Raw genomic sequence first — 72,089 nt, 5'->3', positions numbered from 1 at the left:
TGTGTTTCCAAAATTCACTCTATCCATCAAATGCGTCAACCATGTTAGGCCTGTGGCTCTAAAATCAGCTATATCCATGATTCAGGTGAGCTACGTGAGTAGAAAGAGTGTGCAGGTGTATGCTTGCGCTTCAATCTATTTCTTCTGATGTAGTCCACTTAATTCACGAATGGTCTTAATCACAGTAGCCTTGGGCATAATTTTTTGTGAGTCAGCTAATGGTTGAAGCCCTCATCAATAAACTTTTTTTTTATTGAAAAAAAAGGCTAATGATTGAAGTGGATTTCACATAATCATCACAATTGGACTGTAAAAAATCAAAGGTAGATATTTCCCTCACGACTTTTTCTTTGGCATGGCCCACTTGAATGACATGTTAACCTGATTTTGGGGAGATCCTTGCTCTTGCTCGGGTGGTAGACTCTCAGGAGTTTCAACACCCGGTCGAGGGTTCGAGTATCCATGGGTGGTGAAATTCCACTAGCGTGAGTGTGTGGGCTATGTAAAAAATAAAAAATAAAAAAATAAAAAAAAAACCTTGATTTTTGGGTACTAGGCCTAGTGGTGGATGAAAAAACTAATGGTCAGAGTAGATTTTACATAATCATTATGATGAGAACCAAAAAAATTAAGGGTGGGTGTCCCCTCCTAGCTATTTCCTTAGTGCAGCCCACCTGAATTGTCACGCTCCAAAATCCGGGTACAAAGTGTGTACCCTTGGACCCGAGTTTCGGTTCGTAACCCATACACAAAGTGTACTAACTTAATTCTTTAATCGATTTAATTGCATGTGGTAATTACATTCAATATAAGATCCACCATAATCTTAATCACACATACATAACATTTAACACCAATCAACCAAGCATATGTATATCTTGATGACCCTTAAAATAAAATAAACCTTGAAATCATTCATTTATTATACCATTATACTATAATGATGTTTATTTTATGTTAACATTGTTTCAAAGAAATAAATCTAAATAATTTTTTAAAGTCTCAAAATGCTAACGAATAAACTACATAATTAGAAATGATCTAATGCTGCCATTTCATCTTCAGATAAGTATAACTATATTTCACATGGGTCGTGTTCAGGTATGGTAGATCCTTCTGGTTCTTGCACTACATCAGCTGCTAATGGATCCTCTGAACGTTTTTTTCATCAATAAAAATGTAAGTTAGTCAGACTTAGTGATATAACCTAGCATGGTTCATAATCATATCAATTAAAATAATACAAAAATATATGTATAATGATATGGATGTAAAATGGTGTATAAATGCATCAGATGGGATGATCGTCCATCTGCTTGGGTTGGAGGTCGTCAACCCGCATCCACCCATTGGATAGGCTTCCACCTTTCAGTAGGCTTGGGCATAGCCTACATCTGGTAACGCTTTACCAGGATCGACATTTCTTCCAGGGAGGGCCCATAGGATCAACCATGCATTATGCAATGCAATGAATGATGGATGATATGTAAATACATATTTTTTATATTTGACATAGTAGTCTTGATCAGAATATTCACCTATGAATTTAGCATACAATTAACATATCAAAATACTTAAATCAGTAAATCAATCCAACAATCACAAAAAATTTATTTTAATTTTAATGAATTATGAGTTAAGTTGGGTTACTCACCTGAGTTTGGTAATATTGACTCTGCAATATTATTAGGTTGATTTAAATTTCGAAGTCCTATCAATTATATCAACGATATTATTATTCATTTATTTGTATTACATGGTGGGGCCCACCTTTGATTAACATCCTATGTGGCCAAATTCAAAATAATCAAATAATTAAAATTTCTATTCTATCTTTTATTTCCTTTTTAATATTATAAAATTGAATAGAAATTACTTGATTGGGGTGGCCCATTGGATGGTCAGATCATTCAGATTCTTGAGGTCTTGTCATGTTTTGCCTCTACGCATTGGATGAATGGTGTGGATCTACCCATATATACACCAATGACACATCTCGACCTTCTACGCCAAATGATACCAATACTTGCGCAAAATATCTAAGATTCCTTTATTAAACACTTCTAGATCTAACTAATGTGGCCCATCTGATGGTTAGATTGATTTAAATATTAGGGCCCTTGTATATTTTGGCCTCAGGGATTATATGATTCGTACAGATCTAATCTAATTTGATCAGATGCACACCAACTACAATGACATAATTTTAGATTCTCCTCACCTTTAAATGACATCTACCCATAATTCAATACAATGAACATGTGACCAATCCACACTGTTCATTGCATAAACCAAATCAAATTATATTAAATATATAAAAAATACTAAAAGGAAGACGATATACATACCTGATCTAAGCACTCCAAAATTCTCTTTCTCCCTTTCTCTGTTGTCGCAGGTAGCCTTTTTGTTATTATTTAAATTTGACTAGAACTCTTTTTACGATTGAGTGTTTGAATCTCAAGAGATGCGGGGAGGGTTAGAGGTATATTTAAAGTATACAGTTTAAAATAGGAGATAAGATTGATTTAAAATAAATACAAAATAAAAATAAGATAAAATATCATTTTTTTTATTATTAGTAAATTTTCACGGCCCTTGCATTAATCACGTCCCCTCCTAGCTATTTCCTTAGTGCAGTCCACCTTAATCACGAATCAGCTTAGATTGCCATAAGCCTAAAATGCAGTGATACACTTGGTTGCTAGGGATGGAATTATTCATCTGACACTTTTCTATTCGATTGTCTAGAATTATTTAGCTCAGCTTTGAGTTCATCTGCATATTGATTATCAGAATCATCAGTTCAGTGTACGTTTCCCATCGGTGGTCTATATAGGTACAGTCCAGAACATGGATGCTTCTGATCATCCACAACAAGATTGTTGTCACAATGGGACATGTGTCGCACGATCATATACATAAAAATAAGCAATCGACATATGCATACGTGGCAACAATATTTCAATTAAGACGATGATGAAAATCTTTATAGCCATTCAAACAACAAAACCAAACGTTAAAATAATTAAGTTTGTCATTAAAATATTAAAATGCCATCAACGACCAATGGCCAACATGGCCAGAGAAAGAAAGATTGTGGGAAGCCAAGATAGTTGTCATATTGGGACATGTGTTGCATGAGCATATAAAAATATAAGCAAGCAAGTAATATATGTACACGAGGTGGAACATGAAAAACCATAGTTTACCTAATGGCTTGAGATTGCATGCAATCACGTAATTCGCTAGCAATAATATGTTTTAACACACATGGTGAAATGTAATTGACTAGGCTTGTTTAATGGATGATTGATCTTACGAAGATCTGTTGAAAATCAGTGGTTTCTAAAAATAATAAAATGAAAATTTGAATTTTTCAAAATTTCGAGAATTTCCCGCCAAAACGTTTTTTGAATTTTTTGAATTAAAAAGTGCGGTGTGTGTGCTTTGTCCTACATTAGAAATGCAAAGAATGGTTTTGTGGTTTATATGAGATGTTGTGAAGAGTATTCTTACTTGGAGTTTTTGGAGGAGGTGATACTCGGGTTGCATGTTCCAGTGTGTAGGACTGGAACACACGCACGCACACGCGTGTGCGCTCGGGCTCGGGCACGGGTGAGGGCGTGGGTAGTGAGGCAGTGTGGCTGTAGTGGCGCTAGATGGCGCACTTTTCACTTCACACATGCGTTAAAACTGTTCCACAGTGGACCTATCGTGATTGCTGCACGCTGGATCCTGATAAGGCTTGTCTTATCCTGGAAGCAATTCTCCTGTAACCTATCAGTAGTTGTTAAGGGGGCAAATCACGCTTTAAGGACAACATATTTTATACGTGATTCAGCCTAGTGAAATATTTTTATTTTCAATTTATTTTTGATATTTTCGGTGTATCCAAACGTAAATTCTCAACAATCTTAAAGCGTGATTTATGGACACCGAAAGTGTTGCATCAGTCAAACTGATGAACCAAGATCTGATCCGATTAGACTGATTTGATGGTTTAAATTTCACTAGATGGCAGGACAAACTGAAATTCCTACTAACCGCTTTGAAGATCTTCTCTATCCTGGACCCGACTCTCTAGCCTCTGCCTGAAGCAAAGGACACTGACACTCCAGAACAGGTTGCTGCTGGAATCAAGCAACAAGAAGATGAACTGCTGTGTCGTGGCCACATCCTCAATGCTCTCTCTAATCGGTTGTACAATTTGTACACGGGGACCACATCAGCGAAAGAAATTTAAAGCGCGTTGGAATACAAATACAAGGCTGAAGAGGAAGGTACACAGAAATTTCTAATTGCCAGGTATTTCAAGTTCACGATGGTAGACAATCTATCGCTGCTTGCCCAATCCAAGAACTACAGCTTATTGTAAATAAAATAAAAACCATAAAAATTAATTTTCCTGAATCCTTTTAAGTCGGAGCTATAATCACAAAGTTGCCTCTAAGCTAGAAAGACTATAGGAAGAAACTACTGCATAAATATGAAAAATTCATCTTGGAACAAATCCAAAAGTATCTTCATATTAAAGAAGAATCCTGTAACCGAGACAAAAAAGATGACACTAATGGTGCATCCTCATCCAAGGTGAATGCAGTAAAAAGGCCATCCCAAAATAATACATATGAGAAAACTGATTCCCTTAAACCTAACAAAGATCAAGGGAAATTCAAGAAAATTCAAAAGAAGAAAAATAGTAAACCTAAGAGAGCTTGCCATGTCGGCGGTAAGACCGGGCATTTCGCCCGAGTCTATAGGGACTGAAAAAAGCCTAAGAAAGAAGCTAATGCAGTAGACGATGAAATCGTAACCATGATCATTGAAGTGAACGTAGTTTAAGAGAAAATTCCTGGTTGGTTGTATGATACAGGTGCCATAGTCCATGTATGCAATGATCGATCTGCCTTCAAAGCCTATGAAGATGAGACCAATGGTCAAGGGGTTAAAATGGGAAATGAAGGACAATCAAAAGTTGCAGGAAAAGGAACCGTGGAATTACTCTTTACCTCTAGAAAGAAGTTAATCCTGACCAATGTACTGCATGTCCTAGACATAAGGAGGAATCTTGTCTCAGGGGATCTCTTAAGCAAACCTGGGATTAGGGTTGTGTTTGAATCAGGCAAGCTGATCTTATTTAAGAATGGAAACTTTGTGGGTAAGGGTTATGCTTGTAATGGGATGATCAAACTTTCTTTAAATGAAAAGAATTCTTCCGCTTACATGATTGAGTATGTAACGCTATGGCATGAAAGACTAGCCCATATTGGCTACAGTACCATAAAACTCATGACTAAGAATGGTCTAATATCATACAATGATAGTGACAAAGATAAATGTGAAGTATGCATACGATCTAAAATAATCAAGAAACTATTCCCTAGCATTGAGAGATCATCTCAAATATTAGACCTAGTGTATACTAACAAATGTGAACTAAATGGTGTTCTTACCCGTGGAGGTAAAAGGTACTTTATAACATTTATAAATGATTGTTCAAGATATGTATATGTATATCTGTTAAAATCGAAAGATGAAGCATTTAATGCATTCAAGATCTATAAATCTGAAGTAGAAAATCAATTAGACAAAAATATTAAAATCCTTCGTAGTGACCGAGGAGGAGAATATTTCTCTAGTGACTTTTCTAACTATTATGAAGAATATGACATAATACATCAGTGCACAACACCTTATATACCACAACAAAATGGTGTAGCAGAGTGAAAAAATAGGACATTAGTAGAAATGGTCAACTCAATGCTAATACAAGCATAGTTGTCATTAAACTTATGGGGAGAAGCACTGTTAGCTGCATGTCATGTTTTAAACCGAATTTCATTTAAGAAAACTAAGACCTCTCCATACGAAATATGGAAAGGAAGAAAACCAAATATAGGATATCTTAGAGTGTGGGGGTGTCTTGCATACTGCAGAACTCCAAAACCTAAAAGAACTAAGTTATGACTAAGAGCTATCAAGTGCATCCTTGTAGGATATGCACAACATAGTAAGGCCTATAGACTTCTAGACTTAGACCCCAATGTAATTATATAGTCTAGAGATGTAGAGTTCTTTGAGAATTCTATATTCATGGAGAAAAAGAATGCTGAGATTCAATCTCCTAATGAAACTATAAAAGAAACACAAATAAAAGAGAAAACTCTTAATGAACCTCGTAGGAGTCAAAGAGTAAGAGTAGAAAAGAGTCTTGATCCTGAACAAATAGACTCTTAGTGATTCTCTTTTCATCTAGTTGAGGGTAATAGAGAGAAGGTGATTAAGAAAATACCTATGGTTTTAACTATAGAAGATAAACCTAAAACCTTCAGTGAAGATATGTCTTTAAGAGACTCCGCCTTTTGGAAAGAGGTTATTAATGATGAAATGAATTCTATAATATCTAACCAAACATGAGAATTAGTAAATCTACGTCCAGGTTCTAAACCAATAGGTTGTAAGTGGGTATTTAAGAAAAAATATCACACAGATGGTATAATTCAAACCTTTAAGGCAAGATTAGTTGCTAAGGGTTTCTAACAGAAAGAATGAATCGATTATTTTGACACTTATTCACCAGTAGCTTAATTAACATCGATTAGGATCTTATTCGCCCTAGCATCCATACATCATCTTCATATCCATCAAATGGACATGAAGATAGCATTCCTGAATGGTGATCTTAATGAGGAGGTTTACATAGAGTAACCAGAAGGATTTGGTCTCCCAGGAAATGAAAGAAAAGTATGTAGACTTGTTAAGTCTTTATATGGATTAAAGCAAGCACCAAAACAGTGGCATGATAAAATTGATTCTAAAGTTTTGACTTATAGTTTTGAACATAATATTGCTGATAAATGCATATATTGTAATCATATGCTTGTATGTAGATGATATGTTAATAATCAGTAATAAAACGGAAGGTGTAACTAAAACCAAAAAGTTTCTCTCTTCAGTTTTCAAAATGAAGGATCTTGGACAAGTGGATACCATATTAGGTATCAAAGTTAAAAAAACATAGTGGAAGTTTTGCATTATGCTAGTCTCATTATATTGAGAAAATAATAAAAAAATTTAATCACTTGAAAATTTAAGAGGCAAAGAACCCGTTTGGTCCAAGTATCAAGTTAAAAGAAAACAATGGAAGAGCAGTTGCACAACTAGAGAATGCTAGTGCTATAGGCAGTCTTATGTATGCAATACAATGCACAAGACCGGATATAGCATACGCTGTGAGTAAATTAAGCAGGTTTACGAGTAATCCAAGTGTTGAACACTGAAAAGCAGTAAGTAGAGTTCTAGGTTATCTTAAATAAACCAAAGAAGTAGGGCTATTTTACTCATAATTTTCAGCAGTATTGGAAGGATATACCGATGCAAGTTAGATATCAAGTGCAGGAGACAATAAGTCCACTACAGGATGGATATTTACCTTAGGAGGTGTAGCTGTATATTGGGGATCCAAGAAACAAACTTGCATAACGCACTCAACTATGGAATCTGAGTTCATAGCTTTGGCTGCTCAGGCAAAGAGGCTGAGTGGTTAAGGGATCTTCTATTAGAAATCTCATTTTATGCGATGCCTATACTAGCTGTTTCACTTCATTGTGATAGTGAAGCCACTCTAATGAGAGCCTATAGTGGTACTTATAATAGGAAGTCCAAATACATAAGTTTACGACATGACTATGTAAGACAATTGATTCAAAATGAAATTATTGCGATCTCATATGTAAAGTCAATTAATAACTTGGCTGATCATTTTACTAAACCTCTAACGAGAGAGGTAGTAAGGACAACATCTAGAGGGATAGGGTTGAAACTCTTTACTCAAAGTTTCACCAGTGAAAGAAACTCAACCCTAAATTAGAAAATCTCTAAATATTGGGTTTAATGGGTAACAACAATTCACTAATAAGTGAAAAGTTTCAGCTGTAAATAAATTAATAACCTCATCCAGGATGATAGTGCTGGCCGTTATAAAAGAGGGATGAGCATTAAACTCTTAATGAAGTCCAGTCAAACAGGACAAGTGTTTTAATGAAAATACTGGAAAGATTTCACCTATGTGAACGTAGAAGTGGTGCCACTTCTCATGAGAGTTAGAGTTATCTTGGGATCATTCATGAAAATAGGATAAGCACATGGCCATTAAAAGTGCTAAGCCAGATTATAAATGAATACGTAACGCATGAGCTATTATGTGTGTAGTATTTTCAGTTATATCATATAGAAATAACTGGTTCAATGCTGCGGCAACCAGAAATTTCGAGATAACTTTAAAATACTTACACTAACAAAAGATTCAAATCGCAAGATATCTTTCTTTATGTATAATAAATATTATTATTCTAGCAGAATTTTTATTATTTTAAAAAATCAGTGGGGGATTGTTAAAAATCAGTGGTTTTTAAAAATAATAAAATAAAATTTTAAATTTTTCAAAAATTTGAGAAATTTTCGCCAAAACGTTTTTTTAATTTTTTGAATTAAAAAGTGCGGTGTGTGTGCTTTGTCCCACATCGAAAATGCAAAGAATGGTTTTGTGGTTTATATGAGATGTTGTGAAGAGTATTCTTACTTAGAGTTTTTAGAGGAAGTTATACTCGTACGCACTGGAACACATGCATGCACTCACGCGCGCGCGCACTCGGGCTCGGGCACGAGTGTGGGTGAGGGTGTGGGTAGTAAGGCAGTGTAGCTGTAGTGGCGCTAGATGGAGCACTTTTCACTTCGCACGTGCACATCGTATCGCAGAGTAGTCGCTCCCTCGCGACCTTACGTGAACCGGCGCGAGACGGTGCGAGACGATGTGATAGGTTTATTCAGAGCCTTAGGGCGGTGGATCTGAAAATCCAAAATAAGCCTGGGTTTTTATAGGTGACTGAGAACGGTTGGATCTTAAATCCGAAATGCCTAGCCATTTTTAAAAATGGATAGCCACCTTCAAAGCCATAACCGTCCGAAAACGAACGGGCCAGGATGATCCAATGGTCAGATCTTTTGATCTGATTACCAGAAACGTCTGGGATTAATTGACAATGGCCAGAAACATTTTCAAACGTTCTGGACCATTGAATACCACACAACAACGGTGCTATACCTGATGCCTATATAAACTGGACCATTCCAGTCCGATATCATCATCTCAACACACCATCTCTCCCATCAAATCAAATACGATCCATATCTCTATCATAGAATACTTTGATCATCTCTACCGTCTAAGTCTGCCAAAAGAGATTTGCTGCATTAAAATTGTTCCACAGTGGACCTATCATGATTGCTGCACGCTGGATCCTAATAAGGTTTGTCTTATCCTGGAAGCAATTCGCCTGTAACCCATCAACAGTTTATAAGAAGGCAAATCATGCTTTAAGGACAGCGTATTTAATTTATACGTGATTCAACTTAGTGAAATATTTTATTTTCGATATTTTCGGTGTATCCAAACGTAAATTCCCAACAAGATCATAAAGAGAGATTACGAAGATAACTCTCCAGGCAATCTTCCCATGCATGCCTATAAATAAAGTTAAGAGCGAAGGTCTTCATGCCAATGCCAATACAATAAAACTCTACTCTATAGCACAATGCTATCTATGATTTGTTCCTCATGGATGCCTTTAGTTTAATTTTAGTCTAACTCCTCTGCTGTTAAGCAACAATGTTGTGGGAAATGGATCGATTAAATTACTTATCCCCTCCACTCTACATACATGAACACAATAATGGATCATTAGGAAGATTGCTCAATCTCAATTGAAAGGTTGCGGGTTTTCTTGTTAGGTGATTCCGTTTCTTGCCATAAAACCTCAATTCTCTCAACCGAAGTAATGAACGAGCAGTTGAAACACTAACTATCTCGCTATGTGCTTGATTCTCATCAAATCCATTTATAGGTAGTTGACCCTATCGACTTTTTCACTACGTGTCAGGTCTCACGGCCAAATCCTTGAATAGATTGTTGAAGATTCATCAGCCATCGGTCGTCTCACAATGAAGTTTGGTTGTTAACTAAGCGACGAACAGATGACCATCTCACACCTAATGGTCGTCTCGTCACAAAGTCCAATTTCTAGTCAAGCAATGGATAGATGATCATCCTGAATCATGACCATTTCACCACAAGGCTTGGTTTCTTATCGAACAATGATAGTCATGTTAGTCAAAGTTTTTTTTTTCTTTTCAAAAGGAGGGCCTTGCCCCTAAATCTTTGTTAATAAAAAAAAATGATGTACACTCTATACTTTCAGGCGGGCACCATAAAATCAGGCCTCACCTATCATATCAGTTAAATAGAAGAAACTGAAAATGAGAAAGAAACTGAGAATGAAACAAGGCATGTCTCGCAGCCATCTCACAAACCAACTACAAGGAGCCTATCCAGACTCCACCTTTACTCACTACCACCCCTCCTGCATTTACAGGACCCACCTATACAAACACCTGCAACCTCGACCTTGTCTGGCCAGCTAGCTCAACCCAACCGAATTCAATCTGCTGCTGCAAGTCCAAACAATTGAAGCAGAAAAGGAAAGAAGCTGAGGCTGATCAAGGGAAGCAGACGCAAAACAAAGAGATTTTGGGTGCCATGAGATCCCTGAAGCCCGCTCCTGGGGCTTTCACTCTTGCCTAAGACTCTCTAGCCCTACCTTTTGACAGATTTTGGTATATATCAAATTTTGTATATATTCAGAGTATCTCTTTACAAAGAAAAATAGAGTATTTAACAACATTGCAAGAGGCTATACATGGTTCTACAAAGATTACGCCTAAAAGGACTCAACCGAATGCTGACCCTATAATTAAGGGATTTCTATCCTACTATACCTCAATCAGAATCACTCACGCCAACACTCCCCCTCAAGTTGGTGTGTATAGGTTTCGGAGGCCCAACTTGTCAAGTGAGTTGTGGAAGTTCTTGCTGCACACTGCTTTTGTTAGTATATCTGCCAATTGGTCTTCGGACTTAATGAAAGGAAACCGGATTATCTTTGCTTCAAGGTTTTGTTTGATAAAATGTTGATCCACCTCCACATGCTTGGTTCAATCATGCTGGACAGGATTATGAGAGATCTCTATAGCTGCTTTGTTGTCACAAAAGAAATTCATCTCACAATCCTATCCAGCATGATCGAACCAAGCATGTGGAGGTGGATCGACATTTTATCAAACAAAACCTTGAAGCGAAGATAATCCGGTTTCCTTTCATTAAGTCTGAAGACCAATTGGCAGATATACTAACAAAAGTAGTGTGTAGCAAGAACTTCCACAACTCACTTGACAAGTTGGGCCTCCGAAACCTATACGCACCAACTTGAGGGGGAGTGTTGGCGTGAGTGATTCTGATTGAGGTATAGCAAGATAAAAATCCCTTAATTATAGGGTCAGCATTCCACTATTATTTATCCTTCAGTTAGAGGCACGAGAATCCATGTCTCATTCTTCAGTAATGCTTCCATCTCTTCCTTCATGGCTTGAATCGACCTAAGGTCTTACAGAGCTTCATCAACACTAGTGGGAATATGGCATGAGGAAAGTTCATTCACAAAGGTCTTGAGAGGTTCTAATAGTTTCTTTGTAGATACATAGTTGGCAATTGGATACCTCGACCTCCGTTCCTTGACTTCTGGAGAGTATCTGTTAGGTGGTTTTCCACGATTGTGCCTGAAAGGGAGCTCATAGCCAACTGAAGTATCCACATTGTTAGAAATCTGAGATATGGGTGGAGTGCTTACCTCAGCGATATTCTCAGGAGATGGGTCGTTGGATACAGGAGAGTGGGGGGTTATCATTTCGTCTTCAATATCCGAAGATGCTGTTGTCTCAATATTTACAGTAGAAGATGTCGTTGGCTCAGTATTTGCAGTATTTGATGCCATTGGCTCAGTATTTGCAGTATTTGATTCTTCGAGGGCTGGTTGAGAAGGAACTAAAGATCCTCAAGTAGTGTGATTGAGTAGCCAATTCATCTCTTCACCACTGGTCTCCCCCTGAAGGGAAGAATTGGAAGCGGTGGGAGAAAAGAACATGTCATATTCCAGAAACATGACATCCATCGTCATATAGGTATGACGGGTGGAGGGAGCATAGCAGCGATACCCTTTTTTATTTACAGCACATCTCAAGAACAGACAACGAATGGCACAGGGATCAAGTTTTGTGCGCTGGTTCTTAGGAAGATGAACAAAGGCAACGCAACCAAAGACTTTTGGTGGAAGCATCAACATCGTAGGTAAGTGAACGACTGTCGACAAGACCTATAAAGGGGTCTTGAAAGCGAGAATCTTGGTAGGCATTCGGTTGATGAGATGAATAGCTGTGGTAACCGCATCCGGCTAATGAGTGCTGGGCACATGAGCTCCTAGTAGAAGGGCATGAGCAGTTTCGAGAATATGTCGATTTTTCCGCTCAGCGACACCATTCTGCTAAGGGGTTTGAGGGCAAGATGTCTCATGAAGCAGACCATGGTGTTAAAAATAATCTTGAAATCGACTGTTCATGTATTCGCCACCATTATCAGACTGCAAAATCCGAATTTCAACAGAAATTTGAGTTCGAACCATGGAATGAAAAGCTTGGAAAATGCTAAAGACTTCATCTTTATTTTTTAGTAAGTAAAGCCAAGTCATTCTAGTGTAGTCATCAACAAATATCACAAACCACCATACACCAGACATAAAGGGTTTTAGGGAAAGACCCCACACATCAGAGTGAATTAGAGCGAAAAGAATACTCAATGGATATGTAACTCAATGACTCTTGGCTAAAATGCAAGTGTCATATGTAAAGTCTGAAATTGACAATTCTGAAAATAAATCAGGTAACAAATGCTTCAAATATCCAAATGACGGATGACCTAACCAATGGTGCCAAAGCAAAATCTGTTGTACTTTTTGGTCCCTCTGATGGTGTTCATGATATGCTCGGCCTACACTGAAGTCATCCCCGCCCCCCCCTTTAGTACCACGCCCAATGATCTCCTTGGTGAGAATATCCTAAAAAAGACAAAATGTAGGGTAAATTAGCACCAAACAATTCAGGTCTTTGGTAACTTGACTTACAGATAGTAATTTGTGAGAAAGGGAGGGCACAAGTAAAGTGTTAAACAAGGATAGAGCTGGTGACAACTTTACAGTGCCAGCCCCTGTAACCGAGGAAATAACCCCATTAGCATTGGCAATGCTAGTGCGCCGTGGTGGGGATTGTTGGGAAAAATCCTTGGCGTCAAACGTCATGTGATCTGTAGCTCCAGAATCAAGTATCCAGGTGCTCCCATCATCATAGCTACGGGAACTAAAAAGAACACTACCTGTGGTGGAGCCCGAAGAGTTAACAGGAATAAAAGAGAGCTCTGGTTCTATTGTAACTACTGCAGCCTTCCCTTGACGTCCATTGTTTCCATCACGACGCTTTCAAGTTTGGTTGGAGTTCATGCCACCAGTCAAGGTACCCGTGAAGTTTGAAACAAGTTTCACGCATATGCTTGCCATTTCCGTAATGAGAGCATTTAGCTCCGTCCCCCATGACCTTTGGATTAGAGTTTGTCACTTGCTTGCTGCCGTTTAAGGAAAGGAAACCAGTGGTAGGCATCCTGACTGGTGCATTATTTTTTTCAGCCTTTGATGCCAAAAAAACACCCGAGGACCCATTGGAATCTCTTGCCGTCATCATAGCTTTACGAATTGCTTCCCTGCGGATGTGAGCGTAAGACTGTTCCACCGTGGGGAACGGTTGCATATGCAGAACATCACTGCGGATGTTATCGAGGTAGTCATCGAGCCCATCTAGAAACACATAAACACCATCTTCCTGAAGCAAAGTGTTGTAGTGCTTGATATCCAAGGGGCACTCCATCGGATTAGGGCGGCGGAAGTCTATCTCACGCCAGAGGCCCTAAAGCTCATTATAAAAATTTTCCAGGGAGCCGCCGCCTTGCTTGAGCCTTGTTACACATCGCCGGAGGTCGTAGAGTTGAGAGGCATCACTGCCATTGAAATACGTGGTGGCAATGACATCCCAGACTAACTTGGCAGTAGGGAAACGAATGAAGTTACCTATAAGAGAGGAATCCATGGAGTTAATGAGCCATCCTTTTACAACAGTGTTGTCTGTGCGCCATTGTTGGAAGGTCTGGTCGATCGAAGAAGGTTGAGGGAGGTCGTCATTGATATATCCCAGTTTGTCTTTGCCGGAGATGTACATCTCAACGACCTAGGACCAGAGGGCATAGTTGGTGTTGTCCAACTTGATGCCGATCGGTGCAGCAGCGGCGTCTGTGGTTGTGGTCGGAATGGAGGCTTTGGTCAGAACCTTCGTCATCTTCGTAGTCAGCTCGGCTAGTATGGCAGGGATTGATGAATCTACATCGGCCATTGAAGTAGAAGCAGTCGGTGGGTTAGATTAGAATGAAAGGCTTTGATACCATGACAGATTTTGGTATATATCAAATTCTGTATATATTCAGAGTATCTCTTTACAAAGAAAAGCAAAGTATTTAACAACGTTATAAGAGGCTATACATGGTTCTACAGAGATTGCGCCTAAAAGGACTCAACGGAATGCTGACCCTATAGTTAAGGGATTTCTATCCTTCTATACCTCAATCAGAATCACTCATGCCAACACCTTGTCTAGGAAATATCCCCCCAGATTTGTTGCAGGATTTCCCAATTCTGCTAAGGAGTTATGTTAGTCAAAGTTGATTATAAGAATTTATTATTAACATTAATAAAGTACTTTCAACTTTAACCCTATTATTCTTTCTACTTATATTGTTATTGTTGAATTATGACTGATATACCACACTTGCTTGAAAGTCATTTTATCCAAAAGATATATAAAAAGAATTTATAAGAAGGATAAACCCTTCCATTCACAAATCATCTTATATCTTACGATTGACGACGATTGAATAAATGGTTGATCCATATGAAACTCAATCTCTTTGTTTATTTGGCTCCTGCATCAAGGGCATTCAGTTGATTTGAACCGCATTTGGCTCTAGGGTGCCCGTAACACACACAACACTCATGACCAAATTTCGGCCAAATAGTAGGAAATGTATAGGCCACTCATGCTTTCAATGGTAGGCAAGTTTCATGTTTTCCTGTAATATTATGTCCTAATTGAATCTTAGATCCTTTGTTTTCAGGCTTGTCATATGAACATGAGCTGGCGCAAAACATGTTTAGTATGTATTTCACACAGTTGTGACAGTGGGCGCCACAAAACCTATTTTACATGGAGTGCGGATCCTCTGCCTCCCGGAGGCAAGAACTCCCTACCTCCAGCGTTTTCATTGGTCAACGTCACTGCAAGTGCCACCTCATCAACTTTTTAAATATAATAGAAAAAGTAAATTTAATAAAAACTATAACGGAGACGTTAAACGGAAGCGGTTTGCGCGCTGAGTACCTCAGTACGGTAAGCGTAATGAGTAAAGTCTGTGAAGCCCACCGTTATTCTCATTCATGCAATGTATTAACTCCATCCATTTCTTTTATCATCTAATTTTAGTGTTTTACAACAAAAATTAATCATATCCAAGGATCAAGTGGACCACACCACCTGAAACAGTGTGAATTGAATTCTACCATTGAAAAGTTTTTGGGGCCCATGGAAGTTTTATATCAAGATGATATTTGTTTTTTCCATTCGTCCATGTCTTTGTGATCTTATGTACAGTTTGGATGAAAAATAAAAATCATTGGGGGCTTAGAAGCACTTCAATGGTGAAAATCAATATTTTCACTGTTTCCTTTGGTATGGTCTACTTGAGCTTTTGATATACTATAGTTTTGGGCTCAACTCCTAAAATGATCTAAAAATACCGACGGACTGCATGGATAAATCACATGAATTCACAATGGGCTCAATAGAGTTTACTCATTACGATAAGACTCGGTACGCAATCCGATTTCACATTTTAGACGCAGATTTCCTGCCAAAGCCTTTTGCAATAAGATGCTATGCAAGGATTACAGATGGGCCCACTGCGACGTTTGTGATAAATCCAACCCGTTCATCCATTTTTAGAAATCATTTTAGGACATCATACCAAAACTAATGAATATACAAAACTCAAATGAGCCACACGAGAGGAAACAGTGGTGATTTAGTGTCCACCGTTGAAATATTTATATGGCCACAAAAGTTTCGGTCTAATATTTTAGCGTTTTCACTTCATCCTGGTAAAAATGACCTTATATACAGTTTGGATGGCATATAAACATCAAGAGGCACAGGAAGGTTTCAACGGTAGGAATTTCTTTCTCCACTATTTCATCTTGTATGGCCCAGTTGAGTTTTTTATCATCCTAATTTTTTGTTATATGTCTTAAAATGAGCTCTAAAAATGGATGAATGGATTGGAATTCTTATAAACATCACGGTGGACCCCACCATACATCCAGTGCTGGAACTTCATGCAAAACGCTTTCCCCAGTGAATCCGCATCCACGGTTTCCATTGGAAACGTATTGGCTACTCCCCTGCCACTTGGTGCTATGTGGGCCCACCATGATATATGTGTTTCATCCATGCCGTCCATTTTTTTTTCTAAATCATTTTATGGTCTGAGACCAAAAATGAGGTATAACCCAATCTCAAGTGGATCACATTGCATGAAACAGTGTTGAATGAACGTTAACCATTAAAAACTTTTTGAGGACCATAAAAGTTTTGGATCAAGCTAGTCTTTGATTTTTCCCTTCACTTGGGTCTTTATGACCAAACCAACATATTGGATGTCAAATAAATAGTACGGTGGGCCTTATAAGGACTTTAATGATGGATATCCAATCACCATTGTTTTCCTGTGGTATGGTCCATATGAGATTTATATTCCTCTCATTTTTGGGATCAACTCCTAAAATTATATGTAAAAATAGATTAACGGAATGGATGAAACACATAAATCATGGTGGGGAAGTGATGTCACCCATTTATATGGGTCCCACTATGATGTATGTTTTGTATCCACACCATCCATCCATTTGGAGATATCATTTTAGGGCATGAGCCAAAGAATGAATCAAATCCAAAACTCGAGTGGACCCCACCATAGAAAACAGTGGAGAGAGTCACGCCCACCATTTATTACAACTGAATTCAATCCAAACCTCGTCACTTTGTCTACTAAACTCCGTCACTTTGAACCGCAACCCCATCACTTTGTCTATTGAATCCCGTCACTTTGTTCTACAACCTCGTCACTTTGTCTAGTGAACCCCGTCACTTTGTACTGCAACCCCGTTACTTTGTCTGCTGAACTCTATCACTTTATACTACAAAATCATCACTTTGTCTATTGTACCCCATCACTTTATGCTACAACCTTGTCACTTTGTCTACTGTACCCTGTCATTTTGTGTTGTAATCTCCTCACTTTGTCTAGTGACCCCGTCACTTTGTATTGCAACCTCGTCACTTTGTCTACTGAACCCCGTTACTTTGTACTGCAACCTCGTCACTTTGTTTACTGTACCCCGTCACTTTGTACTGTAACCCTGTCACTTTGTCTACTGAACTCCATCACTTTGTCTAGTGAACCCTGTCACTTTGTACTGCAACCCCGTCACTGTCTAGTGAACCCCGTCACTTTGTATTGCAACCCCGTCACTTTATCTACTGAACCCCATCACTTTGTACTGTAACATCGTCACTTTGTCTACTGAACCCCGTCACTTTGTGCTGCAATCTCGTTACTTTGTTTAGTGAACCCCGTCACTTTGTACTGCAACATCGTCACTTTGTCTACTGAACCCCATCACTTTGTACTACAACTTCGTCACTTTGTCTACTATACCCTGTCACTTTGTACTGCAACCCCATCACTTTGTCTACTGAACCCCATCACTTTATACTGCAACCTCATCACTTTGTCTAGTGAACCCCCGTCACTTTGTACTGTAATCCCGTCAATTTGTCTAGTGAACTTCGTCACTTTGTACTGCAACCCCGTCACTTTGTCTACTGAACTCCGTCACTTTGTACTGCAACCCCGTCACTTTATCTACTGAACTTCGTCACTTCGTACTACAACATCGTCACTTTGTCTAATGTAACCCGTCACTTTATGCTACAACCTCGTCACTTTGTCTACTGTACCCCGTCACTTTGTGCTGCAATCTCGTTACTTTGTCTAGTGAATCCTGTCACTTTGTACTGCAACCTCGTCACTTTGTCTACTGAACCCCGTCACTTTGTATTGCAACCTCGTCACTTTGTCTACTGTACTCCGTCACTTTGTACTGCAACCCCGTCACTTTGTCTATTGAACCCCGTCACTTTGTACTGCAACCTCGTCACTTTGTACTGCAATCTCATCACTTTATCTAGTGAACCTCGTCACTTTGTCTAGTGAACCCTGTCACTTTGTACTGCAACATCGTTACTTTATCTAATGTACCCCGTCACTTTATGCTACAACCTCGTCACTTTGTCTACTGTACCCAGTCACTTTGTGCTGCAATCTCGTTACTTTGTCTAGTGAACCCTGTCACCTTGTACTGTAACCTTGTTACTTTATCTACTGAACCCCATCACTTTGTCTAGTAAACCCTGTCACTTTGTACTGCAACCCCGTCACTGTCTAGTGAACCCCGTCACTTTGTACTGCAACCCCGTCACTTTGTCTACTGAACCCCATCACTTTGTACTGCAACATCGTCACTTTGTCTACTGTACCCAGTCACTTTGTGCTGCAACCTCGTCATTTTGTCTACTGTACCCAGTCACTTTATCTACTTTACCTCATCACTTTGTGAAGTACTCCGTCACTTTATGATGGGGTTTTACTAGACAAAGTGATGGGGTTAAGTAGGGTTACTGGACAAAGTGATGAGGTTAAGTATAGTTACTGGACAAAGTGACGGGGTATAGTAGACAAAGTGACGAGGTTGCAGAACAAAATGACTAGGTACAGTAGACAAAGTGACGATGTTGCAGTACAAAGTGATGGGGTTCAGTAGATAAAGTGATGGGGTTGCAGTACAAAGTGACGAGGTTTACTAGACAGTGACGAGGTTCACTAGACAGTGACCGGGTTGCAGTACAAAGTGACAGGGTTCACTAGACAAAGTGACGGGGTTGCAGTACAAAGTGACGGGGTATAGTAGACAAAGTAACGAAATTGCAGTACAAAGTAATGGGGTTCAGTAGACAAAGTGACGAGGTTGTAGTACAAAGTGACGGGGTCACTAGACAAAGTGACGAGATTTCAACACAAAATAACAGGGTACAGTAGACAAAGCAACGGGGTTATAGTATAAAGTGATGGGGTACAATAGACAAAGTGATGATGTTGTAGTATAAAGTGACGGTGTTCAGCAGACAAAGTGACGGGGTTGCAGTACAAAGTGACGGGGTTCACTAGACAAAGTGACGAGGTTGCAGTACAAAGTGACGGGATTCAGAAGACAAAGTGACGGGGTTCAGTAGACAAATTGACGGGGTTTGGATTGGATTCAGTCATAATAAATGGTGGGCGTGACTCTCTCCACTGTTTTCTATGGTGGGGTCCACTCGAGTTTTGGATTTGATTCATTCTTTGGCTCATGCCTTAAATGATCTCTCCAAATGGATGGACGGTGTGGATACAAAACATACATCATAGTGGGACCCATATAAATGGGTGACATCACTTCCCCACCATGATGTATGTGTTTCATCCATTCCGTTAATCTATTTTTACATATAATTTTAGGAGTTGATCCCAAAAATGAGAGGAATATAAATCTCATATGGACCATACCACAGGAAAGCAATGGTGATTGGATATCCATCATTAAAGTCCTCATAAGGCCCACCGTACTGTTTATTTGACATCCAATATGTTGGTTTGGTCACAAAGACCCAAGTGAAGGGAAAAATCAAAGATCAGCTTGATCCAAAACTTTTATGGTCCTCAAAAAGTTTTTAATGGTTAATGTTCATTCAACACTGTTTCATGCAATGTGATCCACTTGAGAATGGGTTACACCTCATTTTTGGTTTCAGACTATAAAATGATCTAGAAAAATAAATGGACGGCATGGATGAAACACATAAATCATGGTGAGCCCACATGGCACCAAGTGGCAGGGGAGTAGCCAATACGTTTCCAATGAAAACTGTGGATGCGGATTTACTGGGGAAAGCGTTTTGCATGAAGTTCCAGCACTGGATGTATGGTGGGTCTGCCATGTGTTTATAAGAATTCCAATCCATTCATCCATTTTTAGAGCTCATTTTAAGACATGTAACAAAAAATTAGGATAATAAAAAACTCAACTAGGCCATACAAGATGAAACAGTGGAGAAAGAAATTCCTACCGTTGAAACCTTCCTGTTCCTCTTGATGTTTATATGCCATCCAAACTGTATATAAGGTCATTTTTACCAGGATGAAGTGAAAACGCTAAAATATTAGACCGAAACTTTTGTGGCCATATAAATATTTCAACGGTGGACACTAAATCCCCATTGTTTCCTCTCGTGTGGCCCATTTGAGTTTTGTATATTCATTAGTTTTGGTATGATGTCCTAAAATGATTTCTAAAAATGGATGAACGGGTCGGATTTATCACAAACGTCACAGTGGGCCCATCTGTAATCCTTGCGTAGCATCTTATTGCAAAAAGCTTTGGCAGGAAATCCGCGTCTAAAATGTGAAATCGGATTGCGTACCGAGTCTTATCGTAATAAGTAAACTCTATTGAGCCCATTGTGAATTCATGTGGTTTATCCACGCCGTCCATCCGTATTTTCAGATCATTTTAGGAGTTGAGCCCAAAACTGAAGTATATCAAAAGCTCAAGTGGACCATACCAAAGGAAACAGAGGAAATATTGATTTTCACCATTGAAGTGTTTCTAAGCCCCCAATGATTTTTATTTTTCATCCAAACTGTACATAAGATCATAAAGACATGGATGAATGGCAAAAACAAATATCATCTTGATATAAAACTTCCATGGGCCCAAAAACTTTTCAATGGTAGAATTCAATTCACACTGTTTCAGGTGGTGTGGTCCACTTGATCCTGGGATATGATTAATTTTTGTTGTAAAATACTAAAATTAGATGATAAAAGAAATGGATGGAGTTGATACATTGCACGAATGAGAATAATGGTGGGCTCCACGGACTCTACTCATTACGCGCAAACCGCTTCCGTTTAACGTCTCCGTTATAGTTTTTATTAAATTTATTTTTTCTATTATATTTAAAATATTGATGAGGTGGCACTTGCAGTGACGTTGAACAATGAAAACGCTGGAGGCAGGGAGTTCCTGCCTCCGGGAGGCAGAGGATCCGCACTCATTTTACATGGTTTTTTTACTACTATTATATAGGCCACACACAAAAAGAGAGAGAAATTCAAGTGGGCTACTTGCATGCAAGAATTAAAAAGACAAGAATACTACATTGGCGGTAAAATTTAAATTTTTGGAATGGGCCGGCTGACGGGCTGGCTAGAGATGGTGCGGATAAGCAGGGCAGCGTTTTCTTCACTCAGGTGAAGGATTTACTATTTTGCATTAGGGGTTTATACATATTAGATAAGGTAGGTTTGGGTGCCATAAGAGAGTGTAAAGTAGACTCGGCCTGGTCTATATTCGGGGGAGGGATTTGTATATGAATATGATAGGTGGCCCAGGAGGTTTTAGTTGTCCAGGGGCCGCCCGAATTTTGTAACGGCTCATTCAGATGATATATATCCATATCCTATTTTTGAAAAAATAAAAATAAAAAATAAACTCTGCGTGGGCTTTAAGTGCATAAAATATTAGAATCATAAGTCAAGCAACACCAGCATTTTTCAGCTTCAAAATCCACCCCTACTTCTCATGTCCTTTGAATATCAAAGATTTCAGCCTTACAAAATTACTTGCCGGGGTAAAAACATTCAGAAGTTGCTCCAGTTATACATAGTATAGACGTTAGAAATCGTTAAGGCACATGGATATATTAAATTCGCTTCAAATTCTCGTGATTAATTATTGAATGTTTAAGGATGGCCTTACGCTTTTAAAGTCATCAAATCCAAGGACTAATTCAAAGAGATTAAAATTATTTACATGGAAACTCAATGAATCTAGAAATTTGGGAATGTTAGGATATTTGCACCAGTATCTTGAAATATCTTGTATTCGGTGCAACCAAGCGCACCCTGCGGGAATCTACACGATCCATTTGCTTTATCTAATACAATATATAGCAACAAGATAGCCATTTTCTTGTCTTTTAGTCGTTGACAACAACTATTAATTTTCTTAGAGGACGTCCAATACTGTTTCTCAAAAGAGAATAAACTTCTTATAAACTTATTGAAATACAAAAGCATACACCCATCTCAATTCATTTGCATACGGACACCAATATGACACGTGGTGGCTTCCCAGGACGCCTTGCATGCTGGCTGCTAAGATTATCAACCAATAAGACATCTCCCTTTTGCCAGCTCAGATCCACGCAGCTCTCGTCCAAGATTTTCTTGTAGGCTTCGATGGCCTCTGGAGGGCAAGGGCTTCCATCGCCGAAGCTGATTTGGATGTCTCTCTCATTGCTGGTATAGCCCAACATTGGCTTGAACCAAACTCTCCTTCCTCCCAACTCCCTTATAGGGTCCATCGGCCCGAATATGAACTCGGCACTTCCATCAGCGTGGAATTCCACTGAGTTGCACGTGATCTTCTCTAGTGCCCTAGAAATCAATAGTCAACTCAGTTCTGGAGCACAATGTTCAGGTGGAGGTTCTTTGGTTAGAACTTGTCACTTTTAATATCATTTCTCCTGCCAGCATGCCACTTGTGTATAAAATCAGTACCATGAAAACGATAGGCCCCACCATGAGGATATTCATCCTCAAAATTCAGTAGGTGGGCCACACCTGTATGTAGAATCAGATGTTTGTCCATTCACTCCAATTTTGTGGTCCACCTGATGATCAAACCAGTTTGATTTTTGTTTAAGATGATCTTCATCGTGGGTCCTACTCTTTTCATGGTACTGATGTCCCAAAAAGTGGCACTTTGGTGGGAAAGATGGTATGGTACCTCAAGTTGTAGTACCTTGCCTGTAGATGATCAGTTTTTACCGTGTAACCCCGCTGGATGAAGTGAGGGGTCCCACCCAATTTCGATTGGAAACCTATGTATTGAAAATGGTTGGTCCAATCATTAATTTGATTGGTGGATCCTTTGGTTTCACCCAAAGCAAACATGTGGGCCGCGCATCTGATGAGTCCTCCTTAAAAAGCTACATGATACTCTGGCAGAGTGGAACATTTCATACACATGCACTCAGCAAGTGTATATATGCATGTAAGTCAATCCACCCATCTCTCGAAACTCAAATTGATCAGCCTATTGTAACCTCTTATTAATGGGCATCTGTTTGTTGAAATCAAACCATCAGCTACTTTTTCATTTTTAGTCGTCCATTAGTTGTACCCACCAAGCGGCCACCGATAGAACACCAGTTCAATGTAATTGTTGGCCTATGGCCTATCTAAAGTGGGACCAAGATTCGGAGGTTTAACATTACTTACATGCATGCAACAGATGATCAGATCTATAATTTAAAAAATAAAAATTAAAAATCCTTATACCTCTTTTCAGCTTCCATTTGGTTGTCTGTTTTTAGCAGCTCTTTCCATGTCTTGCTAATGACCTTGTCGCCGGAATCCGCATCAGTTGCAGTACTAAGCCGGATAATGAACCCGACCTGGGATAATTTCGCTACGAAATCTGGCATAATCTCCTCCATCTTCTCTACTATAATGTGGCTTGGCAATATCGACGTCTCACCGCCTTCCGGCGATGGTTCCAAACAAAAGAAAAAGATTTTCGAAGGGAACTCTTTAAACTGCATGAATCAAAATTAGGAATAAATAAATAAATATGTGAACGGATTTATATGAAAGGTGTGTTTCCACAGAATGCATGGCACACGTGTGGTGTTGACGTGACAGTCTGATCATGTGAATGGTAGTTGTGGGTGGGGACCACTCAAGACGATTATCTGAACGTAGATTAAGCATATATACTGAAGTTTTAAGACTCATAAACTAGACTTGGTTTAGTAGGAAGCTCCCTTGAGTTATTTTGAGACTTGAACACCAACAATCGGTGAAAGGTATGTTTGGTTGCGTGTAGTATCATGATATTTTGCACCAGATTAGACTGATTAATGATGAAATATCATGATATTTTGTGCAACCAAGCGCACCCTAAATCTAATATTTAGGGTTGATAAATATTATTGGTACTTTTGGGTGTGTCGAATCTAGTTTAAGCAAGTTTTTCTTTCTCAGTTGAATTAACCGAGTCAACCGAGTACTGAACAAGTCCTGACCGAGTCAGGACCAATCGGAGTCCTTGTGAAAATCTGAATGAGTTGAGCTGATGATGTAGAGGGGGTCGCAGGCACTTTCATGTCCAAGATGGACCAAAGAAGGCCCAACCAGAGGCAGAAGTGATCTGAACCGTCGAAACCTTAAAAAAGGCGGATCTTGCAAATCGGAATGAGATATTCGACATACCATGTTTGAATTTGGGGTAGGAGAAGCAACTTTAGCCATCCAACCCGCTATGCTGGTTGCCCTCGCCGAATTTGTGAGATTCCGTCGAATCTCCGGTAGAAAGTCCTTTTTAGTTCCATTTTTACTATTTATAGTAAGTTTTAGTTCGATCATAACTTTTGATACATTGAGTTTTAAGAGTTGTCTGACATGAAAAGTTATTAGAAAAATTAGGAGAATAACATGGTTAAGTCAAATAGGACAATTATTATTTTTGGCTGAAAATCATGTAGTCTAGTGGCAATCATAACCATCTATAAATAATATGTTTACCATTGAGTCACAAATTTTAGGGAGTTTGAGTTGGAGTTTGATTCTAAAACTTCTCCCAACGTTTAGTATCACTATTTAAAGGGTTATAAATTCATTATTTCTATTTTCTTTTTCTCCCTCGTGAATTCAAGGTTTCTCTACGAGGAGTCCAGAGAAGCTCCGTGAATTTGGAGTAGTTATCCCCTCGATGAAGACGGTAAATGACCTCATCATGTTCATCCCTACCTCAGCTGACTCGGGCAAGTCGAGTGTGAGGTTTTACAATTTTCATATTTGACTGAGCTGTGCTGACTCGGGCAACTCGAGTGTGAGCTTTTACAAATTTTCAGAGTTAGATGTGTAGTTTCAAACATCCATCGTCCTGATGGCCGGCCACAAAAATGGATGGTTATGTAGGACAAAATTCAACAGCAAAGTCATGATGATCGGATGATCAAGATTATCCCATCACTGCAATTGTTGGGTTATGGTTGTCCATATGGTACATACTACGTACATCATCAGATCAACGGTCCTAATCACCAGCAACGTTTGCAGAGAGAGAGAGAGAGAGAGAGAGAGAGAGAGAGAGAGAGAGAGAGGAACCATGGACATCTCGTGATGAAAGTTGATGAGCTGATCAAGTGGTGCTTCATTGGCGGTGTAGATCCTATCAGTCACCTTCACACGGGTGGTGGCGCCCATGTAAGGCATATCATCCCACTCGAACGCTTCAACCACATGTGCGAAATCTTCGGCAGAGGATATCCCAAAGCCCCTGAAGAGGATTGCTCCGTGCTGTTGCAATAGATCCGAGAGCCACTGACGATCACCTCGCACCATCTCTATTAGATCGCACGTGTTCCCGGGGAGGAGAGTCTTTGGGAAGACCTTTCCTCCGAAAACCTTCTCCTCCACGATCTTCCCTTCTACAAACCCCATCTCTCTCTCTCTCTCTCTCTCTCTCTCTCAAGTTTTGTCCAAGAGAGGATTTATACCCAAAGTTCTGTAGGTGACATAGAGGATTTATATCAAAATTCTATAGACGACAGAGAACATTAGTTTATAGTTTTTACGACATCAGAAATGCTAAGAGGATTTGCACGAGGGTACATTGAAGAGGCAAATCATAGTACATTTTGCGTGAGATCTGAGCCATTCATCAGGTGGTCCCACCATGATCATGCCCCGCCAACAAAGTCAGGCTGGCTCGTTTAAAAGGTGAACAAGCATGCATCTTGGCTTCTTTTTTACACCTTTAAGGGTCCATTTTACTGTAGCATGTTTGGTAGTGGGGCAGCCTAATCTTTTGGCCAAGGCATATTCAATGTAAGGGTCCATTGGTGTATCACCTTTTTAACTTACAATAAGTTAATAAGTTATTTTTTTCTTAAATAAGTTAGTTTGGCTATTAAACTTAAATAAGTAACATTAAAAAAAAAAATCAACTTATTTTTTAAGTTATTTTTTTAATTACTTTTCCATTCTCAAAAGTAAGATATTTTCTTTATTTTCAGGAGTGACACAACAACTGACCAAATATGTTCCTGAACCCTTCTAAGTTAATGAGAGTGAAAAATCATCATATAAATGAGTAGATATCTAGTGCGCCCCATATGATGATGGCCTATATCAAGGTGGCCTCACATGATGGACAATCCACATCAAAGGTCTGCCCATAATAATGAATGGCCCAAATTCTAAGTGAGTCCCAAATGATCATGGTCAACCCACTTTGAAGGCGAGGCCCACATGATGGGTAACCCACATCAAATGTAGGCTCTACATGATGATCAATTAATAATGTTAGGCCCCACATGATCGATGATCCATATCAAGGTAGGCCCCACATGATGGACAATCCACATCAAAGGCCAGCCTAACGACGAGTGTCCCATATCCAAGGCGAGCCCCTCATGATGGACAGCCCACATCAGAAGTGAGCTGACATGATGAACATTACACATCAAAGGTGGACCCACATGATGGGCAATTACATTGATGTTGTGCCCCACATGATTGATGACTAACATCAAAGGTGGGCCTTACCTAATGAATTGTGCACATTAAAGGTCACCCCTTAATAATGAATGTCCCACAACCAAGGTGGGCCTGCATAATGGATAGTCAACATCAAAGATGAGGCCCACACAATGAATAACCCACATCAAAAGTTGGCCCCACATGATGGATTGTGGATGTGATGAGGGGACCAAACAGAATTTCAGTATAATTACTTAGGATGTTAGAAACCAAATATACTTTTCTATTTTTTAGATGATAAATATGTTATTTACCAAATATATTTATTTGTTAATTAAGTAGAAACCAAGATAAGATACTTATGGCATAAGTTGCTTATCTAAATATAACTTACCATCCAAACTCCCCCAAAGGACCCATCTGATGATTGGCCTCGTGCCAACCATGAATCGCCTTTTTCTTAATCTAATATCCACATAATCAATCTGATTTTGAGGTGCAGAGCTATCCAGGATGGGTCCTACAAAAGTTAGATGGTTTAATTTCGTTTCATCTATGCCACTGGTGCAATTTATGAGTAACCATGTATGTAACAACATTTGGAATGTGTTCCGGAATATTAAATCAATAAGTGGACCATCGGTATTGAAGGCATAGGAAATTCTAGTGCCATTGCTTCTCATTGGCCCGTATCATTTTCCCATTTCGGATGACTCCACCTCGCAAAATACACTGCATTTCTCTCTCCCCAATTGATTGGGTGCTACACAACACAAATTTTAATGTGTGGAGCTTATATGAGCCCACCATGACTTTTGTATTAGATCTAATATGTCCATCATTTTTTTTCAAATAATTCTAGAGCATGAGCCTAAAAATGAGTGGACCACACCACAAGTAGTTAGGATTAAATAAACTACCGTTGAAATCATTATCAACTATTTTGAAAGGTTTAAATTACTGTCCACATACTTTTATAAACGTTTCTTATAGCCGTCCATCTACTTTTGAATTATTCAAAGTTTCTAGTAACATGGTATTAAATTAATTTTGGGCGGTTGCGTCTAAGTCAAAAACGGGTTGCATTTCGTAAATATTCATTATTTTATTGGGTGTTATCGTCCCTTTTCGGCTTTTACTCTTGATTTTCCTACAAGGAGCAAAACAAGATCCTAACCGTTCATCAGGTCAGCTCTATTGGATAGACCATAAGACCAGAATGGCACCGATTGAAAAACCCTAAGCCATCTTGGAGAGCGGATTTGGTAGGACCCTGGCCTCACCGAAGACGGTGCAGCCGTTTTCGTGGGTTACCATGGGCCCACATTGATGTATGTATTATGTATCCATGTTATCCATCCGTTTTTCAGATCATTTTCGAGTACCATTAAAAAATGAAGCAGATCTAATTATCTACCATAAGAAACAGTCGTGATTGACCGTCCTGCCATTAAAATTTTCTTAGGGCGCAACTTAATGTTTCCGTTGTGTTGCTTTACCATCTAATCTGTTGATAAGGTCACGTAAGCCTGGACAAAAGGGAAACAACAAATATCAGCTTCATCCAAAACCTGTGTAGCCCATTAATGGTCAATCACCACTGTTTCTTATGATATGGTCCATCTGATAATTGGATCTGCTTCATTTCTGGAATAATACCTAAAATGATCTCTAAAAATGGATGGACGGTGTGGATACATAATACATACGTCAAGGTGGGCCCCATGTTAATGGACGCACCGGCTTGGGTGAGGCCGGGGTCTCTCCTAATCCGCTCTCCCCATCTGGTTTGATAGAAATGGACGTGGATTTCTTGCCAAAGCCTTTCCTAAACCTAGGCGGAGCCCACCGTTATGTTTACGAGAAATCCATCGGTGCATCCGTTTTTTGAGCTCATTTTAGCGTATGGGACCAAAATTGAGCAGTATCCAAGCTCAAGTGGGCCGTACTAAAGGAAAAAGGTGGTTAGGGAAATTCCTACCGTTGAAATTTCCCTGCGGTAGACAGTGATGTTTACATGCCATCCATGCCGTTCATAAGATCATTCTTACTGAGATGAACTGAAAACACAAATGTTAGCATGATTCAAAACTTGGGGCCCCACGAATATTTCAACCGTGGATTTTCAATTCTCACATTTTCGGCTTACTTAAGTATTAGATACAGCTCACTTTTTTTACTCATGTCGTAAAATGAACTCAGAGAACGGATGGACGGGGTGGATCCATCTAGAGTATTTTCAATATTTGGACGGCTTGGATTCATTGCAGAAGGTGTAAGATACTGATCCTCACCTGCGTCCTACCTATGCTGCAATTGACTAAACTGTACCAAACCATTACGTCAGTGATAAAATAAGATTAAAGTGACTCGCCGCGTTCCGCCGCCACCGAAACCAATGCAGTTCTATCCTCTGAAGCGTGTATACGCCAGCCTATGCGTAATGGTTTAGTACAAGACTTGAATACTCTGGCGAGGATGATGGATGATAGGCCGGCACTGAGGAATTACCTAAAAAGTTACTTAGAATTCTTGTTAGCATTAATAAATTACTTTCAATTTCAACCGTATTATTCTTTCTACTTATACCGTTATTGTTGAATTATAGTTGATATGATACGCATACTTGGAAATCCTTTTATCTGAGAGAAATTTACGACTGTGGACCCCACCTTTTATCCAGCGGTTTTTAAAAGCAATACAAACTTAGAATACGCACTCGGACCCCCTCGGTGTCGGAATTTCAGGACGAAAATACCCCTGCCTTCCTTTCGAAGACGAGCGCTGACGCTCCTCCAACCGAGAGTTGTACGAACGGCCCAAAAGAGATCAAAGTTACATGGCCCCACAGCTATGTATTTATTATATCCACAACGTTCATCCATATTTCGAGATCATTTCGGAGCATTATCCCAAAAAAAATAAATAAATAAAATCATATCCAAAGATCAACTGGACCACACCACAAAGAGCAGCGGGAAAATTGATTTTCACTGTTAAAAATTTTGTAGGGCCCACCATGACATTTATTTTCCATCCAATCTATTCATAAGGTTACAAAGGTCTATATGAAGAGAAAAACAAATTTCATAATATCCAAAACTTCTGTAACCCCTAAAAGGGTTTCAATGGTAGACATTCAATTCCCCACTGCCAATTACAGTATGATCCACTTGATAGTTAGATCTATCTTATTTTTCGTCGCAAGCTTTAATATGAGCTCGCCAAATAGATGGACAGTTTGGATATAACACAGACCTCATAATGGGACCCACAAAAGTAACATCGTAAATATATATATATATATATATATATATATATATATATATATATATATATATATATATATATATATATTTACTATAATGAATGTAATGCCAAAACATCTTTTATTTTTTATTTTTTACATGGAGAACTTTTTCTCCCTTACATTTTTCTTTAATACATAATTTAGTAAATATGTATATATAAGTATATAAAAATATTTTTCTATCTTTCAATTCATTTCTTTGTCTATTTATTTAACAAGCATATCTCCTAAACTAGAATGATTTACTTAAAATACTACATATGATTTTGGGGTAGGAGAAGCTAATTTAGCCAACCAACCTAGTTATTTTCCAAGATTCCATCAGGTCGATGGTCGAAAATCCATTTCATTCAGTTCGTGGTCAATTCAGCGGGGCAAACATGAAATTGAGTGAGGCTAACATGAAATTGAGTGGGGAAAACTAGAAATTTAGCGGGTAAAACATGAAATTGAGCAGGGCAAATATGAAATTAGGGCTGAAAGTCGGGCCGGTTGGTTCGGGTTGGTGCTCAACCCTAACCCAACCCAAGGTTCCTATACCTAAACCTTGACCCAACCCAACCCAATCTTGGGTTGGGAATTCTCAACCCAAGCCCAACCCAAGAGGGCTCAACGGGTTGATTGGGTTGGTCGGGTGTATACGTGCTAATATTTTCATTATTATATTAGTTTATTATATTTCAATATAGGACTTATTTTTTGTATCTATGATTTTATTAATTATATACGTGATTATTCATCATAAAGAACTTCATTTTTTTTCAATATAGGACTACTCCTTTAAAAAGTCATGTAGCATAGCACGCAATCTATTTGGGAGAGAGAAATCCGACATATCTTGTTAGCTTAAGTCCTTGGAAATGACATGGACAAATGAGACCCGGCATCACTAGCGTACCTTCTACACAAACAATTCACACTCAATTATAATTTATAAGTAACTAATATATTGATTGGGTTCGGGTTGGGTCAGGCAACCTGAGACCTCAACCCAAGCCCAACCTAAGTTTTATCGAGTTGATGTTTGTATAGCCCAAGCTTGAGATCGGACCTGATATATCCTACCCGAGCCTAACCCAATGTCGGGTCGGTCACGGGTCAGTTGGGTTGAACCCACCCAACTTTCAGCCCTAGGATGGAGGCAGATTAGATACTGACAGGTTGAGTAGCCAGACTCCAGAAACGGATTGGCTACTCCCCCTGCCACCGGCTAATGGCTGGTGGTCGGTGCTCTGTAGGCCCTACCATGATGTATGTGTTTCATCCATGTCGTCCATCTATTTTTCTATATCATTTTATGGTATGAGACCAAAATTGAGGGCAAACTATGAAATTAGCGAGGCAAACTAGAAAATCAGCGGAGCAAACTAGAAAATCAGCGGAGGAAACATGAAAATCAGCGGGGCAAACATGAAATTGAGCGGGGGAAACTAAAAAATCAGCAGGGCAAACTAGAAAATCAGTGGGGCAAACTAGAAAATCAACGGGGCAAACTAGAAAATCAACGAGACAAACTAGGAAATCAGTGGGGCAAACATGAAATTGAGCAGGCAAACATGAAATTTAATGGGGCAAACTAGATAATCAGTGGGGCAAACTTAACAGATAATTTCATGGCTTGAGCCAATAAATATAAACGAATCCAATGTTCAAATGGACTACACCAAATGAAATTTTGAATTGAACTTCTATTGTTGATCATTTCTTAGGGGCTACAGAAGTTTTGGATCAAGCTTATAATTGTTTTTTCTATTAATCCATGCCTGTATGATCTTATGAATAGGTTTGATAACAAACAAACATCACTGTTGGGCCCACTATGGTTTCAACGGTGGAAATCATTATGCCCAATGTTTCCCGTGGTGTGATCCACTTGATCTTTTGATATGCTTTAATTTGGGGCTAAACCGCTAAAATTAGATGGAAAAATGGATGGATGGCGTGGATATACTACATACATTCAATGTGATTTTCTTGTTTCCTCTGCTGATTTCCTAGTTTGCCACGCTGATTTTCTAGTTTGCCCCGCTGATTTTTCTAGTTTGCCCCGCTGATTTTCATTTTTGCCCCGCTCTTTTTCATACTTAGCCTGCTCTTTTTCATGCTTGCCCCACTGAATTTCATGTTTGCCCTGCTCAATTTCTCATTTACCCCGCTGAAATGGATTTTCAACCATCGACCCAATGAAATCTTGGAAAATAACTAGGTTGGTTGGCTAAATTAGCTTCTCCTACCCCAAAATCGTATGTGGTACGTTAAGTAAATCATTCTAGTTTAGATCCTTACTCTTGCTCGGGTGGTAGACTCTTAGGAGTTTCAACACCCGGTCAAGCATTCGAGTATCCATAGGTGGTGAAATTCCACTAGTGTGGAGTGTGTGGGGGTGTGTGCACGTGTGTAAAGAAAAAAATCATTCTAATTTAGGAGATATGCTTGTTAAATACTTAGACAAAGAAATGAATTAAAAGTTAGAAATATATTTTTATATACTTATATATACATATTTACATAATTATGTATTAGAGAAAAATGTAAGGGAGAAACTCCTAGTTTGCCCCGCTGATTTCCTAGTTTGCCCTGCTGATTTTCTAGTTTGCCCCGCTGATTTTCTAGTTTCCCCCGCACAACTGGGCCACCATAGGTGGGCCTTCCATACCCAAAATCCAGCTCATGGAAGGGCAGCTTCCACCAAGCTGACACATAAAAATTCTCATCTAAAGTGGAAGGGACCCCTCTATAAACCTCCAACCAATCCACTACTGATTTCACATACTCATCTGTCACCATCTCTATTGCTTCCTTCACCTTCTCAACACAAAATTCCAAAGACTCCTTATTCAAATCCACCACCTTTGCACTTGCACAAGCTGTTACAACAGCATTCCCAACAAACCCATGTGGCAAGGGTGGAGTTATCTTGCTCCTAATGTCCACAGCAAAGAGTACTGATGAAACCCCACATGGGTCTTCAAAGACAGCCCGTTGTTTCTCTAGTTTGCCCTGCTCATAATGTAGTTTTTCTAGCTGTTGCCTCCTTCGTCCTCTGTTTCAGTCTCTGCTTCAGTCTATCTTCTCTACTTCTTCTAGTGGATGCTTCTTATGTGTTGTTGTGGTGGGCCTTCCCTTGGAGGTGTTGTCGCTAAGGTTGGTTCAGGCTCTTGGATGTGAGATCATAGCAGCAAACTATAGTCTATGGTCAGAAGTTGGGAGGGCTAGATGGGAAGGTGTGGCCTGCTTGAGTCAGTGGTATAGGCAGCTGGTTGGTTTGTATAAGTGGAAATTGTAGGTAGGGAGAGTGGTCGCTTCGGCCCACGTGATTTTAAGAAGGTCGAAGAGTGGATGTGAGACCCGTATCCTACCCCATACCGTTCTGTATGCCCCTGCGGTCCTCCCGGTCGAATTCCGGCGACCCGCGACCTGTAGATTTCATTTGCGCTCGACCGTGAGTCACACCCTGTTCACCCGAGACGGTTCGACCCAAGACCTATGCCATCGCGACCATGTCGTCGCTACGATTCCGATGTCACGTCTCGTGCGTCAATCCGACGTCTAGATCCCAAGATATGACCTGTGTACGATCATAGTGGTGGACCGCACGTTGCGGGCCATGGCGTACACGCTTCCCCATAATCATAATGAGGATGATGTCATCCTAGGGATGACATCACCCTATTCTACAACCTAACCTACCTCCCTACCTAGCCTACCCCATAAATGCTTTCTTCTTTTTTTCAAAACTCATTATTACACCTCTTACAACCCATCCTTTCACTCTCTCTATCATCTCACCTTCTCTCTCTTCTTCCTCACTTCCATTGCTAGCCATGGACGTCCCAAGCAAGCTCATTTTCCAGCCCTTTTACCTTTAGATCTCTCTTAATCTAACCCTTAGAAGCCCATCTCCACCATTGGAAGGGGTCCTAGAAGGCTTATGAACCCATGGGAAGAAGAAGAAGGAGAAGATCATAGTGGGTGCCTCTCTCTCTCTCTATCTGCTCTAATGTAGTGGGTCCCACTAATTTGTATTTTATTGGCATTGTCCATCATAGATGGTGGGACTCCACCGTGCAGTGCACACCCAGGTCCATAACTCAACTGACAAACTGAGTGGAGATATCTCGTTTCAACACCTGAGCTCATGGCACCGATCCCTAGTGGGGGTGGCTAACATGGTGTGTGTACTGACGTCACCAAGCTGGTGAATGTGGACCCCACCACATGATGCATGTGTTGCATCAAACCGTCCCCGCACGTGAGGCCCACCAACAAGCATCAGCCGTCCGTCCAGCGTCAAGAGACGCTGGGCGTGAACTGGAAACAAAAAATAAAAAATAAAAATTTAGCTTGAATCCAAACTTTTTAGTGGGCCACTCATGCAGGCCTCGTCTTGATGTATGTATGTAATCCACGCCGTCTATCTTATTTTTCAACTCGTTTTAGGCGTTGCACCGAAGAATGGAGCCAATCTGAAAGTCTGGTAGGCCACACCATCTAAATATTACTTTTGATAGTGTGGAATTGATAGGGCCCACTGCAATGTTTCTATGTGTCAAAATCTACCAATATCGGGCTGGTTAGACCCATCTTGAGCTAAGGAACACAGCCCACGGACTGGATTCCCTTGATGTGGGCCCCACCTATAAAAATCTCAAAAAAAAAATATTTAAACAAAAAAAAAATAGCAGACGCTGCTGCTGCTGTCAACGTCCAGAGGACGCTGCAGCAGGCAGCGTCCACAGCTTGGATTGGCATAGGGTCAGTGGGCCCCACCTCAGGCCCCACCGTGGTGTGGACCCCACATCAGCACCGTGTATTTGTTAGTCCCTTAGGGGAGTGGGCTCCCCTCCAAATCTCATCCATATATCTGGCTCAGGTGGCCCACATCATAGGGAAACAGCGGGATTAAAAGGCAGCCATTGATATCCTTTTTTTTTTTGTCACAGAAGTTTTGGGGCACCATGAAATTTGTTTTTCCTATGCATCCGGGTCGGAGTGACCTTATGAACGGATTGGATGGAAAGTGAACATTATGGTGGGCCCCACGTGGGACCCACTGTTGCACGTATGGTAACCCACACCGTCCCTGGGTGGGACGGCTGGTGTACCTCACTCCAGCATCCTGCTGGAGTTGGCGTCACTAAGCTATGTGGGCCCCCCTCCTTGTACCATCCATGCCGTCCAGCTATGGACCCCACCTATGATGCATGTACCTTGCATCTATACTGTCCATCCCACACAGCAGCAAGCTGTTGCACTGACGCAGCGAGCTCTGTGAGCCCCATCACGAGGTATCTTGTATACCCATGCCGGCCAGCCATTTCACACGTGTGGCCTACCCACACGTGGTGCACTTGTGGGATGGGACCCACTTAGATGTATTTGTTATATATCCAAACCGTCTGTCCATTTGGAGACATCGGGACCCACTGCTGCCACTGACGTCAACAAGTCCCGTGGGGTCCCAGCATGAGGCATGTGTATATATATCCCAACTGTCCCACCGACGTACTTGATGTATGGGTCTGATCCAGACCATCCAACATTTTGAACAGGTGGGACCCACCTTGATGCATTTATTTTGATCCACAACGTCCATATAACAGTATTTGGACTCTACTGCAGTGCATGTCTTATACCCACACCGTTAATCTGTTCATCAACCGTCCAGCAGCAAGGTTGCTGCAGTAGGGCCAGATGTGTATGTTTCTCCATGCCGTCCATCTATTCTGGCAGCTACCACGTCGGGTCCACACGATAGTATGTGTGAGATCTGGACCATTCTGATGGTGCGGGCCCAACTTGACGTGTACGTGTGGCACACCTCACCATCCAACAGTAAGAACAGTGGGTCTCACCTGGAATATGCATTTCATCCCTGGACGGCACTGGCATGTATTATAGGTAATATATATTATATACAGTATGTGTAGTATTATATTATATGTATTAAATATTGTATATAATATAATATAGCTTATATCATACATGGTATCTGGTGGTCTACAGGAGTTTTAACCCTTCTACCCAGTAGCATGGGTTCCACACATACTTGTGGACTCCACCGTGTTGTGAGACGTGGACTCACCTTGATGCATGTTTGGCCATCCACCTGGCAGTAGGAGGGGTCTATCATGATGTGTATGTTTCTCCATACCGTCCATCACCTGAACGGTGGACCAGCGACCCTCACTCCTGTAGGGGTCTGATGATCGAGACAGTCCATTCATGTGGAGCCCACCTTGCGTTTATGTGTACTACGTCCAGGCCGTCCATCCATCTTCGGACGATGGACGCTAGATGCATTTCTATATAATATTATATATTATAATATTATATTTTGTGGGTCACACCCATGTGGGACCCACCTGTTGTGAATAGGTTGGTTCGTGTACCGCACTCAGCCGTATAGCTGATGATTTTACGATGACGAGTGTGGAGTTGGGGCCCACCTTCATGCGTGTTTTGTATATCCACCGCCCATCCATTTTGACGTGACTACACCATAATGTATAGTTTAATCCACATCGTCTAGATATTGCTGGACAGTGCTGGATCATGTCTGGACGGTGTTGTGGACCCCACTTTGTTGTACATTCCATATCCATACTGTCCATAATGTTTGGACAGTGCTGATCATCGTGCGTGGGGCATGTGTGCAGTGATACACATGTTACACCTACAACTCTTGAATGATTTTTGGTGCGGCCCATATGATGAGGCCCACTTTGGTATGTTTATGGCCGTCCATGAGGCCCACCTTGATATATTTATGGCCGTCTATATGGCGTATTTTGGCCCATGTGTGGGGCCCACCTGCTATATATCTTTGGCCTTTGTCGAGGCCCAATATGATGTTTTTATGGCCCACCTTGATGTATTTGTGGCTCATCCCTGAGGCCACTTTGATATATTAATGTTGCCCATTGATGCAGCTCACATGAGGTGTACGAGGCCCATTAGTGCGGCCTATTGTTGTAGCCCACTTGAAGCCCATTGGTGCGGCCTAGCTGTGAGGCCCATCATGATGCATTTTTGGCCCATGTGCGGGGCCCACCTGTTTGTATTTTGGCCCATGTGACAGGGCCCACTTGCCTTGTATTCTGAGGCCCATGTGACAGGGCCCACCTTGTAATGTGTTGTTCGCATTGTCCATTCACGTGGCCCCCACGTGATGTACATGTTTTATCTAAGTTGTCCATTGATGGGCTCATTTGGAATGAGCAGGGCCCAACCCATTGAGATGTATTTAAGGCCAAGGTACGTGGCCCATTAGATGTATATGAGACTCATGTATAGGACCCGCATACTGTATATTCGAGGCCCATGTGTAGGGCCCACCTGTCGTGTATATGAGACCCATTAATACGGTCCACTTGATGTATATTGAGGTCATGGGCCGTAGTCCATTATGATGTATCTGAGGACCATGGGTCGTGGCCTATGGTGATGTATATGCAACCCGTAGTTGGGGCCCATTGTGATGATTCATGGCCTATGGGCAAGGCCCATTGTGATGTGTATTAGGCCCATGATGCATGACCCATTTGATGTATTCGAGGCCCAGGTGTAGGGCCCACTTGTCATGTATTTAAGGCCGAAGAGTAGGGCCCACTTGTTGTGTATACGTGGTCCTTGGGCAAGGCCCACTGTGTTGTATATTAGGCCTTTGTGTGATGCCGTGGGCCCATTATGTATTTAGCTCAATGTGAGCCATTCCTTAGAGCAATGTTGGTTAGATGTCCACATTGTCCAGGCTGATTGTTGATGCCAGGTATTAATACCGAGTATGAGTAGGTGACAGCATAGCATCATGATACCTGCCCATACGCATCATCTGCATGTTTGTTATGAGACATGATTGACCATTTCATATGCCATAGTGTCGGTTGTTATGAGACTCCTTGATAGGCGGAGGTTATCTCACATGAGCATGCGGCATGCGCAGGATTGATGCATGACTGGTTTGTATGACTCATGCATCTCGCATTATGATTACTACGCCCTAGCGACATCAGGGCCGTAGCCTCCACAGGCATATCGTGGATGGCTAAACGGGACACCGAAAATGTTTGGTTCTAGCATACGGGCGCCATAGATGTCCCTGGGTGAAAATCCCTAAACCTCCGTAGCCAGGAGACGCCCCAACGTCGAGACCGAGTGGATACATGAGCACCCGAGTGCCGAATACCAGGAGGCCGCGTCTCCCACTGTGTCGTGGTCGGTTGGGAGGGGGTGTGGCCTTACCCACCCGAGGGTAAAGGGCAATACTAGGCTGAGTTTGACCAGCTCGTGAATGGGTTCGCTATCGACGTGCCGGATAGGTATTGGCAGACTATTGGCCAGGCGGATAGTGAGGTTTCTTACGCTCACTTGGACTGTGCGGCTAGGAGAGCGACAGTGCCATTTAGAGTGTACTAAACCCCGGTGATGATCCCAGAGAGGAACTGTACTGATATGTGGACTTATTGAGTAGGAATTGCATGCTCATGCATTCATTTCATCCACCATCCACTCGGGCTGGTGGTGCATAACTAATTGCTGTGTTCCTTCGCATGGCCAGGATTTCGGTTGGGCGCGCGACTAACTTGAGATCAGGAGTTCACCACATTGAGTCTGACTATCCAAATTTAGGTATGGGACTGGTTTGGATAGAAGTCCCTTGTGATGGACCCCATAGCCTGCGATACTACGTACTACCATCCCGACTTCACTCCAGCTTGGTCATTTCATTCGCACCACATATTACATTGCATTTGTAGTACTTAGCATTTTGGATTACCGTGTTTCTGCATTTATGTGGTCTCGGAACAGCTGACGCTATTCGTGAACTCATCAGGAATTACATATTGCATCGCATCCTCGACATCTGACATTTAACTCTTTATGACTCCTTATTTGCATAGCTGTCTGATATTACGTATTCTGATATTAATTGACTCTTGGACTTGTCTGTATTTTCGCTTACTCTGTTATCATATGATTTATGATCTTGTCAGTATTTCTGCTTACTCTGATGATTCATGATCTTGTCCGTATAGCTGCTTATTCCGATATTGTACGATTTATGGATTACAAGTATTTTCAGTACCGTATGATGATGGCATTGCATTGAATACTTGGCACTTATCTTGTGCACACACTTACACCACCCTCTAAGCTTTCTATAAGCTTATGCACGATAGATGCGTGCAGGAGATGTTAGGCTGCAGCATTGTTGAGCTTGGAGCGTGCAGCGGTCTTCTGGAGCTTGATTTTTGATATATGTATTTCCCTTTCCGCATTGTATTCAAATGATTATATTAGTGGATATGTGATGATGATGTTGCCTTTATGATTCGGGTATACTTGTGGTTATGCTTATTACGAGATAAATGTACATTGGCAAAAAAAAAAATCCTCCTTGTAGGATCCCAGGATCGGAATCTGGCGTATGAACGCTAGGATCCGAGAATGGGGTACTACGGAGGCTGTCGGCACCAGATTCGGCAATCGGGATTCCTGTGAATCCGATTTCCGGATTTGGGGTGTGACAGTGGAGGAGTCAGATTTGCCTCCTTGTTGTTGGTGAGTGAGGTGGTGTCTTCCTGGTAGTGTTTATGCCCATTGAGTGGTAGCTTGGCACGTTTTTTCTCGTTTCTCTTTCTCTTAATAGAAAATATGATACGTGAGGCTCGATGTTTTTTGTGGAGCCCACCCGAAAATGTTCCTTATACATCGTCTGTTCATTTATCAAAAGTTTTAGGGGCATCGCTCTCCTTTTAGAAAAAAAAAGCGGGAGAAACATGAAAATTAGCGGGGGAAACTAGAAAATCAGCGGGGGAAACATAAAAATGAACTAGGAAAACTGGAAAACCAGTGGGGGAAACATGAAAATGAGCGGGGAAAGCATGAAAAATGAGCGGGGCAAGCATAAAAATTAGCGGGGCAGGCATGAAAATGAGGGGGGCAAACTAGAAAATCAGCTGGGCAAACTGAAATATGAGCGGGGCAAACTGAAATATGAGCGAGACAAACTAGAAAATCAACGAGGAAAACTTGAAAATGAGAGAAATTCATTAGAGAGAGAGAGAAGAGAGTTTCATCAGCTGAAAATTGAAGATAGCGAAGAAAAATTCCTCAATTTCGAGAGAAAATGAAAACAAATCAAAGCTCATGTAAAGAAAATACCTGAAAATGCCAATAGAGAGAGAGAAGAGGGTTTGGGGCTTCGAGGCTTTGAGGCGCAGCAAGAGGGAGAACAAGAGTTGAGGATTTGGGGTGAGAGAACGGTTTAAGATTTGAGGTCGAGCACGGATTATGAGAAACCTTTGGAAGAAGTTCGAATGCTAGGTGGGGACCACTGTGATGTTTGTGAGGAATCCACATCGTCCATCCATGATTTGGACTGGTTTGTTCAGTCTCATTCCGGAAAGAGTAGTATAAAAAATTTCAATAGGATAATCTTAATGTTCTAATTAGTGGCATAAAACTATGTAATGGTCAATGTTCAACTAAAGAAGTGTCTAAGGTTTGAGGGTAGCAACTTTAAAATCTATGTCAGTTTAGGGTGTTGTCACAGTTAGATCCATCAAACTTGCATAGTTGGGCATGGACCTTATGATTCCTTTTGGAAAAATCAGTAAATCCTCAAGTGGGCTCAGTTAAAAGAGTCCATATTTGTAGCTTGGATTGATATTCTACAACGGGCTTTCCATGCTAGCATTCCAAGATATAGGGATCATGGTTTTGTGAACTTGTCGGTGGGTAGCTTGTTGTAATTGAGTTTGTGTATCATGGATTTGTTATATTGACGAGGGAAGAAAAAGACTAAAGAGAGCATGTCATGAAAAATGAGGTTTCTTTCCAACAGTTGCATATAGGTGTTTGTAAAATCTTAAAAGAGAGATAAGGGCCTCCAGTATGACTCTTGGTATACAGATAATTTTGTCACTACACCAAAATTGTGAATTTAGAACGGTTCTATCTTTGATTTAGGAATGGTTTTAAGCTGTTCCAAATTTAGAATTGTTATTAACCATTTTAAATATAGAAAAAGGGACGGTGTAGATTTCTCATCTCTTGTGTAGCCTACTTTGAGTTTCGGATCCACCTCATGTTTGGTCTCATGTCCTAAAATGATCTCTCAAAATGGATGGACGATGTGGAATCCTTACAAACATCACAGTGGGCCCCACCTAGCATCCCAACTTCCTCCAAAGGTCTCTCATAATCTGTGTTCGACCTCCAATCCCAAACCGTTCTCTCGCCCCAAACCCTCAACTCTTGTTCTCCCTCTCGCTGCGCCTCAAAGCCCCAAATCCTCTTCTCTCTCTCTCTCTGTTGGCATTTTTCAAGTATTTTCTTTACATGAGCTTTGATTTGTTTTCATTTTCTCTTGAAATTGAGGGATTTTTCTTCGCTATCTTCAATTTTCAGCTGATGAATTTTCTCTCATTTTCAGCTAGGTGTAGGAGATCATTACTCTCATAGAAAAAATGTTCAAAGTTCCAGATTCATCAGGAAAATTAGCGAGTTTGCCCCGCTCATATTTCAGTTTGCCCCGCTGTTTTTCTTGTTTACCTAGTTCATATTTCAGTTTGCCCCATTGTTTTTGTAGTTTGCTCCACTCATATTTCAGTTTGCCCCGTTATTTTTCTAGTTTGCCTCGCTCATACTTCAGTTTGCCCCGCTAATTTTCTAGTTTGCCCCGCTCATATTTCAGTTTGTCCTGCTGTTTTTCTAGTTTGCCCCGCTGCTTTTCATGTTTCCCCCACTGATTTTCTAGTTTGCCCCACTACTTTTCATGTTTCCCCTGCTGATTTTCTAGTTTGCCCCGCTATTTTTCTAGTTTGCCCTGCTCATATTTTAGTTTACCCCGCTGCTTTTCATGTTTCCCCCGCTGCTTTTCTAGTTTGCCCCGCTGCTTTTCATGTTTTCCCCGTTGATTTTCTAGTTTGCCCCGCTGCTTTTCATGTTTCCCCCATTGATTTTCATGTTTCCCTCGCTGATTTTCTAGTTTGCCCCGCTCATATTTCAGTTTACTCCGTTGTTTTTCTAGTTTGCCCCGCTGCCTTTCATGTTTCCCCCGCTGATTTTCTAGTTTCCCCCGCTGATTTTCATGTTTCCCTCATTGATTTTCTAGTTTGCCCCGCTTATATTTCAGTTTGCCCCGCTGATTTTCTAGTTTGCCCCACTATTTTTCTAGTTTGCCCCGCTGTTTTTCATGTTTCCCCCGCTGATTTTCTAGTTTACCCCGCTCTTTTTCATGTTTGTCTCGCTCATTTTCATGCTTGTCTCGCTCATTTTCATGCTTAGCCTGCTCATTTTCATGTTTGCCTTCTCATTTTCATGTTTACCCCATTGAATTTCGTGTTTGCCCCGCTCATTTTCATGTTCGCCCCGCTGAATTTCATGCTTGCCCCGCTCAATTAGCTTCTCCTACCCCAAAATCATATATGGTACGTTAAGCAAATCATTCTAGTTTGGATCCTTACTCTTGCTCGGGTGGTAGACTCTTAGGAGTTTCAACACCCAGTCAAGCATTCGAGTATCCATAGGTGGTGAAATTCCACTAGTGTGAGTGTGTCGGGGGGTGTGTGCGTGTGTACAAAAAAAAACAAATCATTCTAGTTTAGGAGATATGCATGTTGAATGCATGGACAAAGAAATAAATTAAAAGATAAAAAATATTTTTATATACTTATATATACATATTTATATAATTATGTATTAGAGAAAAATGTAAGGGAGAAAAAGTTCTCCCAGTAAAAAAAATAAAAAATAAAAATCTGCCAGACCGACAGTAGTGTTGCGGCAGTCTGTGTTTTTTTTTTCTTTTTTTTTTTTATGTGTTGCTTTTGTGGGTCCCATCATGAGGCCTGTGCTATATCCAAACCGTCCATCTATTTGGCGAGCTCATATTAAGGCTTGAGATGAAAAATAAGATAGATCCAACTATCAAGTGGGCCACACTATAAAAGGCAGTGGGGAATTGAACGTCTACCATTGAAACCCTTTCAGGGGTTACAGAAGTTTTGGATCATTATGAAATTTGTTTTTCCTCTTCATCCAGGTCTTTGTGACCCTATGAATGAACTTAGACGGGGAGGATTTCTTGCAAACATCACAGTGGGCTACACCTGAGTTTCTAATGGTTGACGCTCATTCAACACTGTTTCCTGTAATGTGGTACACTTGAGACTTGGATATACCTCATTTTTGGTCTCATACCATAAAATGATATGGAAAAATATAAGGACGGCATGGATGAAAAGCAAACATCATGGTGGGGCCCACATACCACTAACGATCCGCCATTGGGGGGTGGCAGGAGGCGTACCCAATCCATTTCCATGAAAAGGAGGGGTATTTTCATCCTGGAATTTGTCGTCTGTACAAAGAGGTCTAAGTGCATATGTTAAGTTTGTATTGTTTCAAGAATATCCAATGGATAAAAGGTGGGGACCATAGTCGTAAATTTCTCTTTATCTGATAATGTTGTTGGGAAAGATGGTACGGTACCACAAGTTGTGGTACCTTGCCTGTAGGTGATCAGTTTTTAAATTCTGTAACCAGACGTCTCCATCTGGGAATGGGCAGGAGCTTTGACTGGCCACCGTGATGTACGGGTCTTATCCACACCGTCCATCCATTTTTTCATATCATTTTAGGGTATAAGCCCAAAACTAAGGCAGATCCAAGGCTCAAGTGGACCACAGCACATGAAGCAGTGGTGATAATGATTGTAATGGTTGAAACTTTTCTGGGGCTCACCGTGATGTTTATATGCCATCCAACCTATTCATAAAGTTACATAGACATGGATGAAGAGAAAATATAAATATCCGTTCCATCCAAAACTTCTGTGGCCCCGAGAAGTTTTCAAGAGCATAAGAGTTTAATCCTTCTTGTGTAGTCCACATCTGTCTTGGATCTACCTCAATTTTGGGATTATATCCTAAAACAATACGAAAAAGTGGATGGATGGTGTGGATAAGACCCATACATCATGGTGGCCATCAAAGTTCCTGCCCATTCACAATTGGGGTAGGACGCAATCCGCATTCATCTTTTGATTGGTGGATCCTTTGTCTTCACCTAGAGGTGTACACGAGTCGAGTCGAGACGAGCTTTTCCTAGCTCATGCTCGACTCGGACTACTCAAGTCTCAGCTCGTGCTCGGCTCGGCTCAGCCTTCAAGCTCAGAACAACAGCTCGTGCTCGGCTCATTCGAGTTCGAGCAGATTTCAAGCCGAGTTCGAGCAGAGTATTCAAGTCAAGTTCGAGTTCGAGGGAGAGAGTAGAGAGAGAGGGGGTAAGGAAGGCTGAGGGAGAGTAGAGAGAGAGAGAGAGAGGCTCACCGGCCGAACTGACAGAGAGGGTGTGTGTCGGTGCGGCCATGCGGGTAGGTAAGGGAGGATGAGGGAGAGAGTAGAGAGAGAGAGAGAGAGAGGGAGGAGCTTCGCTGGCCGCCGGACTGACAGAGGGTGGAAGAAAGGGTTAGGGTCGGGTGCCGAACTGACAAAGGGCGGAAGAGAGGGAGGAAATAGGAAGAAAGGGTTAGGGTCGGGCGCCGGGCGGGATCATTTTGAAAAGGTGGGGTAGGGTTTTTTTTTTTTTTTGGAAGGGTATATATACCATGTACCGAGTCGAGCCAAGTTCGAGTAGTATTCGAGTTGAGCTGGGTCAAGATCGAACTCGGCTCGAACTCATTTCGAGCTCCAAAAATCAGCTCGACTCAGTTCGAACTTAGCTTCGATCCAAGTCAAGTCAAGCTTTTTTGAGTCGAGTCAAGCGAGTTACCAAGCTAACTCTGCTCGTGTACAGCTCTAGCTTCACCCAATGCAAAGATGTCGGCCGCGCATCTGATAATTTCTCCTTAAAGAGCTACTTGATACTCTGCAGAGTGTAACAGTTCATACAAATGCACTCAGCAAGTGGCTGTGGTATGCATGTAAGTCAATCCAATATAGATAGGCCATCTCTCGAAGCTCAAATCGATGAGTCCATCGTAACCTCTTATTAATGGCCATCTGCTAGCTCGTTGAAATCAGACCATCAGTTGGACGTCCACCAATCAGTCACCAGTAGAACACCATTACAATGTAATTGTTGGCCTATGGCCCGTCAGAAGTGGGACCCATGATTCAGAAGTTTAACTTGACTCACATGCAACGGATGATCTACACACACACACACACACACATATATATACACACGCGCGCGCGCGTTTACCTCTTTTCGGCTTCAACTTCATCATCAGTTTTTAGCAGCTCTTTCCATGTCTTGCTAATGACCCTGTCGTTGGAATCTGCATCAGTTACAGTCCTAAACCGAAAAATGAGCCTGACCTGTGACAATTTCACTACGAAGTCCGGCATAAGCTCCTCCATCTTCTCTACTATGATATGACTTGGCAATATCGACGTCTCACCACCTTCCGGCGATGGTTCCAAACAAAAGAAGAAGATTTTTGAAGGATACTCTTTGCACTGCATGAATGAAAATTTGGAAAATATGTGAACAAATTTATATGAAATTATTGTTGGAAATTGGATTTTTGGAAAACTATTTAAATTATATAAAATTAAAATAAGAAAATTAAAAAACTTATCAATTTGTATAAGTCGAGGCATGACGTGAGTCACTCGGCTTGAAATCGAATTTGCTCCCCTTGGACAGCGTCCCAAGTGCAACAGGTTTCCAGAGCAATCGACCTCCAGGATACAACGACTATGACCCGGTCCCAGCGATGCACTCACTGTACACGGGCTCGAACCACTTGTAGTCTTAACCCGAACTAGAAAATACTTGAACACATTTTTTTAAGAGGAAACCTGATTTTCTAATCCATTTAAAAACTTAAAATTAGAAGTCTATTTATAGACTTTGTGAAGACACCCTTTCACAAAGGGTTGTGACTATTGGGTTTAAACCCAAGTGATGCGACCCTTAGGCTTCAAAAGACACAACTTTTCAAAACAAAATTTGAAAGGATATAACCTTTCAGTGAAAAGACACATCCATGGGATATTTTGAAACACTAAATTATTTTAAAATAATTTAAAATACAACAATCCCCCACATGTTTCAAAATTTTTGACATTTCAGGTTAAGATAGAAGAGTTGTGCAATGGTGCTGGTGTCACTATAGACTTGAACCGACATTAGAGTAAACATGACAGGTCTACAGGAATCAGGTGACACCATAGTCTTGAACCTGATTCCTTTTGATATAGATCGCAAGTACATGCCACTCACACAACTTTTCTGCTACAAGTGATTCTGCGGTTCGGTGCGTTTCGGCCATGCACCATTACCTGGATTTCATGAGTGCTCTAGAGAATTTGCCTAGATTCTCATAGGAAGCGGCATCCACCTCCGCACCCATATAGGTGAATTCCATCAAGTGTATGCAGCAACTGTATACACCACCAAATATATGGCTATGGATTCATTAAGAGTTCTAAAAACTCATCCTTTTGGCTGCTGCTCGCACTGTACACCATATAAGGGGCTCATTTATATCAGTGCAATCGTCTACCTCGTGTCTTATTGTTTACCCATTGAACCTATCTAAAAGGATCTCTACTCGTATAGGTTGGGTTGCGAACACTGGTAGCTCATATATTAGGCTCAGCCCCATTCCCTTCGATGTATCATTGACTAATCTTTTAGATAGTCACTTGGTCAGAGGATTTGTGACCCGTAGGCCTTTTACCTTCACCCGTCATTATTCCATTAGACTTTCTTCTCGTACGAGTTTGGCCATGTCTTAGTCCCATTGTAGCTAATCATCCTTTCAGATCAGCTAGGGATCATCGTATTGGCAAGCTATTGCCTCACTAACTAGCTACTCATAAATGAGCCTCTGCCTAGGCTGATTCCTCCTTTTGCTCCTCAATCAAGTCTTTGACAGTCAGTTGCAGCCTCTTTGATTATTCATATCTTAAGCCAAAGCATACCGAAGTCATTTCCAACCTCACAGAGTCAATAATTACGACTCCATCAAGCAACAGATACTAAGCATCACTTTTATTATGATAGTCCTCGCATCACCGGTTCTGAATACAACCAACTTTCTTAGCCTTGAATGTACTCTTATAATTCAAGCAACTTCACTAGCCCACCATTCAACTAACTGGTGGTAAAGTCAATCGACCTTATTGTATCTGCAATACAAAGAGGCTGGAGTAATCTGTCATGCATAGACATATGACAACTAAAATAGAGTATAACCTTCATGTAATCATATTACAATATTATCATATTATCATATGTTCCCTAACACATGAAAGGTTGGCTAATTTATTACTTGGTGATTAGAATTCATTATAATCAATAGATATTTGGCAACTGAATATGCAGGAGAAATGTCCAAGTTCATTATCAAGTATCTTGATCGATGGATTAAACAATGAGCTCCATATGTGAATAAGTTTGGTTATTAGATACATTTGTTGATGGTAAAACAACACAGTTCATTACATAAACTTATAGTCTCATATGAATACCAATCTCAAATGTCTAAATCTAGCCTTCAATGAGAATAAAATATAACATAAAAATCTCATTGATCCAACAATCATCTTATGAATTCAGACTGCTTCCAATATTCTTTCTACCATTCATTTGATGGCTACCAATTTAATCATTAAAACATGCAATATGTTTAATTCTAGACACCTTGTCTTAAAGACATACACACCAACATAAAATATGTGCATATTGATCCATAACATTCAACATATAGTTTCCTTAATGCAAATCTTCAATTTTATGTCAACCCATTTATCAAATATATATGGACTAAACTTGGATTCCATGTGTTAAATGGTTTATGCATCCGAGTGCACCCCCACAATTTCAGATTTAGCCTTGATAGAAATATCTATGGCCCACCTGATAAATCTATTAAGAAAAATCTTTTGTAGGAACCATCATATGAATTGACTAACACATGTCTTAAATTGGCATATGATTGGATGGAATTAACATTGAATTAATGCACATTTACTACTAGTTCACTTGAGAAACTCAAGTCACCATTCGCTTCATGGTAAGTGAAACTCCAGAAAGACAATCATTCATTTAATATGAGTTTCAAGTACTTAATATTTATAAAAGTAATACACATGCAAGATCTAGACCTTTTATCTATTGGGCATACAAAAGATAATATTTTAAAAATACACCAGCCCAATCATCCCACATGGGCCAATATAATATTTGTATGGATCTATAACTTTGGAATATTGTAGTGCATATAAGTACATAACCCCCATAATTTTAAATCTTTATAAATGAGATGTTTTCCACATATATATAATTTCTAAGTGTCTATGTATCAAGTATCATATATTGTTTAATGTTTCATGTTATAATAGGAAGACTATATTTTGTACATGTGACACATGGATACAAGATTCAAACATATCAATCATAAATTCACATATGATGGATTAAAAATTATAAGATATATGCAATGATACAAAAGGAATAATGTGCGTTATCTATAGATACACAGTGATAAGTGAGCTCATGACTTGATATTTTGAATCATGGATTCTATGCATGTAGTAGGCACCATAGATGATATAAAGATGATCTAAAGTTATAATTCCAAATAAGCGTGAAATTATGTGACAAATAACTATTCAGCAATGAGAAGTGTTATGCCTACTTCACATGACTTGCAACACATGTGTGAGGGATCCGATCTAAGCAATATATGCATTTTATTATAGACAATGCTCTGTCCCATTTGGCCAATCCACTTATCATATATACTTGTAAGAGAATGCCTTTCTTATCAACGTTTATGTTTGGCTTTTAGACAGAGCCTGTTTATCTATAGCCCTACTTGGTAGATGGTTGGGATCTCTCACACGTGCACTGTACTAACATGAGAACTTTTAGAATTTTTTCCTATTTGAGAGTGTTGCATTTCTCAATTAATCAATAAAGAAAATTGTTGAGTTATGAGTAACATCACCCAACTGCATGTTAACATCAACATAACTTAAATTATGCTAAATTAAACAGGATGTGCACTACTCACGTAACAGTTTATAACAACAATACTAGAGATATTGCTTTTAAAGGATTAGCTCCTTCTGCCTACCAAGAGATGATCGTGACCGCTTATTTGAAAAATCTTAGCATAAAAGTTTAATAAACTTTGTGCCTAAATACAGTCTCGGTGAGAATCAACACCGTTTCCTGATCAAGACAGCATTACATTATAAAAATGGAGCATCACCTCAGTGATCCAGATGGTTCATCTAGTGGACTCTTATGGGTTGACAGTAGAGAATAATTTTAGCCATCGATTGATAAACCTTTATTATTATTATTATTTTATTACATGAACCGTTTCTTATCATATAGTAACCAGAGATCCAAACATGATATTTTGACCCCATAACATGACATCAAAGGACACACTTGATGTATGTAACGAATATTAAGCATCAAGAATTTTGGTGCATGCAAAAGTTCAACAATAGACACAACTAGAGGATAGACATTAGAATAATCCTAACCATACAGAGCCTTGGAGATGAAAACAGAAATGAGAAAATCTTTTATTTTTTCTTTAAAATCTTAGGGCCTTGAAGCCATTAGATCCCCCCCACATTCACAACTGTCATCCATTCTCACAACGTTACAAATCCAGAATCCGGGTCAGGATTTATACATACTAACAACAACAACAACAACGAGCCCAAGATGAACAGTTTGGATCATCATGTGTGTTTGGCATAAGCAAGCAACGACTTGAGGAAGGATGACTAGAAAGGTTTATAACATGAAATAATCATGATGTTCTTTACTTTTGGTTTACACATGTATAATAATGCTTATGTGTATAGTACCATCATTGATTCACATGGTTTCCATCATTTATATTTTAAAGATTCTATGTGAAAGTAGCTCTCCTTTGTTTATGCATGCATGGTGGTTGAAAAAGTTCCTAATACTTGTCTCACTCTGATACCTAGTTTTATATACATCGCAGATCAATCCTCATTGCACACAAATGGTGAATATTAGTGGATACCTACTTGGTGTGGCACCACATATGACTTGATCTTGTTGTGTGTGATAGACTGGCATTGTCAATGACATAAACATAAAAACAATCAATAGGCTATATCATCAGTGCATAACTTTAAGCTTTTCAGATGATTTGCACAGGTGGTCCAAAAAATATGTATACCAAATATATATAAGATCCTAACTATTAGATGGTATATGATGGTTCCAGATTATATGGGTTGATCTTTATTGTACAGGGATGTTAAGATCAGTGTATATCTTACTTAGTCGGTGCATATGTTCACTTTTGTACATGTGGTCCAAAGAACTTACATAATAAGTATCTATAAGATCTTAACCATTATGTGGGATATGACAACTCTAGATTATATGAGTCATGGCCCACAAATCGGGTTGGTGTGGTTTCATTTTGAGCTATTCCAACCAAATAGACCGTAATTCTTAAATAGTTTTCCAAACCAAAATTTCGATTTCAAGATTGTTGAAAATTGGATTTTTTGAAAACTATTTAAATTATATAAAATTAAAATAAGAAAGTTAAAAAACTTATCAATTTGTATAAGTCGAGGCGTGACGTGAGTCACTCGGCTTGAAATCGAATTTGCTCCCCTTGAACAGCGTCCCAAGTGCAACAGGTTTCCAGAGCAATCGACCTCCAGGATACAACGACTATGACCCGGTCCCAGCGGTGCACTCACTGTACACGGGCTCGAACCACTTGTAGTCTTAACCCGAACTAGAAAATACTTGAACACATTTTTTTAAGAGGAAACCTGATTTTCTAATCCATTTAAAAACTTAAAATTAGAAGTCTATTTATAGACTTTGTGAAGACACCCTTTCACAAAGGGTTGTGACTATTGGGTTTAAACCCAAGTGATGCGACCCTTAGGCTTCAAAAGACACAACTTTTCAAAACAAAATTTGAAAGGATATAACCTTTCAGTGAAAAGACACATCCATGGGATATTTTGAAACACTAAATTATTTTAAAATAATTTAAAATACAACAATTATAATAACTTTGTTGGTGTGTGTCCACAGAATGCGTGCCCTGTTGGGTCCCCCTTCATGTGGAGGTGGGGCCCACATGCATGGGCTTCAGTAGTATCTTGTTACCACGTGTGTGGCGATATTTTGGTCTTTTGGCTAAGCAAAATAAAAGAAAAGATGATTTATTTTTTTTTGGCTTAGGGAGTCTTTTAACAACATTTAGGAGTTTTTCTTTCTTTGAGAAAAAGAGAAGAAAGAACTTTCTCGGAAGAGAGAGAGAGAGAGAGAGAGAGAGAGAGAGAGAGAGAGAGAGATTTTATAGAAGAGGAAAAACAAGAGACTTCTACCACCAAAATCTTCACAAGATTCGTGAGGGTCAGTCTACAATACCAGTTTCTTTAATTATCATCTCCAAGGATTGTGTTAGAGATTTGTACAATCCCTTATTAGTGAGAGAACTATTTTCTTAATTACATTGTTGCTTGTAATCCATTTTTGAGTAATATCTTTAGATATCCAAGAGAGATTACTCTCTCAATGAATGCACTTTCATTATTTATATTATAGACTTATAGTGGATTTGTGCCAGATTAGATCTCCTAGTTTTCCCTTCACGTTGAAAGTGTTAAAAAAAAAAATCTCGATATCCCTTTTATCTTTCATGTTTGATAGTTTGTTTACAGGTGTTGGAAGTGATCATCATCCATTAAATTCCATATATTGTTAATCCCATTGATTTACATATAGAAGAGAAAGGTGTGTAGTTTCCTAACATGGCCCACACAAAGTGCCGTATCGGATTAGGATGAGATAGTAGTTTTGAGTGGGGTCCACCCAAGATGATGGTCTGCCCTTAAATCATGTATGCCAAGTTTTTAAAACTCAGAAACTACGCTTAGGGCATGTTTGATTTTCTCATATAAATGTAAATGCAGTGGAAATGATCAACAATTATTTCCTTGGGTAATTACCACCAGTGTTACCTATGTTGATTTGACTCCTGCTTTTTCCAATGTAGAAATGGAGAAGGCTGTCAAATATACGGCGGCCCACCATGATGTTTGTGGATTATCCACACCATCCATCCATCATGCCAACTGAATTTAGGGCATGAGCGAAAAAATGAGGCAGATTCAAAGTTCAAGTGGACCACACCACAGAAAAAATGTAAATGCAACCGAACACTTACCATTAAAAACTTCTTAGTGCCACTATTTACTTTGGTGTGGGCCACTTGAATGTTGGATTTTTCTCATTTTTCAGTTCATGCCTCAAAATGTTACAGTAAAACGGATGGACAATGCGGATATGTCATATATATGACGGTGAGATTCATAAATTTATGTCAGTCATTTTGGACCCTTTTTCAAGGAAGGAATACCCTAGTATTTTCAAACAGGCAAAACTGTAATAATTGACTATTTACAGGGTATTTACCCTGAATTTGGAAAATCAAACAGGCCCTTAATCTACTAAGGGGTCGTTAGGATGCCTGTAAAATAATAATAATAATAATAATAATAATAATAATAATAATAATAATAAATAATAAATAATAAAAATTGTAAACACATTGTACTTGAAAAGAGTTTCAGGTATAATCAGTTTACATGCTATTATGTTTGACTTTTAAGTAGTAGTCTATTTAAGGTAAAAAGATTGTGTGTTTGGCTATTCCGTTTGCCTTTTTTTGCTAGCTGTTGAGAGGCTATGGGGACAGGCGTAGTCAATGCCGTTAGGAACCTTTTCAAGGGAGGAAAAATACCCCATGCTTTCTCTACTTCCCTTCTTTGTCTCATTCCGAAAAAAAAAAACTCTTCTTAAAAAATCAGATTTCACCCCATTAGCTTATGTGATTATGTGTATAAGGTGTTTTCCAAGGTTTTTGTTAGACTGGAAGTGTTTTCCAAGGTTATTGCAGATAAACTGAGCTCCTTGTTGCCTAAGTTAATTTTGAAGGAGCAAGCGCTCATCTAAGGCAGGACAATTGCGGAGAGTATCGCTTTAGCTCAAGAAGACCTCCTAGTGCCTTGGATACCGAGCATTATTTTTGAAGTTAAAAAAAAAAAAAAAAAATTCCCACATGAGGGGCTAGAGGTGGGCATCAAGATGAGTTGGACCGGATTGGGTCCAACTTGACTCGATCCGATTTTTCAAGACCCTGATTCGTACTCGATCCGATTTGGGACCGAGTCTAGCAGGGCTGACTCAATCCGATCTGAATCCTTGCCGGCCTGACCCGAACTGAGTCTGACTTGGTTTAGGAAACCGAATCGAGTCGGATCGAGTTAAGTCTTGGGGGAGAGAGGGAGAGAAAGGAAGAGAGAAAGAAGGAGATGTGCGAAACCGAGAGAGAAAGAAGTAGAGGAGGGAAATTGGGAGAGAAAGAAGGAGGGATAGGTGGGTGCGGCGCCTCCTTCGGGTAAAGAAAGAGGGGTTAGGGTTCATTCGGTTCGTGATGGGTAGAGAGATGGGTAGTAAAAAGTAAAAAAATATATATGTTAAAAACTTATATATAGGACCCGACCGGATTGGATCGGTTCGGATAGGATTTCGAATCAGATTGGTCCGAATTGACCATGATCCGAACTCGATCTGATGTATGATCGGATCTGAGTGGTCCTACTCGATCTACACCAATCCAGGCCTTCAATTTAGTTCGGATCGGGTCAGATTCTGACCAGCTCTATGAGGGGCTACACTCCCTGGAAATTTTATTATAATAATTTTTTTTTTTGAAAAATTTTCTTAACTGTTGAAGAGATCCGTCTGATTTCGTAGGAGGGCGTCGTCATTTGGTTTTTATTTTGACCTTCTTTTTTTTTTTTTTTTTGAAATTTTGAATAAGTTTGTTACTTCTCCATTAGGGATAGTGGGGATAATCAATGCCAATTTTTATTAGGAATAGTTTTTTTTAGGATTTTCTTAAAAGATACCTATCTAAAGATCAATGATCTTGAGTGTTTTTATTACAAAGATTTTTTTAGAATAAGTCTAAATAGTTTTGTTGCATCCACTAAGGGTTTCGTGGGTCTTCCGACTGGTCTGCTGTATAAAAGATCATTTTTTATTAAAATATTTTATGATTTTTTGAAAAGAATTCGATCCGTTATTTCATACTCTAACGATTGTGATCGAGATTGGCTCTTCTGGGGATACATATTTTTACTTTTCTAAGATGATCCGATTTGTCATTTTGTGATCCAATGGTTACGATCAAGATCAGTTTTTATTAACATATTTTTGTAATTTTTTTCTATTTTTATTGAATTTTCTCTTCTTTTTTTTTCTTTTTTCTCCCTTTTTTTTTCTTGAATTTCCTCTCATTTCCTCCTCCTTTATTGTCTTTTTCTCATTTCCTCATCAATTCTCTCTAATTTATCATAGATTTTCAATTTCTTGCGAGATGCTTACACTTGAAGTGGGTTGGAGGTAGGGGTGTACATCGAGTTGAACCGAGTCGAGCTAGCCTCAGCTTAAGTCGGCTTGGCCACTAGCTGACCTCAACTCAAACTCCGCTCGGCTTGGCTCGGTCCTCGAGCCTAACTGGCTAGCTCAGCTCGGTTTGGTCAGCAGCTCGGGCCAACCCAGGCCGAGTTCGAGCCGAGTTCGCCATTGAGGCATTTTCACAAACACCTGGACTGCACCTTCAAAATCTCACTGTGTTTGAGATAATAGCAATGGGTTTACAGGTATTTTATCAAACACCTTCTAAGCAACATAAAAATCAAGAAAAAAAGTGTTGGTTTCATATACATACCTTCCTTGCCACCAGCCACACTTCTTTAAGTCATTTCAACAAACACTTGGTGAGCAACATCAATATCAAAGTAATCGAGTCACCAAACTGGTTCGATCTGAGTTCGATTCGAGCTGGGTTCGATCCCAGTCGAGTCGAGCTGGGGTCAGCTCGAACTCAGCTTCGAACCAAGTCCAATCAAGCTTTTTCGAGTCGAGTCGTGCTAGCTCGATTCGTGGACACCCCTAGTTGGAGGTTTAGGTGCACGATGGTTTAGATCAGGACTTACGTAAGTGGGACTAAGAGATTAAGAGAGGGGTAGAGGAGGCTAAAGGAAGATGAAGAAGATGGAATCTTGAGAACTCAAGCACACGTTCTCTCTCTCTCTCTCTCTCTCTCTCTCTCTCGTGAGAGTTGGTTGATTGGTGTGAAGTGTAGGGTAAATAATGATGTGACAGCTTAGGATTGGTGAAGTGAATGGAGATGCCAAATGGAACTTTCTTATGGGTTAAAGGGCTTGGTGTTCACACCCCAAGTATAGGGTTGCGATGTAGTAATAAACTCGGTAAGACCGAGGTCAAATCCATAGGGACTGAACCTTGTAAGTATTCTGAAAGTAACTAGAACTACAGCTAGAAAAAGATGTAATCTAAATTAGGAAAATTTAAGAGAATAATAGTGAAATCTTAAACTAAAAATTATAAATTTAAAGGTGGTAATTAGGGTGCCAAGGATCCACTTGTAGCAATTGGAAAGTTACCTTGCATGATTCAAGGACACAACTGGAATCAGAGTCCTATCTTATCCAGCTGGTAAGAAGAGATTTATCATATCTCTGAACTTCTCATGGATCTAATCATCAATGAGTGGGAGTAGTGAAGATTTGGAAGTGATTCCGTCACCAAACCATGCCCAAGAGACTATGGCAAACAACAGCAATTTACCAATCCACAACCAGTCTAAGAGAATTATGAACGTTAGGAAGGATTCCATCATCCAACCATTCTCAAGGGACGATGATGAACAACAAGATTCCTAAGTTCATAATCTCTATAATGAAAAGAACATACTCAAAGCTATCGCAGATCTATTGTAATTTAAGTCACAACAAACCATTAAAAACTAAAAGTATTTCTTATAATCAAACTAAAATCCAAGAGAGTTCAATAAAACATGAATCAAAACAAAGCAAACATCTCAATCACACTACAATCTTCACTTCTTAGCCCTATCTAAAAGGTTTAGCCGATCATAGACATGATTAGGCTAGAAAAATCAAAAGAGGAAACAACTAAGGAGAAAGGAAAAAGAAAAACTCTCGTTGCCAGCCCACTCCATGCCTCTACGGCTGCTCACGTCCAAAGATAGTTGTTCTCCACGTCCTCCCTCTCCTTTTATAGAGCAGCAAGGCCAAGGTCGGTGGCTGAAGTCGATTTGCTGGAGTACGAAAGTAGAAGCTATGGAGAAGGTGTGCGTAGCAACCTCCTTTCGCGAAAACGCGAAGTTTCTTGCATTTGGTGGATTTTTAGAACAGCTGTACAACCTGTCCTTGGTATCTGCCACCTTGGTAATGGTCAGCCCCACCTTGGTGAGCTTTTGGACGGTTTAGATCAGCCATCTGATCACGTCCATTCTCGTACAATGCCCAGCAAGTTCCAGTTTTCCCAGACATGCGATGGTGCAAAATTTATTGCGTTGAGATGCTCGGTGGGCCCCATAATGATGTTTTTGAAGAAATCCACCCCGTTCATTGGATTTCTAGCGCAATTTCAGTTGAAAAGGAGTGGCTTTTGTCAAGTTTTGGTGCGGTCCACTATATCAACTTACTTCGTCGTTCATCCTACGTTTTTCGTCGATTTACGTGTGTACACATGCATGGGGCCAAAATCTCACCATGGATAGGATCTTGGCCACCCCTTAGACGCAATTTACGGTCCAGATCATCCGTTTGGAAGATGGGTGTGGCCCACTACTCAACTCAGCGCCAGATAGCGTTGTACGCTGTTTGAATTTGAGCTGGATTTGAAGAAGGGTTGGGTCAGTGACCTTTGATGGGATTTCCGGATCCGATGCTCATGCACGTCCCCAGGTGGGGCTCACTGTAATGTTTACACAAAATTCGCTCCGTCCATCCGTTTTATCACCAGATAACAGGTGGGTTGCAGATTAGTGTTTTATGGGATGATCTGTCCGTTGGACTGCTTCCACAAGGATCCAATGGCTGAAATTCAACGTGTACGGTTAATTTACGGTCCTCATGCTAGACATAAAGTTTCGAACCAAACGGATGGTGGGAACCCTGTGATCTTGCATTTTGGATAACTTTCAGACCTCTTTATCGTCAATCTTTTGATTTTCTCAGATCTCTGGCATGTAAATTATTCGATCTCAGTCCCCTGGGATCCTTCCCTTACCTTGGTGATTTCTGAGCGTTAAATTCATGCTTTTAGTACCCTTTTTCAGTCCAGGCTCCTAAATTCACCTTGCAATACAAGCGTAATTAAAATAGGGCATTAAACAGTATCATGTTTATAAAATCAGGTAATAACTGGGGTCTAATATGCAATATTTGACCCTCAGCACTTGGTAAAATAATAAATAATAAGAACTCTGGGTTTAGCAGGTCTTGGCATAGTTGACTGTCTAGGGGAGCAACAGTTGTAACTCAGGGTAGATATTCTGAGAGGAGGCGGTAATTGGAGTACCACCGGTGGTAGTCGGATTACCTCTGTTCACTATTCATCTCTAAATTTTAGCCAGTTGACTCATTCATGTCTAGAGAGTGGCTTGAGGCTTGGGTTTGAAAACGGCTTGGGTATGGCTCGGCTTAAATAGTACCTTAGGTATGGCTTAGCTTAGGTAGTGGCTTAGGTATGGCTTGGGTATGACTCGGCTTAAGTAATGGCTTGGTTTAGATAATGGATTGGGTTTAGCTAGGGTTTGGCTTAGGCTTAGAAATTGCTGAGGTTTTACATAGGGTGTAGGATTTCGGTTTAGTTCCTAACGATTATCTATATTTCATTAGGTTGCTAGCCTGGGTAGCTAGGGTGTCTACAACTACTGGGGGAGGGTTCCTTTAGGGCTTGTTTGGTTCTCTGGCACGAGTGTAATTACTTGTAGATGAGTAATCATTATTTACCAAGGTAATTACCCGCATCTTTCCCCATGCTAACTTGACTAGTTACTTTTTAAGCATTTAAATTGAGGAATTTGTAAAATAAATATGGGGCCCACCATAATGTGTATGGCTTATCCACACCGCCCATTCATTATGCCAAATGAATTTAAGGCAGCCCAAAAATTAGGCAAATCCAAAGGTCAAGTGGACCACACCACACGAAATTATGAAAATTGATTGCCTACCATAAAAAACTTGTTGAGGCCCTTAGAAATTTTAGATCAGGCTTATATTTATATTTTTCACTTATCCATGTCCATGTGACCCTATGAACAGGTTAGATGGTGAATAAACCTCAATGTGGGCCCAGTAAAAGAATCAATTTTCAACAGTGGACAAATTAAGTCCATTGTTTCCTTTCATGTGAGCCAATTGAACATTAGATCTTCCTAATTTTTTTGGATCAAGCCTCAAAATATTCTAATAAAACAAATGGACGACACGGATATATTATATACATTATGATGGGGCCCATGAATTTAAGTCAACATTTTTGGACCGTTTTTCTAGTTGAAATTACTCACTCATTTCCAAACAAGTGAAAAAATGTAATGATTACTTTTTTTTTACAGCAATTTACCAGGATTACGGAAAACCAAACAGGCCCTTAACTTCTGGAGCTCTGACTGGTCGGGTCTTGATCCCCTACTAGGCTAAAGCACGGGACATATTCCAGCATCTTTCCACGAGCTGAGTGTCAAGGACGTGTTAGGGCCAAACGGTTTTCTCCCAGGTGCCCCAGTGCTCTCACTTCTTCCTGATTGTGTTCAAGAGCATGTCCACTCGGAGGGGTTGTGCCCTCAGTAAGGAGAGGATCTTTTCATCTAGACATGAGAGCCGTCAAAGAGATTATCCGTTAAGTCAGCTTGGAGGTTGGTGCGTCTAGCTCGCTCCAGAAGTTCGTGGGCCAAGCAGGTTTAGCACATCAAGATGCCTCCCAATGTTGTTGTTTTCGTATGGAAACTCCTCTTCAGCGTAGTCCCAATTTAGATTAGCGTAAAGCAAAGAGGGGCTTCCCTAACCTCGTGTTGTGTTTACTTTGGTGTAGATAAGAGTCGAGATGAGGAGTCACTAGACCACCTTTATACGAGGGGAGAGCTGGCAACAAAGCCATGAAATCATTTCTCCACCTTTCTTGTGGTATCCTTCCTGAAAGGTCAGTTTGCAGTAAGTCGCGCTTCACAATTGTGGAATTCGGCCAACGATATGACCAATTATTATCTGGATTCTTCGAGAGCTGGCCCTTGCTCTAATTTATTGGGAGTTTTGGATCTCTAGCAACGTCAAGCGCTTCGAAGAGATCTAAGATAGAGTGGAACAGACAATTGATAGGATTCGAAGATGGTTTACCCTCATTGCTTCCTGTTTTCCGTTCACGCCCTGCAGTGATCACAATAGCTTGGAGGCTATCCTAAATTTGGAGCTCTCTCCAAGGCTAGCCAATAGGATATCCCTGCCCATAGTCAAATGGAGTATGCTAATGGAGGGTTTGGGTGAAATTGAACATGGACAAGTCCTCATGTGGGAACCCGGACCCTTCAGGTAGTGGGGGAGTTTGAAAAGACGAAAGAGGCAGATTTGTCTTTGCCTTCATTAAAAGTTATGTGTGGGGTCCAATTTTCAGGCTGAAGCTAAAGCAGTGGTGGACGGGTTGTTTCTATGTTTGGAGCAAGGGTTCCATAGAGTGAAAGTGGAAAGTGACTCTTTAGCGATGGTGGCTTTGTTATCCAATGAAGGTCGAGCCCCATGGTGTTTCTACTACTGGAAGAAACGATTTGATTTAATTCGATTCGAGGCATTGCCCAATTATCGATTGAGCATATTCTGAGGGAGGCCAATAATGTGGCCTGGCTCGCATTGGTAGTATCTCTCATTAGCTAGGGAGTTCCCTGAGGTTTCAGTCTTTCCTCATCTCATGTGAGGGGTGCTCATCATATACACTGGTCGGGTGTTGAGGTGGTTAGGGAGAGATGATTAGTTGTAAGGGTTTGAGGTTATGATAGGCTGGCCCGGACTCCTTTTTGTTACTATGTGATGTAGAGGGGGTCGCGGACAGTTACATGGCCAAGATGGATCAGAAAAGGCCCGGTCGACGACAGAAGTGATCCAGACTATCGAACCATAAAATAGGCATATCTCGCAAACCGGAATGAGTTAATCGACGTACCATATATGATTTTGGGGTAGAACGAGCTAATTTAGCCAACCAACCTGGCTATGCCAGGTTGCCTATGCCGAATTTTGCGAGATTCCATCCTATTGACGGTGAAATTCCATGTTTAGTTCCATTTTTACTATAAATAGTAAGTTTTAGTTTGATTATAACTCTTCATTCGTTGGGTTTTAGGAGTTGTGTCCAACATGAAAAGTGCTTAGAAAAATTAGGAGAATAACGTGGTTAAGCCACATACGAAACTTACTATAAAAAGTAAATTTACTATTTATAGTAAGTTGCGAATTTATAGGAGTTTTAATTTTAGTTTGCTTCTGATTTCTTTCTTATTGCTTGGTACCCCTATTTAAAGGGTGGTGAACTCGTTTTTATTCATCAATTAATCAATTTCGAATTTATTAAAATTTATTTCTATTTCCTGCTTTCTTTCCTCGTGGATTCGAGAAGTCTCTGTGAGGAGTCCAAAGAAGCTCCGTGGATTCGGAGTAGTTATCCTCATCACGTTCATCCCTGCGTCAATTGATATAAGAGCGAGGATTTTTCTTGGGCCGATGGCAAACAGCGAAGGTATGAATCGAAATCCTGTGGACGGTGATGCAGGGATTCGTTATCTTTCAGAAAGAATGGAAGCTTTCCACCGGGAGAGTCAGTTGACCATGCAAGGGCTGCAGGCAACTCTCGACCGTCTTGCGGATGCGCTACTTCTGCCCCGAGCCCTAGGCGGTGCTCCACCACCCTTGGTTGCTGTACGACACAACCTAGATTTTCGTAGAGCACTATCAGGGGCAAACCGTAGGGCTACACCAGATGATTCAAGTTCTAGCGACGAGGACCTTAATGAGGGTTTTGCTCGACGACCAATCCATGGAGGTGATCATCTAGATCATGCTGAAAGAGACTATCGAGGTAAGGCTGAACTTCTTAGTTTTAACAGTTTATTACGTATAGAAGATTTTCTCGATTAGCTAGCCGAAGTAAAGAGATATTTTGATTACATGGACGTGCCAGATCATAAAAGGATAAAATTGGTAGTGTTTAAATTAAAATCTGGTGCTTCTGCATGGTGGGAACAATTACAACTCTCACGAGCCCGCCAAAACAAGGCGCCCATCTCATCATGGCCACGGATGAGACGTCTTCTTCGATCACGATTTCTCCCCAGTGATTATGAGCAGATATTATTCCAGCAATATCAAAATTATGGCTAAGGAGCCATACACAGATTACACTGAAGAATTTCAACGGTTGGCTACACGAAACGATCTGTCAGAATCTGAGTCACAGAAGGTGGCACGATTTATAGGTGGGTTGCGACCGATAATTCAGGATCGAGTTCAGATGTACCCAGTCGGGACCGTGGATGAAGCAGTTCAATTGGCGGGTAGGGCAGAAACACAACTTGCTAGAGCTCCTTCTCGTCCATATCCTTCAAATCGACCCCCCATGACGGGTCCCACGCAGGATCCAGTGCTGCCACGAGGAAAAGATCCAGTACCTCAACTTCCTACAACCGCAAACTGTGATACGGAGAGCGCCTCATCCAGACCTCAACGTGCAGCACCCACAACAGCAGGTCCGAGTAGGATTCCAAATCCTTATACTCGGTCAAGGTCGAACAATTATTACCGCTGTGGCCAACCAGGCCACTTATCAAACACTTGTCCTCAACGTCCCGCAGCGCACTTGACTATAAACGAAGGGGGCACTGAAGATGAGGCCGCAGAAGAAGACCACCGCTTTGATGAACATGAACAAACCACTGAAGAAATAGCAGGTGGCGATGAAGTGACGGATGAGGATCGTGGCGAATTTCTAGTTGTGAGGCGATTACTGTATGCCCCACAAAAGGAATTACATCCACAGCGACACAATATATTTCGTACTCGATGCACCATCAACGGAAAGGTCTGTGATGTGATCATAGACAGTGGTAGTAGCGAAAACATCGTCTCGAGAGTAATGGTGGACAAGTTTCGGCTACCAACGATGAAACATCATTCCCCATACTCAATTGGCTGGATAAAAAAGGTGAATGAGACCAAGGTAACTCAACAATGCACTATCTCATTTTCAATTGGCAAAAATTATAAGGATCAAATACTTTGTGACGTGGTCGATATGGAAGCTTGTCATATGTTACTCGGTCAACCCTGGCAGTCAGACCGTGATGCGACCCATCGGGAACGAGATAATGTTTACATATTCGTCAAGGATAGTCGAAAAATAATCCTTGCCCCTATGGCACCAGAGAACCACCCTGAAGCTTCTAAAGTATAGGGGAGTTCTCTCTTAACCATTCGAGATTTTATGGAGGAATCCAAGGAAACCGGTGAGGTATACGCTGTAGTGGTGAAGGGGGAGGAAGAGGAACCCTCAAACATCCCTCCAAGTTTAAAACTGTTGCTAAACGAATTCAAAGAAGTCTGGCCTAAGGATTTACCTGATGGATTGCCCCCCATGAGGGACATCCAACATCATATAGACCTCGTCCCTGGGGCTAGCCTGCCCAATCGCCCTCATTATCGGATGAGTCCGAAGGAGTGTGAGATACTTCAGCGGCAAGTGGAGGAATTGATCCGTAAGGGTCTCTTGAGAGAGAGAGCATGAGCCCATGTGCCGTACCAGCATTATTAACGCCAAAAAAATATGGAAGCTAGCGCATGTGTGTCGACAACCGATCAATCAACAAAATTACCATCAAATATCGGTTTCCAATACCACGGTTGGACGACATACTCGATATGTTAGAAGAGGCCAAGGCGTTCTCTAAACTAGATCTAAGGAGTGGGTACCATCAGATTCGTATTCGATTCGGTGATGAGTGAAAAACGGCATTCAAGACCAAGGAAGGGTTGTATGAGTGGCTGGTCATGCCCTTCGGCCTATCGAACGCACCAAGTACTTTTATGCGTTTAATGAATCAAGTTCTAAAACCGTTCACTGGCCGATTTGTGGTAGTATATTTTGATGACATATTGATATATAGCCAGGATGAGGCGGAGCACAGGAAACATCTCAGGCAGATGCTACAGGTCCTACAACTTAACAAGTTGTACCTCAACTTGAAGAAGTGTAGTTTTTTAACTGACAGCCTATTATTTCTAGGATTTGTTGTAACGTCTACAGGCATTCGTGTGGACGATGAAAAGGTGCGAGCTATTAGGGAATGGCCGATCCCGACAAACATTCATGAGGTGAGGAGTTTTCACGGGTTGGCTACTTTCTATCGTCGATTTGTGCGAGATTTTAGCACCATAGTCGCGCCTATAATAGATTGTATGAAAAAAGGACCGTTCCAGTGGACCGATAAAGCTGATAAGAGCTTTCATGAGATCAAGCATCGTTTGTCTACAACACCGGTCTTGGTGCTTCCTAATTTTGACAAATTGTTTGAGGTTGAGTGTGACGCTTCATACGTCGGAATTGGAGGAGTATTATCACAAAAAGGCAGGCCGGTAGCCTTCTACGAGAAGCTCAACGAAGCCCTAAAGAAGTGGTCGACTTATGAACTTGAGTTGTACGCAGTTGTTCCAGGCACCGCGACATTGGCGGCATTATCTGGATTCAAAGAGAATTTGTTTTGTACACGACCATCAAGCATTAAAGTTTATTAATAGTCGACTAACGTGAATCGTGTGCATGCTAGATGGGTCGCGTTTTTACAGAATTCACGTTCGTTCAAGCACAAGTCGAGCGCAGAACAAGGTGGCTGATGCACTTAGCCATCCTGCATCACTACTAGTTACAATGAGCAACGAGGTAGTCGGCTTCGACTGTCTCAAGGAGCTGTATGCCGAGGATGAGGACTTCAAAGATTCTTGGATGAAGTGTCAAGAGGGTCACCCAAGTGACCTTCATATATAGGACGATTTTCTCTTCAAAGGGAATCGATTGTGCATTCCCCAAAGTTCTCTGAGGGAGTAGATTATTCAGGAGCTACATGGAGGTGGCCTTGGTGGACACCTGGGGCGAGACAAGATGCGAGCTCTTGTGGAAGAGCGGTATTACTGACCGCAGTTAGTACGCGATGTGGGAAAAGTCGTACAATGTTGTCATGTTTGTCAGACCTCCAAGGGGCAATCTCAGAATACGGGCCTCTACACCCCGCTACCTGTGCCTGACGGTCCTTGGGAAGATTTATCAATAGACTTCGTGCTTGATCTCCCACAAACACAACGCGGTATAGATTCGGTGTTCGTGGTGGTAGATCGTTTCTCAAAGATGGCGCACTTTATCCCATGCAAGAAAACCCTCGATGCAACACACGTGGTGAATTTATTTTTCAGAGAGGTCATTCGGCTACACGGGGTCCCCAAGACCATTACTTCTAATCGTGACACGAAGTTCATTAGCCACTTTTGGCGGACTTAATGGAATCGATTCGATACACGACTTCAATTTAGCAGTGCTTACCACCCACAGACTGATAGGTAGACCGAAGTTGTGAATCGCACATTAGGAAACCTCCTTCACTGTATTTCAGGAGAAAAATCGAAGCAGTGGGACTTGTCCTTGTCCCAAGCAGAGTTTGCATTCAACAACATGGTGAATCGCTCGACAGGGAGATCACCGTTCCAGATTATCTATGGACGAGTGCCTCGCCACACACTTGACTTGGTCCCTCTACCCAAGCACCCAGGCACGAGCATTGCAGCAGAACATATGGCAGACAAGATCATGGGCATCCATGCAGAAGTGCAGACCAAGCTACATGCCTCGAACGAGAAGTACAAGGAACAAGCGGACAAGCATCGGCGACAAAAAGTGTTCGAGGTGGGCGACCGCATTAAGGTCCATCTGCGTAAAGAGAGATTTCCGACCGGGACGTACAACAAGTTAAAAAATAAGAAGATTTGACCCGTCCCAATCATCCAAAAGATCAATGACAACACTTATATTGTTGATCTTCCAGATGACATGACAATCTCACAGACTTTCAATGTCGCGAACCTGACCGAGTATCATGAACCAGAGCATAACGAGAACTCGAGGACGAGTTCTTTTGAAGTGGAGGAGACTGATGTAGAGCGGGTCGCGGACAGTTACATGGCCAAGATGGATCAGAAAAGGCCCGGTCGACGACAGAAGTGATCCAAACCATCAAACCATAAAATAGGCATATCTCGCAAACCGGAATGAGTTAATCGACGTACCATATATGATTTTGGGGTAGAACGAGGTAATTTAGCCAACCAACCTGGCTATGCCAGGTTGCCTATGCCGAATTTTGCGAGATTCCATCCTATTGACGGTGAAATTCTATGTTTAGTTCCGTTTTTATTATAAATAGTAAGTTTTAGTTTGATTATAACTCTTCATTCGTTAGGTTTTAGGAGTTGTGTCCAACATGAAAAGTGCTTAGAATAATTAGGAGAATAACGTGGTTGAGCCACATACGAAACTTACTATAAAATGTAAATTTACTATTTATAGTAAGTTGCGAATTTATAGGAGTTTTAATTTTAGTTTGCTTCTGATTTCTTTCTTATTGCTTGGTACCCCTATTTAAAGGGTTGTGAACTCGTTTTTATTCATCAATTAATCAATTTTGAATTTATTAAAATTTATTTCTATTTCCTGCTTTCTTTCCTCGTGGATTCGAGAAGTCTCTGTGAGGAGTCCAGAGAAGCTCCGTGGATTCGGAGTAGTTATCCTCATCACGTTCATCCCTGCGTCACTATGGGTCTCCCGAATGTATTGCATCGGTGTAGTTGCCCTCAAAGATTAAATAAAATTCCCTGGTTTAAAAAAATAAAAATAAAATTACAATGAATAAAGTAGGTATTCATACCAAAGAGGTTAGACAGTAACCTTTCAAAATCTACAAAATTAAATCACGTAAGAAAAACTTGATTTTTTTAGGGCCCTAAGAGGGCATTAAAGTATATACACACTAAATGGATTGGACATCTTCCACCCATCACAGTGGGCCCCAAATGCAATCTAGAAGTTTTTAATAGTGGACGCCACATCCTTCCCTCATGTGATCCATTTAATAAGGGACGATCTATTTTTTTAAGGCCACAGGAAAGCATGAAGGGAAGTATGTGATGGATAGATTGGATGTACCGTACATATTATGGTGGGCCTCACATATCATGAGTGTATATTAACAATTGTATTCTAACATTTATAATTCTTTTTTAGCCATAAATATGAGACATGAGTATTTACCATTTTTCATATTACAACTAAAAGCTATAATAGGTTTATATAACTGTTATCCCTTTACAACCTCCTGAAGACTTTACAGGTATCCAAACGACCCCTAATTAACTCCGTTGAGTTCTTTTGAGTCTTGGACTCGAATATTAGAGTAAAGGTGTGTAGGGTTGCACGGAATAACATGAAACATCGTGATTTTTTGCAGCTGATTAGACTGAATAATATTTAAAATCTAAAGATATTATTTATCTGGGGGTTGTTGAATCCAGTTTTATCAAGTAATCTTTTTCAGTTGAATTAACCGAGTTAACTGAATCCTGAACAATAACTGACCGAGTCATGACCAACTGGAGTCCTGATGAAAATCTGAGTCGAGCCTGAGCTTTTACAAATTTTCAAACGTCAGAGAGAATGGATGGTTGGGACAAAATTGAGAGAGAAATGAGCAACGTTCCAAATTCAACCGCAAATTCTCAATGATCGGATGATCAGGATTATCCCATCACTGCACTTGTTGGGTTATGGCTGTTCATATGGTACATATTACATACATCATTAGACCAATGGTCCCGATCACCAGCAAGGTTTGCAGAGAGAGAGAGAGAGAGAGAGAGAGAGAGAGAGAGGCACCAGGGACATCTCGTGATGAAAGTTGATGAGGTGATCCAGTGGAGCTTCGTTAGCGGTGTAGATCCTATCGTCCACCTTCACACGGGTGGCGCCGCCCATGTAAGGCATATCATCCCACTCGAACGCTTTAACCACACTTGAGAAATCTTGGGCCGAGAATACCCCAAAGCCCCTGAAGAGGATTGCTCCGTGCTGCTGCAGTATATCTGAGAGCAACTCACGGTCACTTCGCACCATCTCAACTAGATCGCACGTGTTACTGGGAAGGAGCGTCTTTGGGAAGACCTTTCCTTTGAAAACCTTCTCCTCCACTATCTTCCCTTCCACAAACCCCATATCTCTCTCTCTCTCTCTCTCTCTCTCTCTCTCTCTCTCTCTCTCTCTCTCTCTCTCTCTCTCTCTCTCAGGATTTATATCCAAAGTTCTGCAGGCGACATACAACATTAATTAGTAGTTTATAGTTTTTACGACATTCAGGTGGTCCCACCATGCCCCGCCAACAAAGTCAAGCTGGCTCGTTTAAAAGATGAACAAGCACGCATCTGGCCTTCTTTTTTTTCCCCTTTAAGGGTCCATTTTACTGTAGCATGTTTGGTGGTGGGGCAGCCTAATCTTTTGGCCAAGGAATGCATGTTCAATGTTGGGGACCCACCTGATCAATGCCAGGTGCCAACAGTGAATTGACTCTTTGTTTGTTTAATTCTAGCATGAATCAATCTGATTTTTGAAATTTTATTAAGGTGATGAGACCAAAAGTGAGGCAGGTCGGATGTTCAAGTGGACCACACCACATGAAACAGTGAGGATTTAATCCCTGCTGAAAATCCCTTGGGCCCACAAAAGTTTTGGATCAAGCTAATATTTATGTTTTCCTTTCCATTTTATGTGACGTGATGAACAGGTTAGCAAACAAACATCACAGTGGGCCCTAGGGAGGTTACTTTCAACAGTGAAGTCATTGTCGCCGCTACTTCCGGTGTAGTCCACTTGAGCCTTTGATCTGCATCTTTTTTGGATCATGCCCTGAAATTATTTTTCAAAATGGTTGGACAGCTTGGATAACACACATATTTTAGCTAGGTCCTAGGGGTGGTCGTACCCAATCCGCACCTGTAGTTGAGCTATCCTGGATAGGCCCCACAATTTTAAGATGGTTTGATTAGAAATCGGATTGAGTAACTCAGTATACTTTTCACGTACTTACTAAACTCTGTTTGGCCACCATGCATGTATGTAGTTTATCCACGCTATCCATCTTTTTTACCAGCTCATTTTAATAGATGAGCTCAAAATTAATTAAGCATATCCAAAGCTCAAGTAGAAATGATTTCCAAAGTTGAAAACTCCATGGGAATAATGATTTCCACAGTTGAAAACTTCCCAAGGTTTGCAGTAATGTTTGTTTGTCAAAAAAATTTGTTAATAAGATTCTATTGACATAGATGAAAGGTGAAAACACAAATATCAGCATAATCCAAAACTTCTATAACCATAAGAGTCATTTGGCACCGTGGATTGGAGGGAATTGGAGGGGATTTTAGGGGTTTTAAATCCCCTAGCTAGTTGTTTGGTACGTAGCATAAAGTAACATCCAGGGAGTTTGCAATCCACCCAGAGAGCTTGGATTACACCTAAAATCATTTCAATAGTTGTAGGTGTAACATATGTGTCACTATACTGTCATTATATTTGACACATGGCCCACTAATGATGATCAGCACCGTCAAAACATTATTCATGTTAATCAACGATTAAAAATCATTGATTACTCACTCAGACATGATCTTGTGCTTGCGGCCCATTCGAGACTTGGAATTTCATCATTTTCAGGCAAAGCATATATTTCAGCGGGCTTATCACAACTATTTTGTCAAAAATTACATATCTCACTAATTAGAGATATTAAAGTTGATTTGTTAATTAAATTCAAACTCCTATAAATATACCATGCATAGGTACTTTTAGATTAAAGTTGATTCACACTTTACGTGCCAAACACATTAGGAGGATTGCAAATCCCGGGGGTTTGAAATCCTGGGGTAACCAAATCCGGGGGTACCAAACAGGCCCCTGGAATTTTCCAATGATAGGCATTCAATTTACAATGTTTTCTTTGGTATGCTGCAATTGAGCTTTGGATATACTTCATTTATTTGTTCAAGACATAGCATTGTTTGGTAAAATACACAAATTAAGGTGCGCACTCATTACGATTAAGAGTTACTCAGTACGCCGTTTGATTCGCTCCTTATATAGACAGCATCAGCAGCGAGGTGGCTAAACACAGTGCTATGTGGGACACTGGTTTCATCAAAACCGTTTATCTATTTTTCTAGATTATTATAGATCAAGAACCCAAAAATGAAGGAGATCCACATCTCGTGTGGACCACACCACAAGAAAACAGTGGTGACCATTAAAAAACTTTTAGGGTTCATTGTAATGTTTATTTGTCATCCAACCTGTACAGACACGTGGATGAAGAGAAAACACAAAATTTTGTGGCCCTTAACAAGTTTTTAATGGTTAGTGTTCAGTCACCACTCTTTCCTGTGCTGTGGTCCATATGAGATTTGGATATATAGAGAAAATGACCACTGTAGACAAAACCTTTTACCCAGCGGTTTTTATGAAAGAATACAAACTTAAGTGACCAACTTAGACTAGCACGTGCGGACAGCGACTTTGAGGACGAAACTACCCCTCCTTTTCACTGCGAAGACGAGCGCTGACGCTCCTCCAACTGACAGTTGTACGAACGGCTTAAAAGAGATCAAAGTTACATGGCCCCACGGCTATGTATTTATTATATCCACAACGTTCATCCATATTTCGAGATCATTTCGGAGCATTATCCAAAAAAAGAAAATCATATCCAATGATCAACTGGGCCACACCACATAGAGCAGCGGAAAATTGATTTTCATCGTTAAAACTTTTGTAGGGCCCACCATAACAATTATTTTCCATCCAATCTATTCATAAGGCCACAAAGACCTGGATGAAGAGGACAAACGATTTTCGTAATGAGTGGGAACTTGTGTGGCCCCTAAAAGGGTTTCAACGGTAGACGTTCAAGTAGAATGGTAATGGCGTGTGGATAGGGATACGGATATAGCTACGGTTATAATCCGTAGCTATAGCAGTAAATCGGCGATCAATCCTCAATTCCAGGATTCCACCGCAAGTTGCTGTCCCTATCGGCGATTAATCGTGAACCTCGCGATTCCACCCCCAGATCTATGGCTATGGATTATAACCGTAGCTATAGCCGTATCCTAACATGGGGATTAATCGTGAACCTTGCGATTCCACCCCCGATCTATGGCTACGGATTATAACCGTAGCTATAACCGTAGCTATAGCCATATCCCCACACACTTTCTTTCTTTCTTGTTTTTTTTTTTTTTTTTTTTTTCATGGAGAATTTTATTATAACTAAATTTTTTTTCTAAAAAAAATTTATATAAATATGTAAATATAAGCATATAAAAAAATCTCTTTTTTTTCATTTCTTTCTTTATTCATGTAATAAGAATATTTTCTAAGCCAAAATTAGTTATTGACGTACCATATATAATTTTAGGGCTGAAAGTTGGGCAGGCTCAACCCGACCAACCTGTGACCGACCCGACATTGGGTTGGGCTTGGTCAAGATGTATCGAGTTTGGTTTGGGGTTGGGCCATACAAACAACAACTCAATAAAACTTGGGTTAAGCTTGGGTTGAAGTCTTGGGAATTGCCAGGAAATGCATAAAAATGACCGTGAAATAAAGGAAGATGACCTTGAAATGCATGTAAATGACCATGAAATGTATGGAAATGACCGTGAAATGAAATGGAATCGCTAGGATTGACCGTGAAATGCATGGAAATGACCATGAAGTGAAAGGAAATGACCGTGAAATGCATGAAAATGACCGTAAAATGAAACGGAATCGCCGGGATTGATCGTGAAATGCATGAAAATGATTGTGAAATGAAACGAAATCGCGGGATTGACCGTGAAATGCATGTAAATGACCGTGAAGTGAAGGGAATCGACCATGAAATGCGTGAAAATGACCGTGAATCATCACGGAATTGTTTGGAATGACTGTGAAATGCATGAAAATGACCATGAATTATGCCAAAATGACCATGAAATGCATGGAAATGACCGTGAAGTGAAGGGAATTGACCATGAAATGCGTGGAAATGACTGTGAATCAACACGGAATTGTTTAGAATGACCGTGAAATGAAATGGAATCGTCGGGATTGATCATGAAATGCATGGAAATGATCGTGAAGTGAAGGGAAATGACCATGAAATGCATGGAAATGACCGTGAAATGAAACGGAATCACCGGGATTGACCATGAAATGTATGGAAATGACCGTGAAATGAAACGGAATCGCCGGGATTGACCATGAAATGCATGGAAATGACCATGAAATGAAACGGAATCGCCGGGATTGCCCGTGAAATGCATGAAAATGACCATGAAGTAACAAACTGGAAATTGAGCGGCCAAACATGGAAATGAGCAGGACAAATTAGAAATTGATGGCCAAACTGGAAATTGAGCGGCAAACATGGAAATAAGCAGGATAACCGAAAATTAAGCGGGACAAACTAGAAATTGAGCGGGCCAAACGAAATTGAGCGGGCCAAACAAATTTGAGCGAACAAATCGAAATTCGAGCGAGGCAAACTAAAAATTAATCGCAGCAAACTGAAAATTGAGCGGGACAAACTGGAAAATGAGGGGGCCAAACTGGAAAATGAGCGGGACAAACTAGAATTTCAGCGGGCCAAACTGGAAATCGAGCGAGCAGACATGGAAATGAGCGGGACAAACTGAAAATTGAGCGGGACAAACTGAAATTTGAGCGGGCCAACCTGCAATGTGAGCGGGACAAACTGAAAATTGAGCAGGACAAACTAAAAATTGAGCGGGCCAAACTGAAAATTAAGTGGGATAAACTGAAAATTAAGCGAGACAAACTGGAAACTAAGCAGGCAAACATGGAAATGAGCGGGACAAACTAAAAATTGAGCGAGACAAA

At 40.5% G+C, this 72,089-nt stretch overlaps 3 protein-coding genes across 3 annotated transcripts; all 3 read right to left on the bottom strand.

Moving 5' to 3' along the window:
* Positions 1–22,100: 22,100 nt before the first annotated feature.
* LOC131242657 (clavaminate synthase-like protein At3g21360) lies at positions 22,101–25,791 on the bottom strand. Its single transcript, XM_058241438.1, has 3 exons — positions 25,433–25,791; positions 23,603–23,859; positions 22,101–22,696 (listed from the first exon to the last, which is right to left on the bottom strand). Exons 1-3 carry the CDS (start codon positions 25,766–25,768, stop codon positions 22,351–22,353), a joined length of 939 nt encoding a protein of 312 aa, XP_058097421.1. The 5' UTR covers positions 25,769–25,791; the 3' UTR covers positions 22,101–22,350.
* Positions 25,792–29,169: 3,378 nt separating this feature from the next.
* LOC131244063 (acyltransferase GLAUCE-like) lies at positions 29,170–35,437 on the bottom strand. The gene is made up of 3 exons (XM_058243726.1): positions 35,330–35,437; positions 32,776–33,119; positions 29,170–29,308 (listed from the first exon to the last, which is right to left on the bottom strand). The coding sequence occupies exons 1-3, from the start codon at positions 35,435–35,437 to the stop codon at positions 29,170–29,172; spliced, it is 591 nt and encodes a 196-aa protein (XP_058099709.1).
* A 9,891-nt stretch (positions 35,438–45,328) lies between these two features.
* On the bottom strand, positions 45,329–67,373 carry LOC131244062 (clavaminate synthase-like protein At3g21360). The gene is made up of 2 exons (XM_058243725.1): positions 67,038–67,373; positions 45,329–45,589 (listed from the first exon to the last, which is right to left on the bottom strand). The coding sequence occupies exons 1-2, from the start codon at positions 67,371–67,373 to the stop codon at positions 45,329–45,331; spliced, it is 597 nt and encodes a 198-aa protein (XP_058099708.1).
* Positions 67,374–72,089: the final 4,716 nt, after the last annotated feature.

Source organism: Magnolia sinica, chromosome 4 (assembly GCF_029962835.1).
Source record: "Magnolia sinica isolate HGM2019 chromosome 4, MsV1, whole genome shotgun sequence".
Classification (NCBI taxonomy): domain Eukaryota; kingdom Viridiplantae; phylum Streptophyta; class Magnoliopsida; order Magnoliales; family Magnoliaceae; genus Magnolia; species Magnolia sinica.
This window is presented reverse-complemented; position numbering and strand designations above follow the sequence as displayed.

What these genes read in the sequence shown, in the direction of transcription:
- LOC131244063 (XM_058243726.1), bottom strand. Translation starts at nt 35,437, where the DNA reads ATGGCTGGCCGGCATGGGTATACAAGATACCTCGTGATGGGGCTCACA. An exon ending in ATGGACAGTATAGATGCAAG is followed by an intron (nt 33,120 to 35,329) that starts GTACATGCATCA and finishes CATTATGAGCAG; the next exon opens with GGCAAACTAGAGAAACAACG. An exon ending in TTCCATGAGCTGGATTTTGG is followed by an intron (nt 29,309 to 32,775) that starts GTATGGAAGGCC and finishes GTAATTCCTCAG; the next exon opens with TGCCGGCCTATCATCCATCA.
- LOC131242657 (XM_058241438.1), bottom strand. Translation starts at nt 25,768, where the DNA reads ATGGGGTTTGTAGAAGGGAAGATCGTGGAGGAGAAGGTTTTCGGAGGA. An exon ending in TTCATCACGAGATGTCCATG is followed by an intron (nt 23,860 to 25,432) that starts GTTCCTCTCTCT and finishes TGATTCATGCAG; the next exon opens with TTTAAAGAGTTCCCTTCGAA. An exon ending in CAAATGGAAGCTGAAAAGAG is followed by an intron (nt 22,697 to 23,602) that starts GTATAAGGATTT and finishes ATTGATTTCTAG; the next exon opens with GGCACTAGAGAAGATCACGT.
- LOC131244062 (XM_058243725.1), bottom strand. Translation starts at nt 67,373, where the DNA reads ATGGGGTTTGTGGAAGGGAAGATAGTGGAGGAGAAGGTTTTCAAAGGA. An exon ending in TTCATCACGAGATGTCCCTG is followed by an intron (nt 45,590 to 67,037) that starts GTGCCTCTCTCT and finishes TCATTCATGCAG; the next exon opens with TGCAAAGAGTATCCTTCAAA.